The sequence below is a fragment of the Copidosoma floridanum genome, unplaced genomic scaffold (assembly GCF_036245765.1).
Source record: "Copidosoma floridanum isolate Cflo_tuat_1 unplaced genomic scaffold, Cflo_Japanese_pri ptg000007l, whole genome shotgun sequence".
NCBI classification, from domain to species: domain Eukaryota; kingdom Metazoa; phylum Arthropoda; class Insecta; order Hymenoptera; family Encyrtidae; genus Copidosoma; species Copidosoma floridanum.
Window position 1 is genome coordinate 5766297 of NW_028321884.1, and position 60948 is coordinate 5827244.

The 60948-nt window shown below is 36.5% G+C and overlaps 7 protein-coding genes across 11 annotated transcripts; 2 read left to right on the top strand and 5 right to left on the bottom strand.

Annotated features, from left to right (window-relative positions):
• Positions 1 to 2265: 2265 nt before the first annotated feature.
• Positions 2266 to 4150, bottom strand: LOC149375350 (uncharacterized). The gene is made up of 3 exons (XM_089589000.1): positions 3857 to 4150; positions 3712 to 3777; positions 2266 to 2530 (listed from the first exon to the last, which is right to left on the bottom strand). The coding sequence occupies exons 1-3, from the start codon at positions 4040 to 4042 to the stop codon at positions 2360 to 2362; spliced, it is 423 nt and encodes a 140-aa protein (XP_089445126.1). The 5' UTR covers positions 4043 to 4150; the 3' UTR covers positions 2266 to 2359.
• A 12600-nt stretch (positions 4151 to 16750) lies between these two features.
• On the bottom strand, positions 16751 to 29354 carry LOC106642830 (IQ motif and ubiquitin-like domain-containing protein). Its single transcript, XM_089588877.1, has 7 exons — positions 29083 to 29354; positions 28781 to 29008; positions 27742 to 28135; positions 27542 to 27674; positions 18588 to 18788; positions 17329 to 17692; positions 16751 to 16877 (listed from the first exon to the last, which is right to left on the bottom strand). Exons 1-7 carry the CDS (start codon positions 29352 to 29354, stop codon positions 16751 to 16753), a joined length of 1719 nt encoding a protein of 572 aa, XP_089445003.1.
• A 258-nt stretch (positions 29355 to 29612) lies between these two features.
• Positions 29613 to 33136, bottom strand: Naa35 (N-alpha-acetyltransferase 35). 2 transcript variants are annotated; one of them, XM_014357734.2, is made up of 10 exons: positions 32977 to 33136; positions 32765 to 32832; positions 32146 to 32684; positions 31873 to 32065; positions 31606 to 31787; positions 31197 to 31529; positions 30739 to 31131; positions 30505 to 30675; positions 30306 to 30422; positions 29613 to 30227 (listed from the first exon to the last, which is right to left on the bottom strand). In XM_014357734.2, the coding sequence occupies exons 1-10, from the start codon at positions 33033 to 33035 to the stop codon at positions 30087 to 30089; spliced, it is 2196 nt and encodes a 731-aa protein (XP_014213220.2). In that variant the 5' UTR covers positions 33036 to 33136; the 3' UTR covers positions 29613 to 30086. The 2 variants fall into 2 exon arrangements, with proteins under 2 accessions (XP_014213220.2, XP_089444663.1); XM_089588537.1 differs by lacking the exons at positions 29613 to 30227; positions 30306 to 30422 and having other exon boundaries at positions 30635 to 30689.
• A 458-nt stretch (positions 33137 to 33594) lies between these two features.
• Positions 33595 to 34875, top strand: LOC106642848 (low molecular weight phosphotyrosine protein phosphatase). Of its 2 annotated transcripts, XM_089588557.1 has the most exons (5): positions 33595 to 33722; positions 33873 to 34063; positions 34164 to 34325; positions 34409 to 34531; positions 34635 to 34875. In XM_089588557.1, the coding sequence occupies exons 1-4, from the start codon at positions 33686 to 33688 to the stop codon at positions 34490 to 34492; spliced, it is 474 nt and encodes a 157-aa protein (XP_089444683.1). In that variant the 5' UTR covers positions 33595 to 33685; the 3' UTR covers positions 34493 to 34531; positions 34635 to 34875. The 2 variants fall into 2 exon arrangements, with proteins under 2 accessions (XP_089444683.1, XP_014213226.2); XM_014357740.2 differs by lacking the exon at positions 34635 to 34875 and having other exon boundaries at positions 34409 to 34553.
• On the bottom strand, positions 34648 to 41041 carry DhpD (guanine deaminase). 3 transcript variants are annotated; one of them, XM_014357739.2, is made up of 9 exons: positions 41025 to 41041; positions 36407 to 36515; positions 36082 to 36324; positions 35767 to 35985; positions 35589 to 35696; positions 35411 to 35518; positions 35184 to 35349; positions 34956 to 35102; positions 34648 to 34884 (listed from the first exon to the last, which is right to left on the bottom strand). In XM_014357739.2, exons 2-9 carry the CDS (start codon positions 36503 to 36505, stop codon positions 34679 to 34681), a joined length of 1296 nt encoding a protein of 431 aa, XP_014213225.2. In that variant the 5' UTR covers positions 36506 to 36515; positions 41025 to 41041; the 3' UTR covers positions 34648 to 34678. The 3 variants fall into 3 exon arrangements, with proteins under 3 accessions (XP_014213225.2, XP_089444681.1, XP_089444680.1); XM_089588555.1 differs by lacking the exon at positions 41025 to 41041 and adding an exon at positions 36626 to 36686; XM_089588554.1 differs by lacking the exon at positions 41025 to 41041 and adding an exon at positions 36596 to 36640.
• Positions 41042 to 41770: 729 nt separating this feature from the next.
• LOC106642831 (dynein axonemal heavy chain 2) lies at positions 41771 to 45493 on the top strand. Its single transcript, XM_023389281.2, has 9 exons — positions 41771 to 41903; positions 42820 to 42896; positions 42960 to 43310; positions 43451 to 43829; positions 43893 to 44175; positions 44254 to 44416; positions 44482 to 44615; positions 44697 to 45021; positions 45083 to 45493. Exons 1-9 carry the CDS (start codon positions 41771 to 41773, stop codon positions 45308 to 45310), a joined length of 2073 nt encoding a protein of 690 aa, XP_023245049.2. The 3' UTR covers positions 45311 to 45493.
• On the bottom strand, positions 45328 to 48889 carry LOC106642852 (transmembrane protein 8B). The gene is made up of 13 exons (XM_014357748.2): positions 48766 to 48889; positions 48503 to 48689; positions 48212 to 48425; positions 48029 to 48156; positions 47668 to 47945; positions 47285 to 47583; positions 47073 to 47201; positions 46800 to 47005; positions 46568 to 46725; positions 46261 to 46493; positions 45980 to 46174; positions 45757 to 45897; positions 45328 to 45667 (listed from the first exon to the last, which is right to left on the bottom strand). The coding sequence occupies exons 1-13, from the start codon at positions 48839 to 48841 to the stop codon at positions 45479 to 45481; spliced, it is 2433 nt and encodes an 810-aa protein (XP_014213234.2). The 5' UTR covers positions 48842 to 48889; the 3' UTR covers positions 45328 to 45478.
• Between the last annotated feature and the right edge of the window lie 12059 nt (positions 48890 to 60948).

The window sequence follows — 60948 nt, forward strand, 5'->3', positions numbered from 1 at the left end:
CGAGTACCTCAAAAAATTCAAAAAAAACCCTATCCACCAAAAAAACGTCCCCCTCACGATAGATATACATTTACGCAAAACGCACACCCCCCGAAGGTAAAAAATAAACAGCAGCAAACCACAAAATTGAATTTTAAGATGATATACTATGAATTAGAGCATTGTTGCAAAAAAATTAAAATCCCTAAGAAATTATCACAAGTAGATAATAATATTTAAAATGTTTAAATGGTGAAGAATATTACTCTTAAATATTGAATTAAAGCTGACGTATGCCACTATAAGTATACACGTGTGAGTACTGTGTGGGCGCATAACATTACGTAATAAGTGTGGATCAATAAATTTTAAAAATAGTAAAGATACAGTGACTAAATGGACTCTGATTTTAATTGACGATTTCAAGCGTAAATAACGTCATTATCCTCGTTTTTCAAGCGATTATGGAAGAAACTAAATTTATATTAATAACTTTATATTGAAAGTATTAAGAAATAAAATCTATTCTTAAAATGTAAGACTATCAATTTAAACTCTATGTAACCTAACTAATCAGACAAATGCGAATAAAAAGTCATGGATTTGATGACAGATGAGAGCTGAAAACTAAAAAATTATACTACTACTCAACGCTGCGGAAGTGCATTAAAATTTCGATTTTTAGAAAATCGTTTTAATACTTAGTGTTGTTATTATTTAAAGTAATATTGTTATTGTTTTTACTAGATAAAAACAATGGTACACACATTAAACCAAGGCAAGCATAAGAAGTTCCACGGACCCGATGCTAATTCTGATGACATACTCCATCAAGTCCAAAGATACTCATTATAGCGTTTAACTTTTTCATGCTGTAAGTACATGTGGACAAAACGTTAAAAATGAAAGTTATATTTAACATTCTGTCTCATAAAAATAGACATTTTGTATTAACATTTGTAGTCTATAGTGTTGTTGTAAAACTTCAAACAAAAAAATTGCTTTAAAACAGCCAATAAATCGTTATGTTAGATATATGTGTAGTATGCGAGTAGTTACTTGTATAAAACTCAATGTAGTGTTAACAGTGTAATGTACAAATGCAAAATTATACATGATCATTGTTTTCTATGGGTCGTGCCAGGCAGAAGCTACCGTAGCGTGCTAGTGAACTGTTATCTTTTGCATTACTTACTCTAATCGATAAATAAGCATTAAATAGAAGTACATTTCTTTTCACTTTTACAATTACCTACGATTACACAACGCGTTACACAGCATCTGAATATATTGTATGTTTCTTGTGAACATAGTGTCAAATACAAAATTTACAGATCATGTTAAAATAATCTTTTTGGATTTGCTATTTCCGTTTATAGTGTCCTCCTGACGCAGTAACTTACGAGAATAGTTTTTAGTCTCGAAAAAATTGTTGTGAAATATAAAATTTTTCAATTTTATTACATTGACTGACAAGATATTGTATTATAACATGAATTTATGTTATACTTAACTATTTGAATGGTCCCCAAATCAAATCTTAAAACTTAGAATGACACGTTTTACTCTGGATACCAGTAGACTGATCGTGCCTTACATGCAAGATTTACGTTTACTGGCCTATTTTTAATAAATATCATCAACGTTCATAACCCAATATGCGACTGACAAAATTGTCTCTCTACAATTGTATTGTTACTCATTTATCATAATTCGCTAATTATACGGGAAATCATAAAGACAAAGGAATAGGTGAAAATATAGACAAACCCTTTACTCACGAATACGTTAAAGGAATAATATTTTTTCTTACTTAAGATGTTTTTTTCTTGAACATTTAGACGTTGACTGTGTCCTCAGTAGGAAAAATAAAGTTCGCACCTGGTGCGCATCCAACCACCGAAAGCGAAGCAGGGCCCAAGGGACTCTTTGTGCTTGCCCTGGTGACATGTGCCACCAGGTACGAAAACTACTATTTCGTGAGTATTTGCTGTGGGTTTATTGAGCAACAATATTTTGTCCACATCGAAAAACTTGAAGCTCATGAAACAATTTTGAACAACAAATTTAAGAGCTAATTTTATACGACATTTGCGAGACCTACCGTATTACGGGCGTTTTTTCAATAGACTCTCAAACTCTAAGTATCTGTATTATGTGTTGGACAAAAAAATTTCACTTTGTATCAATATGATTAAACCTGTAAGATCTGTAATTGTTTTGGTTGATTATTTGTAAATAAAACTGATTAGGTAATGAATTGACGTCATTTTTTTATTCCTTCTCTTGCAACATTTTCTTGTGTTCACTGTAACTGTGAATCATTCGATATTTTTAATTTTGGTTACAATCTGGTACGTCGACAACTGACTCGTTTTTTTTAAGGAAGACGAATACATAGAACGTTGTCAGAGCAAAGTCTTGCCTCAATGCTATCCACATCGCACTCATCTGGGATGTTATATTTTATAATGAGTTGTGGGAAAGCATTTATAGTGTCGTCTTGTTCATTTTTTTTTATGCCCGTAATTGAAATTGATTTACCACTGGGCTAAAAATTAAACATATTTTTCTAATTAACACATTTTTTTTCCTAATAAAATAAGCTTCATACATTTAAATTAAACAGTATCTTAAGACACCTGACAAGCGGAGATTTTTATCCATACCTCATCTAGTCAGCTTATCTTTTTTAACTTAATTTTAACGGCTCATATCGAGTTAGAGCTGGCGTAAATGTAAGCATTTTATCAGTATCGAGGTGCGGCTAAGTAGTGAGCTTCATTTTTTTATCTACGTCAAATTGAGACTGAGCCGTTTCTAAATCGCTATCGAATTCCGGTTCAGTAATTTTCCTGGGTGGTTAAACTTTTTCTTTGTATTTACAACACATGTAAGTTCATTTTAATTCTATCGTGTACGTTGTTCATTACTTTATACCAATTATAATTTTATCTATACTGTACCGGCGTCTATTTTGAAAGTTGATGCACAAACTACCCCAAAAAGAACATTACCATTTTTTCAGGCATTAGCCAAGTCAGCAAGTAGCGAAAATACTCTCCAGTGCCATTTTTTGTAAAATTTAATAAACTTTTCTTTCATAAAAATGAAGTTCCGTGTAAGTTAATGGAGACGATCACACATGTACAATAACAAGTACACGTGTAGATTTAAAACAGTTTTGTACAATAAAGTGCAGCGTTGAGTTCGTTACTAATGCTCAACTTACGTAATGGCCTCATTGAACATGATGACAACCACCGTCATAATCATGTCCAAGAGGCTGTTGTCAATCGAAAAAAAATTAGCAATAGCTTGAAACGTAAAACGTTAACCAATTTTTCACCGTGATTATCGGAATTAGTTCGCGGCAAAATAAACAACGACGAGCATTAATTCACAGTTTACGATTTGGATAAATTTTTTTCTAGACAAACTAATTTGCTCATTGTACAGAAACACATTCTTTAAACACACCAGTTTTTATGTTTACGACTGTTAATACAGTTATAGACTGATAGGGCCTAAGTAAAGTGGGACAAAAAATCTCGTTACCCATCGATCAGTGAATGGAAAGTTACTTATCCGCAATTCGACACTTATCAAGAAACGGTAATTATCATTTAGCCACAACTCAACAAACTCTTTTTTCAGCCGCAATTCATCATTTGCGATCTTAGTATTAAACAGGAAAAAAAGTAAAACAAGGAAAAGAAATAAATAAAGAACCTCCATATTGACAACGACGCTAATTGTGTCCTCGACGAATTCTGTGCAGTCTATTTTCCTCTGATCCTACAAAAATGCCACTTTATTGATTTTTTTTTTTTTTCATTAATATTATTTTTGTGTGTATCATTGCTCATGGCCTTACCTCATTAGAAATTGAGGTATGCAAATCTTTGTGGAGTACAAGATGTTTCAACTCCTTGGGCGTGTTACTGGGAGACGTGATCTGATGACTCGCATAAACATCAACTTCCCGTGCAAACAAGGTTGATAATTTCACACTTGAACCTTCTAGACCTGATGGTCCATTATTACAATCGTCCATGGACATTTTGATAAAAATACTAGAATTTAATAGCGTAAGTGTTCGTCTGAATAAGTCTGAGGAGTCACTGGCGAACAACAAAGTAGATTCTAGTGTTACTACGTGTCGCGTGCGTGACATCACTGCCGTATTTAGGAAGATACGTGCACCGGAGTAGAGCCCACAAACAAAGAATTACAAATAGGAGCGACCAATCAGCGCTAGTCGAAGTATAATATATACTATTTTCTTGGGATGAGTAAATTAAACGATAAGTATGACTTATCTTTAAATTTAAAAATTTGATTTATGCGTAAAAGAGAGTACGGCTTTTTTTTATAATGAACAATATCTTCTTCCGTGGAATAACTTTTGTATTTCTTTGGTACGTTATAGTCATGAATGTGCTCTGAAATGAATAACGTCGCAAAAAATTACCGTTATCCAAAAGGAGGCATAATTGTGCTGGCTTGATCAAAACTTACATCGATTTTAATGCTATGATTGATTAAACCTATACAGTGATTGCAAAAGCTTTAAACGCTTTGTACTTACTACTGTTATGTATTTTTTATATTATCGATTAATATTGCTTACTGAACAATTTTTTTTAATAATAATAACTTTTAAAAAAATTTTATGAACCTCAGGATCTGCTATTGCTGTATTATATTTTTTCACGTTTTTTTATTTTGTTCTATATTTTTAAGTTATTTTTACAACAATGGTTTTCTGAAACATGCATCGATTTTACTCAACTCAAACCAATCTGTTTTATTTTTTTCAAATAATAATTTTTGCTTTTTTTCAAAACATACGGTTAGATTTACTACATTGGGACACTTACCAGAAAAATGCAGGATGTATAAAATGGTAAGGTTTTATATAATAAAGAAAAATTTTGTTCTAATACAATTTTTATAATTATTGTCAGACCACTAGAATAATATTAAGTGAGGTAATCAAAATCTAAAGAGAAAACTTTCTAAGAATGTTTTATAAAACTCAAGTCATAATCTATTTCTGGAGAGTTGAACATGTAAATATATATATATATATATATATATATATATATATATATATATATACTAGAGAGGTGCAGCCGTATACACGAATATATTGTTGAATTGCTTTTATTTATTTATTTTTTATTATTTTTTTTTCAATACGATGTCTGTTCTCGTAAAAACACAATAAATAATAGGTGAGCCTCTCAGCCACTCTCTTCCTTCCTCTTATTCTTGTTTTTCGTCGGTAAACCAGCGACTACGTTCATTTCCTATACGGTATCTGTTAGAATGCGGTTCCTTTTTTTCTTCTCTACTGCCACGCTCGCCACTGCTAACTGGTGATCCCAGTGCATTTCTACACCTGGATTTATTTTTATTGTTTTCGTGCTCATAGCTTCGTTTGCCGCACTTGCTTTGACTAGATGGAATCCCCAATCTTGTACGTTGCTGCTGGTGTGTCATAATGCGTTATGAAAATTTATTTTAATTGTCTTATCTCTCAATGATGTTAGAAAAATCAGAGATCTCCCTATAAAGTGTATCCAATTGACGTTTACAAGTCCTGTGTTTTATTTCCTTTCCTGTACTTTCGTTTACGAACGGCGTACTATTTTTTTTAACTTCTTTTTCCATATTTTTATCCTTGCGCAGGTAAGGGTATAGGTATAACTATAGTCTCTCATCAGTTGGAACTTGTGATATTATTTCGTCTCTTGATATTATCATTGAGTGCCTTTTCAAAAAATATCTCTGTGGCCGTATTGACCATTTCATCTGTTCTGCAACAAAAACTTGCGGAGAGCACTATTCATGTGGTAACACGATATAATCACAAGTTAAAGTCAAGCAATTCAGTCTTTTTTACTAACTATATAGTAAAAATTCATCGATTGACATCGTTCTCATTAGAAACGGTATGGTCATCCGTGGTCATTACGTAAAATCTTAAAATCCCAAACGACTTCAGTTTTTAAAAATTTGGAACCTCAGACTAACATTTAAGTATTCGTATCATCTAGAGGTTCAAGTTTGTAAAAGTTTACAAGATAAAATTATTGACCATTTCAAATAAGAATTTCCCTTTCCTATTTAAAGTCATACCTAATACTACACACAAGATAGGATATTCCAATACGGGTAGGAATGTCTGCACGTCTACTAAATTGTCGTTTCTATCAACCAACAGCAACAAAATCTCTTTATTGTAAACTATTTTACGTACTATACGCCAAAGATCAATACATCTCTTGTACACTCATAAATAAGTAGCAGGAGAGGCCAAAAACATCCAAATCTTGCGGTGGCAGGGGAAAAAAGGCGCTTGGTCAACCCTACCTTCGTTGGCGCAGGTAGGGTAGGAGAAAAAAGCTATCGAGTTTGAGTAGATTGGCTGTCGTACTTAAAGAGTAGGAGCAACAGTAGCTCTTATTTGCTGTTAGTAGGTACGTGGCGTTACTTTGGATTGTAATTGGTTGGAGCAATGGACTTCATGTTCCATCGACCTAGTTTGGCGGTGGTAGTCATGATGTTAGGGGTGGCTCAATATATTATTTACTAAAAACTATGGCATTGATATTGAAAACCACTGACGCACACGTCGGTTCACTCGATGGAATATTTCCCGTTGTAAGCAGAGACCAAAGAAAGAAGTTAAGGTATAGAAAATAAAAAAAAGAATACTATCTTCTTTATTTTTGTTTCAACTATATGCAAAAAGTCGAAAATTTATGTACTCTAAAATTGATAGGATGCTCTGGTTAAAATTTATAAATTGATCCCTAAAAATCCACATCTGGATCACCTTATTTTTTTCATATTTCAGAAGAAAATAAAAAATCTGGTACCATACAAAAAAGTAACACTCATTAACGAAAATTGTTACTCATTTTTTGAGATGTAGTTAACTTAAAAATTAAACTACAATAGAGATGAATGCATAAATATTTTTTCAAACGTCAACATAAAAAAAAAATATTTCATCCAACTTTATTCAATATATGCTGAACAAAATATTTAGGTGTGTTTTATTGATTATTTTTTTAGTTTCTGGTTAAAATACATTTTTTATTGTTGATACTTGTTCCTCTCCGAAAAAACAGCAACGTGCTCATCAAAACGTCACCGCATTGACGTTAAATATAAATACACACACCAACAACTAGCTTGTTTTTTTCTACCAACATCCAAATATGGGCACTAGATCAATGACATGAAGTATTTACCAGTGAGTCAGTGCTGGAAGAGAAACAGATTGTAGGAAAGATAAACGAGAAATAAAAACACGCGCAGGACATATACGAATAATTGTAAATATATTATAAGCATAGCTGCGTAGTAGAAGGTGGTAAAATTCTATTGTCATGCACATTGAACGCATCAGTACGGACACGCGCTATACAAGGGAATTAAATATTCTTCCTTGGCTCAATTCTAGACAGTCACTAGTTCATTTTATGCCAGAAAGTAAAGATGAGCCATCGGAAATTTTGGCCTTGGCAAGGAAAAGCTTGGAGAAACTTTTATAAAAGCCTATAATTATATGTCCTTAACCGCTGGAGTATGTGGTGCGTTGAGGGGGTTTTGTATACGTATGTGTTCGGAATAAAGCCTAATTTTTACTATTTTTTTATTTTTTTTATTTTTACTTAGATTAGTAAAGCGTATCATAGAGAAATAGCTAAAATATAAAATGATGCCTCAAATCTTAATGCAACATTTGAATTAATCCCTGACTTCAAATAATGTTGCTTGTATATAGTAGCAACATATACATTTACAGCACACAGATGAACACTAACACATATAATACGATTCTTCAATGATTTAACTCTAGAAAATAAACATTAAAAAAAAAAAAAATGTCTCACTTAACTTAATCCACTGAAGACCAAGTTATTATTTTTAATTTTCATTCAATATCAATTGGTATTAACGTTTTCATCGTTAGTTTTTTTCATTCATTGGGTTTCATAAGTAAATAATACTAAATTTCTTACGATTAAAACCATACAAACTTAACATATTACAATTTTCGAGTTTAAAAAAAACTCAGCGGTAGATTAGTCTTTTAATTTATTAATTTATAAAATCAATTCATAAAAATAGAAATACGAAGTGATTATTACTTAAAAGGTATTTAGTATAAATTCTTATCTCTGGTTTTATTGTACTGCTCCATTTTCTCCTTGCCATATGAAGATTAGCGACTGTGCACCGAACTGCTTCCTCACAATCCGCAAAAAAGTATCTCTCACTTTTTGCAATTTTTACCGGAAACCAAGTAAAATACGCTTATTCTCTCAACTACCCAATAATTTATATTTCATAAAAGAAAACTAAAAAGCATATTCGCACCTTCAGGATTAATTTAACAAAAAATTTCTAAATTGCATAAAAAATGGAGAAATCATGATTCGTACGAAAATTGGTCGTAAAAATTTCGATCATTCAATAGATTTGGCACGCTAAAAACTAATTAAAGTTTTTATAAATTAGCAACATCAAACTATTTTAAATTTACCAAATAAACTTTTACAAACATATTTAAATAATCAAATGTTTTAAAAAATAACAAAGTAATTAAAAAGTTAATCGTTAAGAATACTGAATCTGTATTAAAGGGATTCAAAAATTTGTCATTTATTAGTTTCATTGAAATCCGTCCTACATAGATTGGCTTCAAATTTGTTTGTTCCCAAAAATACAGAAAAAAGAGGGGAAGTGTGGAAGGGATAAAGTATGTTGATGGGCGTGACATTCCTCCCACTTGATGGCCAGTAAACTTTGGTAGTGGGAAATAGAATACCATACCCTTCAAGGCACAACCCCAACACGACACTGTCTGTCAGTGCGCCAGCTAGACAACACTTCAACATAAAGTGATTGTCTTGTACGATATTTCCGATTCATTTTGACGAAGAAGCCTAGCTTTCAACTCCATAGTCATTGGCGAGAAGTGTCTTGCGAAGCTCGAGACACCAAAACTCCCAGCATCGAAAGAGAGTCCGTTCCAGCCGTGCCCAACTTGGTCCAAGGAGTTCTTGGAAATTATTGTTTTCGTCACGAGAGTCAAGTTATCAAGTAAGTGCATGTTTAAGTCTTCTCTTTGCCGAAATAGGTTTATCTCGCCCTTAGCGATATAATGTTGTTTCCTTTTGAGTGATATACCGTTTCAAAACAAAACCAGCAAAATACTTCTCAATTTATTAAAAGCTATTATATCTTTGAATTTATATAAAAGAGTAAACGTTTAATTTTTATGTTATTGTTTCTTTGCTTATTATTTCTATTATTTGTAATACCATTATAATCACTACTCACATTATTTCTATTACGATTCTTTATTAATACTAAAATTAATATTATCATTATTATTATAATAGATATTATTATCATAATTAATATTATTATTATAATTGATATTATTATTATAATTAATGTTATTATTATAATGATTATTATTATTATTATTGTTATTATTATTATCATTATAACTTTACATGCGCCTTGGTGGGAACAAACTTAAAATTTTCTCTTTTTTTACTATAAGCATATATCAAAAAAAAATTTATTTGGCACAAATTATGACAATTAAAATGCAGTATTAGCATGGAAAAGCTTGGATTTTGTTATATACAATAAATGCAAGTTTTTAAGTATTGGAATTTTGAACGCATATTAAATATTCCTTAAAAAATAGAACTGGTGCTTAATTTTTACAAACCGGCGGTAACTTCGCTTATTTTTTCTGGACGTAAGTTTACACGCTTAACCAAGCTTTTCTTCAGCAAGAGATTTCATTCGATAAAAAAATGTTACCAAAAGCTAAGCAGATCTCGGCAAACCCCTTATCTTATTTTTTGCATCCTCAGTATTTAATTTCACACCAGTTTTTTTGTTTCTTTAATTTTTCATCGTAGATTTACGATAAAATTAAAATGTAGAGGATGATACAACTTACATTAAAAGTGAATTATAAAACTTACGAAAATTGACTGTTCAAAAAGTTGAAAAATCCATCATATTAGCATATTATAAATCCCTTAAAATTCCCGTATCAGGTTAAAATTTCAATGATATACGTAACAATTTTGCTTTGCTCCAATTTTAGATGCATGTAACTGTCAATACACAGCACTCATCGATATTCTAAATAAAACGAAGTCAAGAATTTAAAAAAATTTCATTGTCCCTGTAAATAACTCTTACAACATACTAAGGCCAAAATATGGTAAAAAGGCTGAAAAAATTTTTTAAATCCGATTTGAAATTAAGTGTAAATACCAAATTTAAATTATTCAGTAAGTGCATGCTTAAATTCTCTGTATTGCAAAAATATATATTGATCTCGTCATTCGCGATATTATGTTGTTTTTATTTAGTGTAAATAAATTTGAAACTCAAAATAAGTATATTACTGCACAATATATATCTTAAAGCTATCTTTAAAATTATATAAAGAAGTAAATGGTTCAAAAGCAAATTTTTTTCCTATTAATAACAATAGTGCTTAATTTTTGCAAAAACTTTTCTTAACGTCACTTTACACGCATCACCAAGCTTTTGTTTAATCAAAAGATTCTACAAAACTTTAACCACATCATTCACTATTTTATAAAATCCTGAGTAAATTTTATAATTTATGCATAATTAAAAAAAAAAGTTTGTCTGAAATAATTAAATACTAGCCTAACGTATATTTAAAGCAATAAAATGGAAATACATATTTTACAATTTTCATGCCTAATTAATTTTGGACCATGCAATAAAAATAGTATAGTTGTACAAATTTTATATTTTTATTCAATTTAATGTTTGTTTTATTATGCATTAGAAGATGTACTCTTGGTAAATAGTATCGCTTCATCCAAGTCGTATAGAGTACGTTGTTCTAATAATGTATCTAATTCTGTGAGCTAACGTTTATATTCTCTTAATCTATTTTTAGATAAAAATGATGATGCTTACGGGTATTATTATTATGTTAACCACTATGCCATTGGTGCCATGTCATGCAAGCGATAACATGGAAGGTGACATCCCATTAATTTTGGGGGTACAAAATTTTTATAAAACGACTAGCATAGGCATCGTGTATAGAAGCAACGAAGGTGAGCAAAAGTAAAGTGTAAATAATTAAAGAGATAAATACCTAAAATTAATAATTTTCGTCCCAATATTACAGAAATTCATTCAGTAGTTAACATGGTGAAGGCGTTTTCGAAAAAACAGGTTTACTCGGTCGCAGTGACCATAGCGGATCTTCCCGTAAAATACCCCAAAATAAAAAATTACTCAAAAACACTCTTCGTTGTATTTTTAAACAGCGACAATGATTTCAAAAAATTCTCGGACTTTTCCGAGGATCATGACCTATCGCCACATGTTTGGCTATTAATATTTAAGTCAGCTGCCACTGGACAAATTGATAACATATGTCGATGTCCTAAAAAAAATTATTTCCACCTAAACGCATTAAGCGAGATTTTAATTAAATGTGGAGATAATCAAGACATTAATGAATGGTTTACCTTCGTCTCTGGGAATGAATTACAAGTTAACAAATTATTCGAATGGAGCAAGGAGAAACAACTAATTGTCACAGACAAACGAGGTATTGCTCAGAGACGGAAAAATTTAACTGGTGGGTCGGTTAAAATTGTTGGGAAGGTAACTCTTTTGCTTTATAGAAAGATTTAAATAAAAAGGTTTATTTTGAAACAAAACAACTATTGGGTTAAAAAACTAACTTGTCTTTTTGTTTCGTTTGTAGCCTTCTTTTCATTCTAGAATAGTTGAAGATGTTGCATTAAAAACAGGATTAACATATAAGTATGATAACATTTCGTATAACAAAAAGGACTTAAATGAAAGTGTCATGAATACAACAATTAATTCCACGAAGTATTCAAATGAGAGTATTGTTTTTCCTGATGAATATTTAACAATTAAAAATGTAGATGAGAATGACATGACGATTGAAACCATGGAGGTATACGATAAATTATATTATAAACTACCTGATTCCATGGAAATTCCATGGACTGCATATTTCGAGGTAAAACAATTTGAATTCTAAAATTAACATTTATGACTTAATTTATCCAGAACGTTTAACTTACTTTTGTGAAACAGGTTTTCAGCAAGCTCATTTGGATTTTCGTGCTTACACTCGTAGTTATTTCGTCAATATTCTTTAGTTTGGTTTTAGTATTACATAATGATAGGAGAGGATTCATCTATAAACTGTCGGATGGCTTTTTGAATGTATGGAGAGTTTTTGTGCATCAGGAATTAACAGGTAAAATGTTGCAGAAGTTTTCTGACAAAATTATAGCAAAGAAATTTACACCTCGTTATTGATACCACATCATACACGATTTTTATGAAAATTTATAATCATTAAGCACAATTGGATTGTACGACGGTTCGATCAGTTTGATAGGTCCTTTTTATGTTAAAAGATCATTTAATTCATCTCTATTTAAAAGAAAAAATAAATACATTATTAATACTTACATAAAAAGTGATATACATTTGCGGAAAAAAATACTAATGTAGTACGAAAACGACTATTTCCGTTCTTGGGCGCACAGTAAGTAGTAGGCTCACTGCATTTTGCGCCCTTGGTAAGAAAATTAATATTCGCAACTTGTGCACAAACGAGAAACAACGGTGGTATTTAAGAACGCAAGTCGTACTTGGTGATCTAGGAACGAAATGCATCGATTTTTTACCTCGTTGATTTTATTTTATTTTATTTTTTTTTTTTCAATTTCAACATTTAGACGATTACAGCGGATTTAGCATAAAGGAGTACTCGCCACGTAAGCACCATCCAACCAAGATTATCCCAATATTGAAGGAAATAATGCATATAAGGTATATAAGGTTCTATAGTATCTCAGGGTGAAAAATTTGCCCTCCAAATTTTTACTTACATTAAAAAAAAAAAAAAATAAAGCTCTTTTATATAAATAAAGAACAATCTAATTTATCTGAAAGAATAGAAGTTTTTGTCATCACCAAGGCTTTATTTGGGGCCAAAGATAAGATGGCGATTCTACGGCGAATGCTATTTTTTCTACCAAGGATTCTGTATATGTTCATCGACGTTAGATTAGATTTCATTGACCTAGATAGAAAATCTTCCTTTCCATTGAACAGGGACAAGGAATGTCCTACATTGCCTTCGGTGTGGCTGGCCAAAAGCAACCACGCATTTTATTGCACGCATAATTAAGTATTGACGTATATATGAATTCGATTTTCTTCAAAACTTCACGAGCTCTAACTGATTGAAAAAATAGTTGTGTCTATTGTTGTAAATCCTGTTTTTTATACTTAGGGAGTTTTTCTAAACTTTGGAGGTTTGCTGCACCCATGGTTGGAACAATAAAGTTCGCATCTGGTGCTTGCCCTAAAGGCATGCACTAGCAGGTACGAAAACTGCTATTTTCTCACTATAGATGCAAACTCTTTGCTCCCTCGGAAGAAAAAACGATGTTCGTGTCTTGAACACAAACATATAAAACCCCGCCTTCTGGGCGAGATTTTTTCACTCTGCACCCATGGTACAACAACGTATGTTTCCTTTATCTCTCTCTTTCTTCCTCTCTCTAACTCTCTCTCTCGCTGGAGATATTGTAAAAATTGTAAAACCTTTGTATATCAGCAGTTGCCATTCGGGTGTAACACCCTTGGCATAATAAATTAGCTTTCAAATCAAATCTTTCTCTCCTGATTTGATTAAACTACGCTTATAACTGTTTAACAAAAAATACTAACCTTCTCACCAAAGATTTATAGCTTGAACCTTGAAGGTGAACGCTCTTTAAAAAAAAAAGAAAAGTGTGCACAGAAAATTAGAAAAAGTTAGATATTTCCAGAAAAAACTAGTGTCCAATAATCTCCCAAAGAACTGGGGAGAAGGTTCTCACACCAACTAAGCAAAACAATTTTATACGTTATATGTACATAATACTTATATCCGTTCAGACATTTACAAGTGCAAATACTTGTATAATCATCATATACTGTTGAATATAATCTAAGAACCGTAGCAGTTAAATAACCTATATAATGAGATAACTATATTGCCTGGCTATACTAACGTTCCTTTAAAATTTTACAGATGTGCAATTTGGTTCCTTGTCATCGAAAATAGCAAAAATATCGCTGTATCTGACGGCATTTATAATCATTTCAATGTATTCAGGCTGTTTCACAAGTTTTGTGACAGTTTCAATACCATACATACCATTTAGAAATTCACGTGAACTTCTGGAGGATGGTACATATCAATTGATCATTGAGAAAAACTCTAAATCTTATCAATTTTTTTCGGTAATTTTTGAAAGCACAAACTTAATGAAAATTATTGAAATTTTTTCAAAACATTTATCTTATGATAATTTTTTAGAGCTTGGACAATGATATGAACAAAAAATTAAGCTTCATGTTGAAGGATATGGATAGTATGCCTACAAACATGGACGAAATTCTGCATCAGGTAATTTAAAGTACTCAGTTTGTGTGTCAATAATTTTGAAACATTTTTACCAATGCATGATCTTTTACAGTAGTATCTAAAAATTATTTTTCGTAGAAAATTTTGTACTTTTTCTTGAAATACTGGTCAAAGTGTTTATTAAAGTATAGTTTTGTTTACATTTTTGTGTAGAAAATGAGACCAATTCAATTACAGTCATAAAAAAATATCTAGAAAATTTCACTCAAAAACTAGTAATTCGAAGCCATTGAAACATGTTACAATATAATTTCTTATTTTAAAATAAACCTAATATATCTCTGTGTCTGTGTGTGGGAGAAGTCATATGCGTCGTTGTACGTGTTAATATGGTTACAAAATAATGCACTTCAAATCAGAGAAATTTTCAAAAGTTTTTTAGAGCTACAAAGATTTAATGACTTAAAATCAGATTATTTTTCAGCGTACATGAATCATTCAAAGTTTTCTTTTAATTTCAGATATGCAGTGAAAAAGTCGCTTTCTATGGAACTAACATGGTGCGAAGTTCAGAAACTTACAAGTCACTTTGCAATATGTTCTCTCTTCCACTAGGTAATTCTAGAAAAAAAAGTATTGCTTTAAAGAAAGGAGATCCACTTCTTAAATTTTTAAATCATCAGTAAGTATTTTTAAGTAAGAAATTATTGTCAAAAAATTTTAACAATTTTTTTTTCAGTATTCAAAAGTATAGAGAGAATGGAGTGATATCTCGAATGAAAGCAGCTTCTCTAGAAAAGCATCGCATTGAAAAAGAATTTTCATTTAATTCACTTGGTATTACTGAGCTCGCTCCACTGTTTGTATTTTTACTAAGTGGATTTGTCTTTAGCTTTATCATATTTTTGTTTGAGAAATATCACAAGCGGTTAATATTGTATTTAGTGAAAAAACCGTGTAGGAAAATCAAGAAAATTAGGAAACCAAAAAAAACCAACCGTTTGTACAATGACGGGAAACCATTTTCAGTTTACTCTCAGTTCAGGGAGCCACAGCCACGCCCTTTGTGGCCTTATACCCCATAAGAAGATGATCGTGATACAGCGAATCACAAAAATTAATTTTAAGATGATATGATTTTAAGGTAGTTTATCATTCACAAGACAGTCTATAATGCATCATCTGTTAGTGCATTCAAAATACGGCAACAGTGTCGATCAGCTCGTCACTCGTCATACATTTGATATACACATACACACTCGTATATGGATATATATACATATATGTATATATATATATATATATATATATATATATATTTATGCGGCTACTCTGTTGCCAAATATTCGAGACATTCACGTATGCAACAGACAAGTTACAAGATAATTGATAAATGATTCATTACTTTGTATTTATACTGGTGATCCAACAGTTTTAAAATTGTATGAAATAGTACGAATTGTAAATTTTTAACGGTATATTTCTCAGAATTTTCTCGGTTACTTAGGTTGATCTTTTTGCCTGTATTCGAAAAGTCCCATGGTAACCTGTGATAAGATTTTAAACTCGTAACTTTATTATCTCAAAAACCAATGTGGTAAAAATAATTTTTTATAATTTATTCCAAAAAATAAAAATTTAATCTATAACATACATTTTTTCAAAGAAAACCAAAGTTCAAAAGTGGTGGGTGATAGACAACCTTACAACTATTAGTTAAACGTAAGCAAATAAAAAATTACAAAAAAGTTATCACAATAATAAGTAGTTTTCGGACCGTAATAGTAGTTAAAAAAATCTCAGTTTTAAGCGACTGTGAAAGAAATTAACAGTGTTTCCTAATTTATTATTTACTATTGAACCATAATAAGGCCTCTCTACGAACCTATGTTTAATCAAAAAAGTTCCTGATGTAATTTCTGGGAAAACATGAGGTTTGACGTAAATTTCTACTACATTTTTTGTAAATACAAAGAAAGTTTTTTGAAAAATTTCAAAAAGAAATAAAACATGACGAAAATGTTGTTGAAATTTATTCTTAAGAAACGGAACTGTAACCATAAACTTTTAATAGGATGCCTTTCATTGTTATATCAAATACCTTAAGCAACCAAATTAATTTATGATTAATATCAAAGAATTTTATCGCAAAATTAAAAAGTCTATGTGCATGACTTTCTAATTCTATTGGAATTGTTTTCGGTTATAAATAAACGCATGCGTTATTAGGATAAAGTAAATGTACTGACTGAAATTTCACGAATTTATTGTATTTGACATTGTTTTGGCCGGTTCTATCGTAGTAGAGACGTCTTCTTTTGCTCCTGACGTTCCATCATTCTTTTTCTTCAAATCAACGCGTCCTTCAAATACAATGAGGCCCCTGTTCGTTACAAAAAAATAATTTTATTCTATGAAATATACATCCATATAAGTAAGAAGGAGATGGAGATTTAAAAACAAACAAATATCACATTTGTCAAAAGATATGACAATTTTGTCGTTTCAACGAATAAAACCAATACAGTAAACGTACTTTTCAAGGTTTAAAGTTTAGTTCATGCGGAATTCATAAGTTTTTTAAGTAGTACTATGAAGTTAACATACAATGGAAAATTAATAAGCGTAATCTCAACAAGAAAAATTCAAATGAGTATGTTGCACAGATGTTGTAAAAAATTAAATGAGTAATATATAGTTTCAATGAGATTTTCCTATAACGTTAACTTATTATTTTTAACTTGCAAGAAAATTTTATTGTTACTGGTATTGTTGTTATTATTATTGTTGTTGTTGTTGTTATTGAAAAAAAAAAAAAAAAAAAAAACTCCCACCTAAAGTCCATCCTCGCGACCCGATGGGCCGAGCGTATCTTCCGTTTGAGATGGTCCGAGTAGTACCCCCCGCCACCCCCAACGCAACAGTGGGCCTCAGCTTCGTCCTCCGTGAGCAGCACACAGTTCCAAGGACTCCAGGGCTGGTCGAGCTCGTAACGCGGGAGACGCAAATCTCCCAGCTCCGAGCTTTCGCTCAGCACCGAGTGCCCGTGCCAGATGGTAAGCACCAAGTGTCGCAGGTCTGGCACCGACATTGCATCGGCCAAACCTTCGGGCTCAGCTGTACGAATTGCGCTTAGGAGCCTCGCGAAGGGGCCCATGTCCAGAGGCATGCTCGAGTTGTCCCGCAGTCGCACGCAGCCTGAATATTTTTTTTTTTTTTTATTATTTTTTTTTTTTTTTTTCATCATTGCCAACTTAAAATTGAGTGTGTCTAGATTCAGCCAAGATAAGTAGCGTAACTTGAAGTAGGAAAACTATTTGCTGTAATATGTCTTGGCTGCATTTGATATTTCTCTCCTTCTGAACAGTAAAAAGTAGCAACATGACAATAACATTAAAATATAATAATAAATAATTATTGAAATCTTTTTATCCGCTATATAATTGCAGGTTCACGCGGATCTTAAAGTTTATTTTACGGGTTTTCAAAAAAATCAAATGTACCGAGTTGCAGCAATATACCCTGAAAATGTACTATAGAATTGTTTATTTTTGATTTGTATATATACTCTTAAAAGAAACAAACTGTGTTTCTTTTTATTTACTATACAATAAAATTATACATAACGTCGGATTGTATTTTATGAAGTACCCTGAAATACCATGCAAACGTTATTCAAAAAAAAAAGGTTTTAAATAATTAACTTGTTTACATTGTGTCATTTTTATACTAAAAGTTATCTTTCAAAAACATACGTAATTAGTGACATTATAAATATATAATAGTATTGGCAAAAAAAAAAAAGTTATTCAAAAAACGGAAGCAAAACTGAATTGTCATCAGAGAGATGGGTATATTTATTGCTAATATACCTGAACACAATTTTTTTTTCCTCAAAAATTCTCCTCTTTCCTTTTTCAAGCGATAAAAATACCAGTAATTTATAGCTACTTTTCAGGGAGTTATTGCCATTATCATGTACCGTATTATGGCTAAAAATTAAACCTTCTTTTCATAGCTAAAAATTTCATATTGAGAAGGTTCAGCCACTACTTGCCGATAATAAATATCGTATTGGTATTTCCATAATTACCCAAGCATTTGTTGAACGACTGCCTCCGCGAAGTGACGGGAAATTCGCCCCGCGGTCGGAGTCTGCAACAGCTCGCGCAAAAAATCTGGCTCTTCTCCAGCGACTCCCGAAACTCGTAATCGCACCTTTCGACCCGGCACTCATCCTGGACGCTCCGGCAGGTGCAGTTGTGCGAGTACCTCAAAAAATTCAAAAAAAACCCTATCCACCAAAAAAACGTCCCCCTCACGATAGATATACATTTACGCAAAACGCACACCCCCCGAAGGTAAAAAATAAACAGCAGCAAACCACAAAATTGAATTTTAAGATGATATACTATGAATTAGAGCATTGTTGCAAAAAAATTAAAATCCCTAAGAAATTATCACAAGTAGATAATAATATTTAAAATGTTTAAATGGTGAAGAATATTACTCTTAAATATTGAATTAAAGCTGACGTATGCCACTATAAGTATACACGTGTGAGTACTGTGTGGGCGCATAACATTACGTAATAAGTGTGGATCAATAAATTTTAAAAATAGTAAAGATACAGTGACTAAATGGACTCTGATTTTAATTGACGATTTCAAGCGTAAATAACGTCATTATCCTCGTTTTTCAAGCGATTATGGAAGAAACTAAATTTATATTAATAACTTTATATTGAAAGTATTAAGAAATAAAATCTATTCTTAAAATGTAAGACTATCAATTTAAACTCTATGTAACCTAACTAATCAGACAAATGCGAATAAAAAGTCATGGATTTGATGACAGATGAGAGCTGAAAACTAAAAAATTATACTACTACTCAACGCTGCGGAAGTGCATTAAAATTTCGATTTTTAGAAAATCGTTTTAATACTTAGTGTTGTTATTATTTAAAGTAATATTGTTATTGTTTTTACTAGATAAAAACAATGGTACACACATTAAACCAAGGCAAGCATAAGAAGTTCCATGGACCCGATGCTAATTCTGATGACATACTCCATCAGGTGCAAAGATTCTCATTATAGCGTTTAACTTTTTCATGTGGTAAGTACATGTGGAGAAAACGTTGAAAATGAAAGTTATATTTAATATTTTGTCTCATAAAAATAGACTTTTTGTATTAACATTTGTAGTCTATAGTGTTGTTGTAAAACTTCAAACAAAAAAAATGCTTTAAAACAGCCAATAAATCGTTATGTTAGATATATGTGTAGTATGCGAGTAGTTACTTGTATAAAACTCAATGTAGTGTTAACAGTGTAATGTACAAATGCAAAATTATACATGATCATTGTTTTGTATGGGTCGTGCCAGGCAGAAGCTACCGTAGCGTGCTAGTGAACTGTTATCTTTTGCATTACTTACTCTAATCGATAAATAAGCATTAAATAAAAGTACATTTCTTTTCACTTTTACAATTACCTATGATTACACAACGCGTTACACAGCATCTGAATGTATTGTATGTTTCTTGTGAACATAGTGTTAAATACAAAATTTACAGATCATGTTGAAATAATCTTTTTTAGTTTGCTATTTCCGTTTATAGTGTCCTCCTGACGCAGTAACTTACGAGAATAGTTTTTAGTCTCGAAAAAATTGTTGTGAAATATAAAATTTTTCAATTTTATTACATTGACTGACAAGATATTGTATTATAACATGAATGTATGTAATACTTAACTATTTAAATGGTCCCCAAATCAAATCTTAAAACTTAGAATGACACGTTTTACTCTGGATACCAGTAGACTGATCGTGCCTTACATGCAAGATTTAGGTTTACTGGCTTATTTTCAATAAATATCATCTACGTTTATAACCTAATATGCAACTGACAAAAGTGTCTCTCTACAATTGTATTGTTACTCATTTATCATAATTCGCTAAACATACGGGAAATCATAAAGACAAAGGAACAGGTGAAAATATAGACAAACCCTTTACTCACGAATACGTTAAAGGAATAATATTTTTTTTTACTTAAGATGTTTTTTTCTTGAACATTTAGACGTTGACTGTGTCCTCAGTAGGAAAAATAAAGTTCGCACCTGGTGCGCATCCAACCACCAAAAGCGAAGCAGGGCCCAAGGGACTCTTTGTGCTTGCCCTGGTGACATGTGCCACCAGGTACGAACACTACTATTTCGTGAGTATTTGCTGTGGGTTTATTGAGCAAAAATATTTTGTCCACATCGAAGAACTTGAAGCTCATGAAACAATTTTGAACAACAAATTCAAGAGCTAATTTTATACGACATTTGCGAGACCTACCGTATTACGGGCATTTTTGCAGTAGACTCTCAAACTCTAAGTATCTGTATTATGTGTTGGACAAAAAAATTTCACTTTGTATTGATATGATTAAACCTGTAAGATCTGAAATTGTTTTGGTTGATTATTTGTAAATAAAATTGATTAGGTAATGAATTGACGTCATTTTTTTATTCCTTCTCTTTCAATATTTTCTTGTGTTGACTGTAACTGTGAATCATTCGATGTTTTAAATTTTGGTTACAATCTGGTACGTCGACAACTGACTCGTTTTTTTGAGGAAGACGAATACATAGAACGTTGTCAGAGCAAAGTCTTGCCTTAATGCTATCCACATCGCACTCATCTGGGATGTTATATTTTACAATGAGTTGTGGGAAAGCATTTATAGTGTCGTCTTGTTCATTTTTTTTTATGCCCGTAATTGAAATTAATTTACCACTGGGCTAAAAATTAAACATATTTTTCTAATTAACACATTTTTTTTCCTAATAAAATAAGCTTCATACATTTAAATTAAACAGTATCATAAGACACCTGACAAGCGGAGATTTTTATCCATACCTCATCTAGTCAGCTTATCTTTTTTAACTTAATTTTAACGGCTCATATCGAGTTACAGCTGGCGTAAATGTAAGCATTTTATCAGTATCGAGGTGCGGCTAAGTAGTGAGCTTCATTTTTTTATCTACGTCAAATTGAGACTGAGCCGTTTCTAAATCGCTATCGAATTCCAGTTCAGTAATTTTCCTGGGCGGTTAAACTTTGTCTTTGTATTAACAACACATGTAAGTTCATATTTATTCTATCGTGTACGTTGTTCATTACTTTAGACCAATTGTCATTTTATCTATACTGTACCGGCGTCTATTTTGAAAGTTGATGCACAAACTACCCCAAAAAGAACATTTCCATTTTTTCAGGCATTAGCCAAGTCAGCAAGTAGACGCAAATTTTCTCCAGTGCCATTTTTTATAAAATTTAATAATTTTTTCTATTATAAATATGAAGTTCCGTGTAAGTTAATGGAGACGATCACACATGTACAATAACAAGTACACGTGTAGATTTAAAACAGTTTTGTACAATAAAGTACAGCGTTGAGTTCGTTATTAATGCTCAACTTACGTAATGGCCTCATTGAACATGATGACAACCACCGTCATAATCATGTCCAAGAGGCTGTTGTCAATCGAAAAAAAATTAGCAATAGCTTGAAACGTAAAACGTTAACCAATTTTTCACCGCGATTATCGGAATTAGTTCGAAGCAAGATAAACAACGACGCAACGACGAGCATGAATTCACAGTTTACGATTTGGATAAATTTTTTTCTAGACAAACTAATTTGCTCATTGTACAGAAACACATTCTTTAATCACACCAGTTTTTGTGTTTACGACTGTTAATACAGTTATAGACTGATAGGGCCTAAGTAAAGTGGGACAAAAAAATCTCGTTACCCATCGATCAGTGAATGGAAAGTTACTTATCCGCAATTCGACACTTATCAAGAAACGGTAATTATCATTTAGCCACAACTCAACAAACTCTTTTTTTAGCCGCAATTCATCATTTGCGATCTTAGTATTAAACAGGAAAAAAAGTAAAACAAGGAAAAGAAAGAAATAAAGAACCTCCATATTGACAACGACGCTAATTGTGTCCTCGACGAATCCTGTGCAGTCTAATTTCCTCTGATCCTACAAAAATGCCACTTAATTGATTTTTTTTTTGAAATTGAAAGAAAATAAAATATGTGTGTATGATTGCTCATGGCCTTACGTCCTTAGAAATTGAGGTATGCAAATCTTTGTGGAGTACAAGATGTTTCAACTCCTTGGGCGTGTTACTGGGAGACATGATCTGATGACCCGCTATTACTATATCTGTCATAAATTGTGTGCAGTGCACACCTGAGTATTCTAGACCTGATGGTCCATCATTACCATCTTCCCTGGACATTTTGATAAAAATACTAGAATTTAATAGCGTAAGTGTTCGTCTGAATAAGTCTGAGGAGTCACTGGCGAACAACAAAGTAGATTCTAGTGTTACTACGTGTCGCGTGCGTGACATCACTGCCGTATTTAGGAAGATACGTGCACCGGAGTAGAGCCCACAAACAAAGAATTACAAATAGGAGCGTCCAATCAGCGCTAGTCGAAGTATAATATATACTATTTTCTTGGGATGAGTAAATTAAACGGTAAGTATGACTTTTCTTTAAATTTAAAAATGTGATTTATGCGTAGAAGAGAGTACGGCTTTTTTTTATAATGAACAATATCTTCTTCCGTGGAATAACTTTTGTATTTCTTTGGTACGTTATAGTCATGAATGTGCTCTGAAATGAATAACGTCGCAAAAAATTACCGTTATCCAAAAGGAGGCATAATTGTGCTGGCTTGATCAAAACTTACATCGATTTTAATGCTATGATTGATTAAACCTATACAGTGATTGCAAAAGCTTTAAACGCTTTGTACTTACTACTGTTATGTATTTTTCATATTATCGATTAATATTGCTTACTGAACAATTTTTTTTAATAATAATAACTTTTAAAAAATTTTTATGAACCTCAGGATCTGCTATTGCTGTATTATATTTTTTCACGTTTTTTTATTTTGTTCTATATTTTTAAGTTATTTTTACAACAATGGTTTTCTGAAACATGCATCGATTTTACTCAACTCAAACCAATCTGTTTTATTTTTTTCAAATAATAATTTTTGCTTTTTTTCAAAACATACGGTTAGATTTACTACATTGGGACACTTACCAGAAAAATGCAGGATGTATAAAATGGTAAGGTTTTATATAATAAAGAAAAATTTTGTTCTAATACAATTTTTATAATTATTGTCAGACCACTAGAATAATATTAAGTGAGGTAATCAAAATCTAAAGAGAAAACTTTCTAAGAATGTTTTATAAAACTCAAGTCATAATCTGTTTCTGGAGAGTTGAACATGTAAATAAATAAATAAATATATATATATATATATATATATATATATATATATACTAGAGAGGTGGAGCCGTATACATGAATATATTGTTGAATTGCTTTTATTTATTTATTTTTTATTATTTTTTTTTCAATACGATGTCTGTTCTCGTAAAAACACAATAAATAATAGGTGAGCCTCTCAGCCACTCTCTTCCTTCCTCTTATTCTTGTTTTTCGTCGGTAAACCAGCGACTACGTTTATTTCCTATACGGTATCTGTTAGAATGCGGTTCCTTTTTTTCTTCTCTACTGCCACGCTCGCCACTGCTAACTGGTGATCCCAGTGCATTTCTACACCTGGATTTATTTTTATTGTTTTCGTGCTCATAGCTTCGTTTGCCGCACTTGCTTTGACTAGATGGAATCCCCAATCTTGTACGTTGCTGCTGGTATGTCATAATGCGTTATGAAAATTTATTTTAATTGTCTTATCTCTCAATGATGTTAGAAAAATCAGAGATCTCCCTATAAAGTGTATCCAATTGACGTTTACAAGTCCTGTGTTTTATTTCCTTTCCTGTACTTTCGTTTACGAACGGCGCACTATTTTTTTAACTTCTTTTTCCATATTTTTATCCTTGCGCAGGTAAGGGTATAGGTATAACTATAGTCTCTCATCAGTTGGAACTTGTGATATTATTTCGTCTCTTGATATTATCATTGAGTGCCTTTTCAAAAAATATCTCTGTGGCCGTCCTCTTTTTCTTGGGATATTTTTACATTGAATAGCCGTTTTACTGGGTCTTAAACCTAAAAATAAATCTGCATGTCACTACTCTATGTTCTTTAAACTAATGTTTAATTTTTTAGATTTTAATTTTTAATATTAAGTATAAAAAATGACATTTTTTGACTAAAAGAAAATTTTATAACGTTCCTTGGCAGATTTTAAACAAAATAGTGAGATATACATAATTTTACTTCATTCTCTTCGTTTCAGCTTCTGCTACATTGCTTCTGAATGTACTTAGAGACATGAAATTAGTTTCAAATCTGGCGAAGGTAGCACTGATTGTAACTCCAATAGCGCGTACTTACAGTCTCAGAACTGTAGAGCTACTGAATATACTTAATTATTGTTTAGGAATCCATCATAATAATCATTGTAAAATATTGTATTTCAACTAAATTTCCCTTAAGCAACTAAATTAATTTATGATTAATATCAAAGAATGTTATCGCAAAATTAAAAAGTCCATGTGCATGACTTTCTAATTCTATTGGAATTGTTTTCGGTTATAAATAAACGCACGCGTTATTAGGATAAAGTAAATGTACTGACTGAAATTTCACGAATTTATTGTATTTGACATTGTTTTGGCCGGTTCTATCGTAGTAGAGACGTCTTCTTTTGCTCCTGACGTTCCGTCATTCTTTTTCTTCAAATCAACGCGTCCTTCAAATACAATGAGGCCTCTGTTCGTTAGAAAAAAACAATTTTATTCTATGAAATATACATCCATATAAGTAAGAAGAAGATGGAGTTTTAAAAACAAACAAATATCACATTTGTCAAAAGATATGACAATTTTGTCGTTTCAACGAATAAAACCAATACAGTAAACGTACTTTTCAAGGTTTAAAGTTTAGTTCATGCGAAATTCATAAGTTTTTTAAGTAATACTATGAAGTTAACATACAATGGAAAATTAATAAGCGTAATCTCAACAAGAAAAATTCAAATGAGTATGTTGCACAGATGTTGTAAAAAATTAAATGACTAATATATAGTTTCAATGAGATTTTCCTATAACGTTAACTTATTATTTTTAACTTGCAAGAAAATTTTATTGTTACTGGTATTGTTGTTATTATTATTGTTGTTGTTGTTGTTATTGAAAAAAAAAAAAAAAAAAAAAACTCCCACCTAAAGTCCATCCTCGCGACCCGATGGGCCGAGCGTATCTTCCGTTTGAGATGGTCCGAGTAGTACCCCCCGCCACCCCCAACGCAACAGTGGGCCTCAGCTTCGTCCTCCGTGAGCAGCACACAGTTCCAAGGACTCCAGGGCTGGTCGAGCTCGTAACGCGGGAGACGCAAATCTCCCAGCTCCGAGCTTTCGCTCAGCACCGAGTGCCCGTGCCAGATGGTAAGCACCAAGTGTCGCAGGTCTGGCACCGACATTGCATCGGCCAAACCTTCGGGCTCAGCTGTACGAATTGCGCTTAGGAGCCTCGCGAAGGGGCCCATGTCCAGAGGCATGCTCGAGTTGTCCCGCAGTCGCACGCAGCCTGAATATTTTTTTTTTTTTTTATTATTTTTTTTTTTTTTTTTCATCATTGCCAACTTAAAATTGAGTGTGTCTAGATTCAGCCAAGATAAGTAGCGTAACTTGAAGTAGGAAAACTATTTGCTGTAATATGTCTTGGCTGCATTTGATATTTCTCTCCTTCTGAACAGTAAAAAGTAGCAACATGACAATAACATTAAAATATAATAATAAATAATTATTGAAATCTTTTTATCCGCTATATAATTGCAGGTTCACGCGGATCTTAGAGTTTATTTTACGGGTTTTCAAAAAAATCAAATGTACCGAGTTGCAGCAATATACCCTGAAAATGTACTATAGAATTGTTTATTTTTAATTTGTAAATATACTCTCAAAAGAAACAAACTGTGTTTCTTTTTATTTACTATACAATAAAATTAAACATAACGTCGGATTGTATTTTATGAAGTACCCTGAAATACCATGCAAACTTTATTCAAAAAAAAAAGGTTTTAAATAATTAACTTGTTTACATTGTGTCATTTTTATACTAAAAGTTATCTTTCAAAAACATACGTAATTAGTGACATTATAAATATATAGTAGAATTGGCAAAAAAAAAAGTTACCCAAAAAACGGAAGCAAAACTGTATTGTCATCGGATAGATGGGTATATTTATTGCTAATATACCTGAACACAATTTTTTTTTCTCGAAATTCTCCTCCTTTATTTTGTTAAGCGATAAAAATACTAGTAATTTATAGCTACTTTTCAGGGAATTATTGCCATTATCATGTACCGTATTATGGCTAAAATTAAACCTTATTTTCATAGCTAAAAATTTCATATTAAGAAGGTTCAGCCACTACTTGCCGATGGTTACAATCTCGTATTGGTATTTCCATAATTACCCAAGCATTTGTTGAACGACTGCCTCCGCGAAGTGACGGGAAATTCGCCCCGCGGTCGGAGTCTGCAACAGCTCGCGCAAAAAATCTGGCTCTTCTCCAGCGACTCCCGAAACTCGTTATCGCACCTTTCGACCCGGCACTCGTCCTGGACGCTCCGGCAGGTGCAGTTGTGCGAGTACCTCAAAAAATTCAAAAAAACCCCTATCCACCAAAAAAAACGTCCCCCTCACGATAGATATACATTCACGCAAAACGCACACCCCCCGAAGGTAAAAGATAAACAGCAGAGAACGGCGAGAGGAGGAGAATCACAGTGGTGCTGTTTCAAAGATCAACAGGCCTGTATTATTCAGCGCAGCCTACTTTTCAAAATTGACCAAGCCCGAACTTTGCGTATTGACTTTACATCGAGTACACGCACAGCTCCCCCGACAAGGGATAAATTATTGATATCCCCCTTAAAGCAAAACTCCCGTGTACCATGCCCCTTACAACGGGGTCAAAGAGCTGTTTGCTTTTCCCTCGCAGAGCTACTTCGACAAGTGGGTGTTATATTCACCGACGACTCTCTTCCTGAGGAACCCCAGATCGGCCGCGCCGACGTCCTTGGAGGTCAGGGCGATTTCTTGGTCGATCAGGTCGCGCAGAGCGTTCGCCTCGCGGCAGTGGTGCTTCTCGACGGAGCTCTTCGTCTGGAACGAGGGATTCGAGTGGACCGCGGCCCAACGGGTGGGAAGGAGAAGCAGAAAAGGTCTATACCTTGACCAGAAGCTCCATCCGGCCGGCGTTCGGGTCTTGGAGTAGCTTCTCGTAGAGGTCCCGGCACTCGATGGCCACCTGGTTCCTCAGAGTCAGCATCTCGACCACGCGGTCGCGGCGATCGAGCCAGCGTTTGGGCTCGCACTGGCGGGCGAGGAAACGCGCGCGGGACCTTTGGGCTCGGGCCTCGCGAGCCACGCGCTTTTTGCGGCTGTTGGAGAGGAAGACGCGCTGCCTCGCCTCGAGGAGTCGTAGGGCTCGGGTGTGGCGGTCCTTCTCCGGGCAGTTCGACTCGTCCTCCTCGGCGTCGGTTTTCAAGCGGTGCAGCAGGTGGCTCAGTCCCAAAGGAGTGCTCGGGTCGTTTAGGGCGCGGCACTCGGCTTCGCGACGATCTCTTTGGAAGGTCGAGGTGGACAGGTTTTTTTTTTTTTTCAAGGAATCACCCTTATTTTTTGCTTTTGGGCTTTTTTTTTAACGTGGTATTGTTTTTTATTTGCATAAGCTGATACGACTTTCTTTGCGTCACGGGTTTTGTTTTAGTTGGTCAAGTATGAAGAGGTAGAATAGGTATTAAAAATAATCCTCGGATGCTTTATTCCGTTTCGTTCACGAGCAAATTATTTTTTCAGCAGGGAAATAGCAAAACAAACGAGTTTTTTTTAATATTATTTTTGCCGTACGGAATTTTGGGAAAAATTTTATAACGCAGAAGTGCAAACAAAAATCACCAAAGTGCTTGAAATTCGGTAGGTGGTTTTTTTATTTTTCCTATTGAATATCGTACAAACGGGCCATTTGATTCGCGTAATTACTCGATCGGACCCTTTGGTATGGTTTTCACAAGTATACGCATAAAACCCATTCAGCTCAACCGTGGGAAAAAACATTCTTTTCAACACAACTTTATTCATTCTCTCGCTTACAAAGGAGACGTCGAGCCCTTGCAGCTACCGATTTTCAGATTTCAACGCACCATCCCGATAAAGTTGAAAAGCAAATAACCAAACGTCATAAAAACATGTTTTGCAAAAGTACCCACCTGCGCACCGAATACTTGAGCTCTTGTATCCTGTCGCACTCGGCTTGCAATTCCCGATAGACTCGCGCGCACTCTCGTACGTATCCCAGGAATCTGTACGCCCTGTAGCACCTCTGGATGACGCGAGCTCGGCTGTCGAGATCCAATCGCGCCCGCGCCTCCTCGAAAGTCTCGTACGCCCTGGCTGCCACGTAATCGTCGGAGACACCTGCCACGTAACAATCTCGGCTGCGAGTTTCGGGCGATCATTTCTCAAACGTCTCGGCGATCACGGTAACCGTGTGCGAAGCGCGTCGACTCACCGCCACATCTGAGTGGCTTGGCTGTAGGTTGACTGACACGCTCGGTCGACTTGCACGGAGGTCTGGACCTTGCGGCTGCACGTCTTCTCCCAGGGCACTCGTTTGGGCGCCGGTCCCGTTTGCGAGTCCCCATTTCGGTACTCGACGCCGCTTTTCCTGTCCCTCCAGCCGCCCAAGTTTGGCTTTTTTATGAGGCTTTTCTCGATTATCAGGGTGTAAGGTTTTCTGCACAACGCGGGGTTTGGCTCGTACGTCAAGTCGCTGCTGTGCATTTCGCTTTAACCCTTCAACTTTCGGAGGAGGAGAGAGAAACAAATGGAACGAGATACGTGTAAAATAACAAGACGAGAATTTCAGTTGCCATACTCTTGACAAAATACGATTGTTTTATTACGTCTTTAGATTTTCTTTTTTTTTTTTTTTCTATAGATATATCGACAAGTGCGCGATGAATATAATTTTTTTTTTTTTTTTTGTACAACGTCGACGTTTCAGCAGAAAAACGGATCGATATACATTCGGCGTTTTTTTTTTTTTTTTTTTATAATACTTGACTAATAATTTTGCCGAGCCGAATTGAATTCTGAGCTGGAAAGGAAAAGCAATTTCGCTACCGGCGCGACTCTAAAGCACTATGATCTATCGGCGATTTTTTTACGCGATGCCTAAACAGTTATGTATTTACAAACTTAGCCATAAAGGTGGATACGATAATCACTAGATCTCTCGTTAACAATTTAATCACACTTTTCCGTGTATATTTTTCAGATTGTCTGATTTGTTGAATATTTTTTGCACAATGTAGAAAAAAAAATTTTTTTTTCACGTTATTCCAAGTGAAACAAGTTAAAAATCGGGGAAGACAAAACTAAATGAGGTAAAAAAAATGTTAAGACGCGATTAAAAAAGTCTTGACTATTCAGCATTAATTTATCTTTTAAGATCACTAAAATAAATAATCTAACGTTGATAGTATGTAACGATGAGGCCACGATGAGAAATAATTAAGCAAGCTTTATGATAGGGAAGTGCTGGTGGACCGAGAAATCGAAGACTGGCGGCTCCTTCGAGTCCTTCTTGTGTCCCCCAGTGAGTAATTTCAAAACAATAAAATTTGTTTTGACGACCTTTAACAACTCGTTAATCTATAAAAAAAAAAAGCAATGAACACGATTAATTTAATACAATCAATGGTAAAAAAAAAATAATTGTAAAAGGTTTACCTCGTTTACTGTATTGGCATTGGGTGGATTGAGCTCTAATGCGCGTTCCAATAAATTTTTAGCTTGATTGAAATGCCGGCAACCATCAAAGTATTGCTCTTCGCTACTACCTTTTTCCTGAAATTCCAAGTAATACCAAGTACTTTAATAAAATGGTCAATCAACCGGATTCATTGACTAAACAGTTAGGGTAACTTACGTATTTTTTTATTTGCACATTTGTCATTTCTATGAACTTTTTGTATTGAATTGGCGGTGGCGTTAGCAAAGATGAAAACGGTAACAGACGGTGTTCATATCGAACTCGTTCGCAGTCGAATTGGCTATCAGGTAAGGGTATCTTGCCATCCATTCGAAAACCAACTAATGCCTGTAGTGAAAATACTGAATTATTTTATTAAAGAAAACCTTACGTTTTCAAAGATTCCAATACCTTATAAAAACCTCCACAAATATTTTGCATGGCTTGATACATTAATATTTCCAAGTAGTTTGGCTTAGGCGTTGCCTTTTTCTTTTTGTTCTTTGCACTTTTCTTGGCGCTCCTGCTCTTTTGATTTTCTAGATGAATGTCTTGCTCTATTATAAACGAATCTGCTCTCGTGATGGCAGATATGAGCCAGTTGTATAGGAACTCGAACAGATACCAATATATATAATGATACTCGTGAACCGAATAGAGCTCGAGCTCGAAGCCACTAAGTAAATACATGACCATAACGCGCAACGTATGATACAACACCCAGGTGCCAAAGCAAGCCAAATGCGGCCTGGGTGTGTCACTTTTCAACGACAACGTGTGCATATAACTGTCCACTCGTTCGGCCTAAGTGAAAAAATAGTGATAAATGTGTAATTTTAAAAGACAGTACTACTTTAGTGTATGCACACCTCATCTTGCAGAGCCGCAAAATTTTCAAATAAAAAAGCCAGTCTGTCTCTCTGTCGAGCTCTATTGTGGCCACTTGTCTGCAACAACGTGCCAAAAAAGTTGGCACAGTGTCCTAAAAAGTTATCAACAAACTCTTTCGCTTGGTGCTGTTGTAACAAAGTGCTTTTGGGCATTAAAACAGGTGGCGCAATGAAATTTCTCGCCGCATCTTTTAAAACGTCTGCGAAATTGTGGACACCAAAAACGCGATATGGCGTAGGCAAGTAAATAATTTGCAACATCGATCGCGACAATATACACGGACTTTGTCGTGAAAACTCTAAAAAGAAATCCTAAAATTAAAGATGGCAATTAGTGAAATTTGTTATTAAAAAAGGAAACCAACGTAAAAAAAAAAAATATTATCACCAGAGCAGCATGAAAACTTGTATAGCTCGTGATTTTAGTAACAACTTTAAAACGATTTATGAGTTCTGACATGTAATCTAGAGCTTCAATTCTAGGCTTGATTTTTGTGTACCTAGGAAACGTGGGCGGCAGTAATCTTTGGTTAATCATAGAATCAAAACCCATTACATTTGGATGATTAGCTAAAAAGTATTGCATAAATTTACAGTGATCTTTTCAATACCAACTGATATTTTATGTATTACTTTACTTAAAACGAGTACTTACTAACTTCATCAGCTTTTGCTCCTTGGTTAACCGTTTTTATCATAATTTTTATCATATCTGAACAGTTGGATAGAAGACGTTGGCAACCAATGAGATTCTGCTGCAACTGTTCTTTTTTCCCCATCAATGTTAAAACTTGATAAAACATTTTTGTAAATCTTATCCTAGCATAAAGAGCTGAGCCTTGATTATACTAAAAAATGATTATTATAGTGGATCTTCTATCTATGAGGTGATGATCATTAAAAGATAGATTTAAAATGTAAGTGTTACCTCTTTTTCCGTCTCATCATCGGTCGGCTTCACCCGAACTTTTTTATGTAGCTCTTCTTCAACTTCTCTCAAAAGAGAAATGGTTTTTTGCTCTGTGACTTCAACCTGAGGCTTATAACCTCCATACATGGCTCCTTGAAAGTCTTCCTCTTCGTAGACAGAAGCTTTCAATATGCACTCCCTAATTTCTTCAATTATTTTGTAGACAGCATAGCAAAATGTCTTTAAAGTCTTGTCCATTATCTGATCAGGCTGATGCAGATATAAATTAGTAAAAACTGTCTGAGCTAAACTATGACCTTCCAACCACGAAACTATGCAAGCATAAGTTGAATCGATTATTCCAATGATCTCCGCAGGTGTGAGACCATCTAACTTAATAACTCCAGTTGTTGCTGCTTGTGAAAACGTATATGGCTTATTGCTACCTCTATTGCACAGCATTCCAGCATCCATTTTTGGATCCATCATCTCTATGGCTGACATTGCATCAAACAGACCAAAAAGCTCATCATGTAAAAGTTCTCCCAGTTCCAATTCTAAAAAAAAGTGAACATCAACATTGCACACTCAAAATAAATATTCAAGTAACAAATTAAACAACCAACACATAACTGACCAGTAATAGCCTCGAAGAATTCACCAGTAATGTCCACCCAATTGTACGAGTCTCGTAAATTATCAACTCTGCAAAAGTATTAAATAACTCATCAGATTAAGATATTTTCATTGAAAAATTCCTTCAAACAAACACTATAAGCTTCAAAGTTTTTACTTTGAACATAAGACCAATTAAAGCACTAGTCATTTTTTTTGTTTTTTAAAACTCACATGACTTCCTTTTCGTCGCTCATTTCCATTGAATTTTGCTCTTCTAACAACCTCGACATTTTCGCTGTCCACTGTACTTGCAGTTTATTTTTTTGTAAACTATAAATATATTTTTTTTCCTTCCCAATCTGTAACTATATATAACAACTACTGAGACTGCTGCTCTCTTTCACATACAACAGCTGTGTGTACCTATACTAACCTTAACTAAAAAACATATGACTTTTCGATTTTCGGGTGAAAGGTAGATTGTAAACTTGCCGCAAATGGCATGCAATACATGTCAAATTTTTATTTTCGATCCAAAAAAATTAGTTGCGGCTGGTTTATAATTGATTACATGGCTCTTCTACAAGTTGTAAGTTGTTTGCGCCATCTAGCGGTCTTCATTTTTTTAGTAAACCAAGGCCAGGCCAGTACATAAGAACGAGCAGTCTATGTTTTATAAGTCTATGTTTATAACTTTTATTCGTGAGAATCGTGACCGGGCTTCCGTACAACACAGCTGTGTGTACTTATATATATGTATGCTCAATGTTTTGATTATTAGTTCATGGTTCATGGTACGTGCTACACGCTACACGTACATTTTGTTATTGTAAAGCGTTCAAAGTAGAAAATACATATTGCTTGTTTTATATTCATCAAACACAATTAGCATATACTTACTGTCAATAGTTGTATATACAACCTAAGGAGTAAGAAAAATATGGCAGAAAAAAAGAAAGTTCTTATGATTTGTTTAGGTAAGAGAAAATAAAGTTAACGCGCACACTTGGCACTTTTTTGAATTGAGTTGAATAAATTTTGTTGTACGAATGTAACAGCAGACGATGTAAACAATTGAATCAGTTTTATTCAAAGTTGATGATCCATTGTTGATTTACTATTTATAGGAAACATTTGTAGGTCACCAATTGCTGAGGCAGTGTTTGCAAATATTGTTAAAGAAAAGGGGCTTCAGGACAAGTGGGAAGTTGATAGTGCCGCCCTGATAGGATATCATACAGGGAAAAGTCCAGACTCAAGAGCCACTAAAACATTAAAAGAAAAAGGAATCACGGATTACGTTCACAAAGCAAGACCGGTAAATAGCCCGTTGTTGCTCTTACATTTGGTTTGGTACTCATTATTATTATTATTTTTTTTTTACTTTACTCTTTTACTACTCCAAATCAAATCCACAGATTAAAAAAGATGATTTTAACGAGTACGATTGGATCTTTGGCATGGATGAAGACAACATTGATGAACTTGAAAGGAAAAAGCCTTCTGGTAGTAAAGCTGAGGTTGAACTTTTAGGAAAATACGATCCTCAGGGAGATGTCATCATAAGAGATCCATATTATGTAAAGAAAAATTGTATTTAATGAGAATTAATATTCCATGATGATTCCAAGTAATCAAATTTTCTATGTAATATGTTCTGTAGGATGATGGCAGTGCTGGTTTTCACAAAGCTTACGAACAATGTGATAGAAGTGTCAGAGCATTTTTGGAGAAGCAAAAAAACTGATCTATATAGGTTGAGGTTCTATTGATTCAACAGTGTTTTGTAGGTGAAGAGTGAATGAAATCTGAAGACATTTTATAATAAAAATTTATTTTTTTATTATGAACGATATCAAATTCAATTTTTTTTTTTTTTTCATTTTCAGATATTCTTGTTTGACCGTTAGCATGATAGTTGATTAAACTAAATTTATTTTTTCACAACACATTGACCAGATACATAAACTTTAACTATATTACGATCGTCTCCGCAATATATGAGTCTTTGTAACTTTTCGTCCAGTGAATAATCTTTTAAATTATCAATCGCACTTTCAGGTGAGGCTAAATCTATAACAAGAGCATCAAATTCCTTTCCAACTTTAAAATTTCCAACTTTATTATTAATGGCTAGTGCTAAAAAAGTATAAAACATACATAATTGCAGTTGTCAGATAATGTGATCCATTGAATCATAAATATATTACCTTCTGCCCCTCCAAGAGTAGCCAAATAAAAGACATCCTTATAGTCAAGTGGTTTGTAGCCAGATTTTATAAATGACAAATGAATCGATGCTTGCAGTGCTGATCTCATAGTGTCTAATATCAATGGATTGTTACCTCCAGAGACATCTTGATTATTAAAAAGAATCCAAAATTTATTTTTCGTACCGAGTGATTAAAAAAAAAAGACAAACTATTGTTTTACGTTACCTGTGCCTAAGCCAACTTTAATATTAGCGGCCCGTAATCTCCTCACGTCACACAGACCACTTTTCAAATTTGTATTAGAATTCGGGCAGTGAATTATAGCAGTTTGTCTTTTTTTAATGATTTCAAGTTCTCTGTCAGTCAAATGAACTCCATGAGCCAATACTGTCTAAGAAGTACACAATTATAAATGAATTGATTACCACGAAGTAGAAAGATTTTGCGCTTACCTTATCAGTTAGCAAACCTGCTGCATCATAAACTTCAGCGTACGATGGATGTTGTACGAACAGAGTTTTCACAGCTTCAACTTCCTCTTTATTTTCGGATATGTGAGTCTGTAAGGATGAGATTATATTTTTTTGTATACTTTATTGGGTTTGAAAAAAAAAAATCATTTCTTTTTACTTGAACGTGAACATTCTTTTCTTTGGCCAAGTCGCCCAACTTGGCCATTAATTCAGTATCACAGCTTAACGCAAATCTGGGACTTATTATAGGCTCGACCAAAGGGCTCTAAAAAACAAAAATGAATTTCGTTATCGAATCAATGGCTGAGAATTATTTTCAAATCATTTCAACATACATTCATTTTTCGAACGTCTTCAATGAAACCTTCAGTTTCTTTAATCGAATCTTCCAAACTTTCAAAATAATCCTCAAATTGACAGGAATTCATATTTATTTTGCCAACAAATGCTCTCTGGCCGTATTTAACGACTTTTTTCGCGAGAATCAGCGACGACGATTTATACAACGAGGCAAAATAACAAGCTGTCGTTGTTCCCAACTTTAACGTCCTTTGCTGTAAAAATCGTGCCAAGTTTTTTTTTATTATTAATTTTTTTTTTTTTTGTTTTTTCCATCAAACATCATATAAAATATTGTTCTCTGTAATTACCACAACAGCGTCGAAGACTTTATCCGCAAATTCCTCGTCAATGTATTGTCTTTCGAGGGGAAAGGTATAATTTTCAAGCCATTCCAATAAATGCTTATCATAACCAGTCCCCAGATTTGGTACTTGCACGGCATGGATGTGGGCATCGATAAATCCAGGAATAATAAACTGTCCCGCCTTCAAAAACACAACATTCTCGCGATCGCAGCTATTTTTATCTGGATTTAAATTTATTTTAATTATCTGAAATAAAACAATTTGCGTTAATCACGTGTTATATTTAAAAAGTGCAATTCATTGGTACTTATCGGAGGCGATATGGTACCTTTCCATCCTTGACGTCTATCTGTGCCCTTTCGTGAATGACCAACTCTCCCGTGTCGGCGCTATGAATTATTGGCCCAACAAACGATTTGAGCGTCATTGTCCCTTGTCTGCATGAAAAATAGTTTTAAAAAAAAATAGTTTTCAATCAAGGTCTGGTTGAACGTTTGCTTTTTTGAATTAAAATTACTCAAATGAAAAATAAAACGAATGGCCAAACTTGTCAAGCCTTATCAAAAATGGATATAAGTGCTGTAAACGTCACGCGTGTCCCACTGCGATTTTGTGTTGTTTTCGTTCGACTAACGCCGACCAGTGCTCTCGCCTGCGGCAGAAAACCGAAGACGTGACCGTCACAGTACCGCCACCTGAACTGACGCCCTGCGGCCAGAGTTAATGCGCGCTAAGCGGCAAATTCAAATGTGCTAAAACCAACTAACTAAATCCCAAGCTTTTTAACATAATAACTCAGTACCCAAAACCTCTTATACCAAATAACCCTATACTTCAGATAAATACAACCAAACAATATTTTAAATACACGCTCAACTTATAACTGTATACATAAATCATACTCATCAGATTGCAAAATCTTTAAAATAAAGATCCAAACGACTTGCAACACATAAATATAATGAGAAAAAAACTACTAAATAACCCAGGGAGCTTAATATCTAATTAATTTATTGATAAAAATATAAAATATAACTACGACGCGTATCCCTATATGACCCAAGGCACTTCATGGTAAGTTTATTACCTAATCAAATATAAATTAAAAGCCCAAGCGCCTATCACCAGATGACCCGGGGCGCTTGCTGTCCACTTTTTTAAAAATTTTACTGAGCGCCTATTACCAGATGACTCAGGGCGCTTACTGGCCACTTTTTTTAAAATTAAACTGAGCTGCTATCACCAGATGACTCAGGGCGCTTACTAGCCAGTTTATTAACTAATTAAATATAAATTCACAGCCCAAGCGCCTATCACCAGATGACCCGGGGCGCTTGCTGTCCACTTTTTTTAAAATTTTACTGAGCGCCTATCACCAGATGACTCAGGGCGCTTACTAGCCAGTTTATTAACTAATTAAATATAAATTAAAAGCCCAAGCGCCTATCACCAGATGACCCGGGGCGCTTGCTGTCCACTTTTTTTAAAATTTTACTGAGCGCCTATCACCAGATGACTCAGGGCGCTTACTAGCCAGTTTATTACCTAATCAAATATAAATTAAAAGCCCAAGCGCCTATCACCAGATGACCCGGGGCGCTTACTGGCCACTTTTTTAAAAATTAAACTGAGCGCCTATCCCCAGATGCCCTCAAATACTTGCTTTCCAGTTTTCAAACCGTCGGATTAATAATTATCGAGACAAGTGCTTGTTAAGAAACGAAAAGAATTCAATTTTTGGCCCTGATGGTATTAATAAATGGCTTAGAAATTAACAACAAGCTGTATAACGTCCTAAGTTACTTGATATAAGTTCCATTCTATTTTTTGTTAACTCAAAAATGCTAGCATAAGAGCTCTTAATTGTTCTAAGTAACATCGGAGTATGCCTTTATAATATTTTATAATTATTATTATTGCAGTAGTTGGCCGATTAGTACGTTAGGTTACTTATACATACAGCACTAGTTATTTGTTGGTTTTTTTTGTATCACAATTAAGAACCTATTAAGTGCCTTACTTTGCTACACATTGAATGCCGTAACTATTGTAGCATTTTTCATTTTATTAACCAGTGGATAGTAAGCGCCCTGGGTCATGTAGTGATAGACGCTTAGGATTTAAATTTATATTTAATTTGTTAATAAATTGGCCAGTAAGTGCCCTGAGTCATCTGGTAATAGCAGCTTAGTTTAATTTAAAAAAAAGTGGCCAGTAAGCGCCCCGGGTCATCTGGTGATAGGCGCTTGGGCTTTTAATTTATATTTAATTAGTTAATAAACTGGCTAGTAAGCGCCCTGAGTCATCTGGTGATAGCAGCTCAGTTTAATTTAAAAAAAAGTGGCCAGCAAGCGCCCCGGGTCATTTGGTGATAGGCGCTTGGGCTTTTAATTTATATTTAATTAGTTAATAAACTGGCTAGTAAGCGCCCTGAGTCATCTGGTGATAGGCGCTCAGTAAAATTTTAAAAAAAGTGGACAGCAAGCGCCCCGGGTCATCTGGTGATAGGCGCTTGGGCTTTTAATTTATATTTAATTAGTTAATAAACTGGCTAGTAAGCGCCCTGAGTCATCTGGTGATAGGCGCTCAGTAAAATTTTAAAAAAAGTGGCCAGTAAGCGCCCCGGGTCATCTGGTGATAGGCGCTTGGGCTTTTAATTTATATTTAATTAGTTAATAAACTGGCTAGTAAGCGCCCTGAGTCATCTGGTGATAGGCGCTCAGTAAAATTTTAAAAAAAGTGGACAGCAAGCGCCCCGGGTCATCTGGTGATAGGCGCTTGGGCTGTGAATTTATATTTAATTAGTTAATAAACTGGCTAGTAAGCGCCCTGAGTCATCTGGTGATAGCAGCTCAGTTTAATTTTAAAAAAAGTGGCCAGTAAGCGCCCTGAGTCATCTGGTAATAGGCGCTCAGTAAAATTTTAAAAAAAGTGGACAGCAAGCGCCCCGGGTCATCTGGTGATAGGCGCTTGGGCTTTTAATTTATATTTGATTAGGTAATAAACTTACCATGAAGTGCCTTGGGTCATATAGGGATACGCGTCGTAGTTATATTTTATATTTTTATCAATAAATTAATTAGTTATTAAGCTCCCTGGGTTATTTAGTAGTTTTTTCTCATTATATTTATGTGTTGCAAGTCGTTTGGATCTTTATTTTAAAGATTTTGCAATCTGATGAGTATGATTTATGTATACAGTTATAAGTTGAGCGTGTATTTAAAATATTGTTTGGTTGTATTTATCTGAAGTATAGGGTTATTTGGTATAAGAGGTTTTGGGTACTGAGTTATTATGTTAAAAAGCTTGGGATTTAGTTAGTTGGTTTTAGCACATTTGAATTTGCCGCTTAGCGCGCATTAACTCTGGCCGCAGGGCGTCAGTTCAGGTGGCGGTACTGTGACGGCCACGTCTTCGGTTTTCTGCCGCAGGCGAGAGCACTGACGCCGACTGAACTAACAGTTGTGAGTAGATCACCCACTTGGGTATCCTTTTATCCTTGTGGCGCTCAACGCCACCTGGATAAAACTCGGACGCGTCGGGAGAATATAAAATTACATAATACACCAGGACTATGATTTTTTTCAAAGCATATATATATATTCTCATGCACGCTTTGCGTCGTTTATTTTTAAATGGTTTTTTTTTTTTTTTTTTTTTTTAATTTCGTGGCTCTGTTTTTAATCTATTTTTTATGCCTGTTAAGATATTATAAATAGGAGTTACTAAAATAAGAATATACATTAACGAGCTATTAAGTTTTTCTGAGAAAATGCAACTATGGTAAACAAAATACAAAAATCTGTATGATGTAAAACAAAAAATAATTAAGTATTACGCTTTGGGCGAGATAACGGGGATTTTGTATTTTTCGTGGTTTTCCGTATACTTTAATTATGCTTTGTAATCTTATCTGATTTGTTTTAGGAATCAATTATTTATTTTATCTATAATGCAAACTAAATACTCGAGTAAAATGTTTTACGTTATCTGATCCATCGCACATTAGGCTCTTGAGATTTGATACGTCATTCAATTGGTTGGTGGACTTAATCGACGTAGCGATAAAAAATAAAAACTTAATTTTGCGGGAAAAAAAATTGAGCTTGGATTTCCTTCGTGGCGGGAAAATGTGTCCGTTATTTTTTTGACAAATCGCAAAATACTTTTATATCTATTTACTACTAATTTTCATTGTCTTGTTGATTCTTACAATTGAAAATTTAGACGCAAAGTTTCAAAAAAATACGTGTATTCGCGTCGAATCAAGTACAATGGGATGACAGTATACGTGAAAAAAAATTCAACTTACACTTATAAAAAAAAAAATTACCAAAATCGAACTGATCAAATATTAACAAGAGTATTTTAGACACGTTAATTTTTAACTTTTTTCATTCGATTTTTCTTTCAAGCAAAGTATTACACATATGGCACATATAGATAAGTGTCAATGTATAAGGCTTATGGTTGATAGTAGATGGGAAAGTCGCACAATTATAATTACTAAAATAATACGAAGGGAAATCTAAGCTTACAAAGTCAATTTATGTTTTTCCCTCGCCACAACATGTACAGGTTCAATAAACGCTTAAATTAACGAGAACGGAAGCCCACGAGAAAAACCATCCCATCTCTAAATATTTATCTTTCTTCACATGTTTTTGCCATTTACCATATTAATTTTCGAGCAACTTAGAGGAAATTTTTATTATTGAGCCACATCACATAAAACTACTACTACAGTCGAATAACACTCTGTGCCATATTTGTCGTTACGCAACTTATGAATATTCACTCAGGTGCAGGTATTTTTATACGCAACACCTGAAATAGCCTCCTAAAGTATTTTTCTTTTTTTTTATTAATAACTTTTAAAATTTTACTCTACTGATAAATGATTTTGTCTGCATTTAAAACTTATCCCCCGTACATAATATACTCACCCCAAGTGGGTACGATGAAAATAGTCCGAAAAAAAAAAATAATAAATAAATAAAACGGAATAATATACTACGCGTATGTGAACTAAGGACGTAAACAAAAGAGTGTAAACATGGGCGTGTAGAATCAAATTGTCACGGGTGAAAAAATTCCGAGAGAAAAGTATTGAGCGCACTCGATGCGGGGAGCGCGCCGGAGAAGCACTGACAGGGTTTTTCCGGCCTCTCTGTACATTGCCTCTAAACGCTAATGTACTGCCAAGAATATATAGTTACATGTACACGTTCACGTAGTACTACATGTAATATATACGTACAATAGTTACGGACGCAATTGCCAGCGCGCCTATGTTGTTTTACGGGTCGGGTACAACAGCCTCGCGACAGCTTTACTGCACGATCGAGACTCGATGAAAAAAAAAAGGCACGTGATATACCTATCGTAATAATCAATGAGTCGGTACAGTGGAAGAAAAACTCGAGCTTTTGGTTCCGGTGCGATTCCTCGTATCGGTTGGCCCATTCAAGTTTATACGCCTCGCGATTGCGCAAATAATCAATGACGAGAATACCAAAACTTACCTACAGTCAACTCTCATCTTTATGTCCCAAGTTGCCGGTGCACTGGCTATCGATCTAACAAGACCCGCGTCTCGCCTACAGTACAGCGCCATCGCGTCGAGGGTGTGTTTATTTTATTTGTTTATTTTTTTTTAAATACAAATATCCACAGGAAAGTTGCTTCCCAAATGGACCAGCAAAAAACGGGGGGAGGAGAGGCTGCGAAGCCGAGCAGGTCGAAGATGCCGGAGAAACCCCCCGCGGAGACCTACAGGGAGTACTTGGACATGGACACGGACGAGGAAGAGTTCGGGAGACAGGGTGAGCAGGTGTACTCGTACAACGAGAATCGAGGGCGAAGCTCGTGCTTTTAAGCTCGGAGAGTGTTATTATTGTTGCAGTGAGCGAAAAAAAAAAAAAAAAGTACATGCACACAACATGTATGAGCTTGCACGTGACCGAGTCCGAGATCAATCTCTCGTTCGCGCGTTATCGAACATTATAAGATCGCGTTAGTTAGAGGCGATTTGAGCGTTGGTGTGTTTGGCGATCGTATCTCCGGTTTAACGATCGGCCGGTTTTTTATCTTATCGCTGAATTTGAGCGATGCTTTTTTTTTTCCGCGTACTTTTTTGTCCCGAAGGACCGGCTTTTTGCAAAATCGTCCGCAGGAATTGGATGGACTTTTCACTCCCGAGATCGTTACGTAAAGGCATCGTAAAACGTATAAATACACTTGCACGCTTGGTTTATCGCTTGGGATCGGTAAGCGATTCAACATTGAAATTTGTTTCATAACTTAAAGTTGTTACGTATACGTATGAGTGATAAAAAGAAAAACATGCTGGACGGTGTTTTTTTTCTGTTTTCTATTTTTCCGTTCGCATTCCGAGTCGGTGATGGTGACGATCGTTATTATTATCACCATCGCCGGCGCGCGAGATCGGCACGTAAGAGCTAAAGATATGTCATTTCAGATATAGCAAGTATTTGTACGCTTAACTCTACGTCAATGTTGTGTGTATTTTTCTTATCGATCAAATTATACGTCGCTTAAAAAAAAAAGTAAGCCAAGTGACGCGTGTAAACAATATACGCAGTGCTGCACGTGACAACCCGCGCGACTTTTGCGGTATCTGCTTATCTCCTGCCTATTTGCCGATTTCCTCCGCCAAAACTGGGTTTCGATGTATAAACTACCATATCGAGGGATGTATAAGAACGATTTGATCGGTAGAAACACCCGAGCCGCTCGACGAAGCTCCACCGGAGCCCGACAAGCCGGACTTTACCGACGAAGAGCTCGACACACTGGTCAGTACGTCTATAGGTACTTGGGAGTAAAATAGTGTTACATGACAAAACCGTTGGCAAAAGGTGGCCCAGGTGAAGTCCCTGACGGTACTGGCCAACCTGTTGGAATCGAGCTGGACGGAGGAGTGCTCGGAGACGGTGAGGGAGTACTTCCGCGAGCCGGCAGTCATTGCCCTGGTGGTGTACTTCTCGGGTGGCGTGCTACGCGCCCAACTCGGGTTTCCCAGCAGCGACGACGGTGGGATGGCTTACTTTTTGCGCGAGCCCTGGCAGGTCTACCGGGCTGAGGACTTTTTGGCCACGGTGGTGTTCGGCAGCGTTAGCGGGAGCACCGTGAGGACCGCCCTCAAGGTCCTGGGTGGGCTTTACGCCCCGCTCGTCTTCCGCCACCAACTTTGGCCCACGAGTATGGATGTTCTTTTTTTTTTTTTTTTTTTTTTTACTATTATACAGAGGGACTTTTCCAGGTGGGTCTGGACGAACCTGAGCTGTGGCGAATTTGACACTCTGACATTCTGTACATATAGTGGTTGAGCCGTAATTTTAACATATAGCAAGTACCTGCCTTGGAGTCGACACAGCTCAGGATTGCGTCAGACATCTGGGGAAATTCTCGATCTCCACAAGCTTCTCAACGACGAATCGAAAGTGCAGTTTCGAGGGATGAGATATTCTCGAACGTGAACGACCTGTTGGCGCTGGCGACCGACCTGACCTACTCGCCGTCGGGTGTCCTGATCCTGTACACACCGTGGGAAGGTGGTCGCGAAATCAGCGCGAGCCCGGGGGATCAAGAAACGCTGGCAAATCGGCTGGAAAAGGTCGCCAGAACGTGGATCCGGCAGATTCGCGAGGCTCTTCTGGTCAAGATCGTCCCACCGAGTGACGAGCTCTTCGACCTCGACGACGAGCTCAACTACTGGCGGAGCAGGTGTACGTTTGATTAATTGTTCATTGACCGGTTTTTAGAGTTTAGGTATGTGTATCTCTGCCCAGACACCAACACGACCGGCCTGTCGAAGCAGCTGGAGGGTGATCGCATGCTGGCGATCGTCGGGCTGTTGAAGAGAGCGAGATCCCCGAGCGTCAAGGAGTTGCGGCTACTCGGCCTCGGAGCGAGGGACGCGAGGAACCAGGCGGAATCGAATCTGCGCTTCCTCGGCCTCGTCGCTGAGAAATGCGGGCGCCTCACCGAGCCGAAACTAGCTCGAGACCGCCTCCCCGAGATCCTGCACACCGTCCGGTTCGTGTGGACGAAATCGGCTTACTACCGGGAGCAGTGAGTAATTTTCACGCTCGATGCTTTTTTATGCCCATATCGCTTCAAAGAAACGCGAGGTGTGCTCGTATTGCGCAGGAAAAACGTGGAGAGACTCCTGGGCTCGCTGAGCGCGCGGGTGGTCCGGGTTTGCGCGAGCAGTATCGATCTGCGCTCGATTTTCGACGAGCCGAAGATGTGCCGACGAAGCGCGAAGACGAGTTTGCGCTGCTGCGACTCTTACTCGAGGATTTACGACAGCGTATGCGTTGTATAAGTCAAAGCGTTGCTTTTACTTTTTTTAATGAAATTTCGGTCCCTTTTTAGATTCTCGTCGGTTGCTTGGGAGACGAAGACAACTGGAAGACGGATAAAGACGCGGTGTTCAATTGTGTCAATGCCTTCGTGCAAAGATGCCACGACGTTATTGAAATCTCTGACGCAATAACGATGCACGGCAGGTATGCGTTGGACGTTACGCAAGTGGATGCGAAAAAAAAAAAACAACTGTTCTGAACTTGTCACTTAGTGGATTTTTGTAGTTTCAGTAAAATAAATCTTGGGGGTACGCGTGGGAGTCAACACGAGGTGCAGTACAGGCGCGTCAAGAATCGCTTTGCCGAAGTAATCGACGGAATACGCTCAGTTTGCGATTGTGCCCTCGACACGAGGAATACCAAGTGGTTCGACATTATGTTCAAGTTTCGACGCGACGTTGCTCAACTCGAGAGTGCAGTCAAGGATCTTTTGCATGGTTTGTTCGAGGATGTGAGGGACGTCGACACGGGCATCGAAACTCTGTACGCGTTGCTCAAATTCAAGGACCGACGGGGTTTTCGGGACATTTTTCACGACAAGTGGACGCAGGTGAGATACGAGTCTTTTACTTGAGAGATCATTGTGTGCGATTACAATGTTCAAATTGTAGGTGTGGAAGCTCTTTTACGAGGACATTAAAATTTCTACCTCAGCATCGGTCGATTGCGAGTTGGTTCAAGATAAAATAAAATTCCTGGGATCCGAGTGTACCGTCACAGAAGTGGCGGTTATTGATAAGTATTTGTCAAAGTTGCACAAAACGATGATAGATGCCTCTGATTGGCTCGGCGACTGCGACCTTCAACACGACATTTTGAAATATTTCGATGCGAAATAATTTTTATTGTACTTATAGGTATTTATTTGTAAAAATTATTTGCGGAGTATAAAATCGCATACTTGAACACTGGATGTACATGTAAAATATATGTCATCCATCTACAAAACAACGTTACATAAAATATATGTGTAATCTTAAAAAAAAATGTCACGTTTGGTGCGTTCATCACGTTACATCCTCTATCAGGTGGTCCTTATTTTGTCTTCCACTTATGTGAAAGACCAAATCACGCGGGAATTCTTCGCATTGCAAAGATTTGTTATCAGTTTTATTTCTCCGAACTTGTACGTCTTTCACTGGTAACAGAAATATTAGAGATAAGGCAATTATCGCGTGCCAGGCACTGTGGACATACTAAAAAAATATACAAAGAAATCGTTTGAATGGTCATTTTTTTTTTCAAGCCATTTAAAAGCAATTTATTTTTGATTAGTGTCACTGACCTGGTAATTAGATTTTGTTTCCACAAGGGAAAACAATAGAACGCCAATGGTCACCAATATAAAGCCATAAATAAAGGGTACCACTCTTTGTGGCCGTATGAACTTTTTCATATTTACGCAACGAACTCCATAAGAAACCAACTACAACACGTTAATAATTAATGAGCCAAACGAATAACGTAATTTCTTTTTCAACATTATCGATGCATGAACAAAAAAATACCGGAATAGAGCAGCCGATGATCAAAGGTATCAAAATACTTCTGAGACTAGTTTTATCCGATTCTACTCCAAAAGTAATTATAATCACTCCTAAAACTTGTAAAAAAGATTCGAGCTTCGTCGGGATATCGGCCATGCAAACCAATGTAACCCAAAAGGCGAGCATTCCCAAAAAGAAATCGCAGTACTGAAGTACCTGATGGGAAAATAAATTTGTATGAAAATTTTGTAAGTCGCGAAAGTTTTGATTTATGTGTGCAAATAGTCTTTTTTTTTTTTTACTTCAAACTTTGCGACGCAGTATCCAATCGATGGTTGATCGCAGGCATGGTAAAATGAAGAGAAAAACATTATCGAAGTGAAAACTAGCGCTTCGGTGAAGAGTTTGCGTTTTATCGCCAAATATATGGCTGGAATGAAAAATAAGTTACTCAAAGTCAAAGCTAAAGTTGCAAATACAACCGAGTACTCCGAGACGGCATTTGTTGCATCCGTGCAAGCCCATCCTTGATGTCCTAAAAGTTAAAAATTGGCATTATTTTGATTATTTTGTTTTTACGAAAAAAAAACTAGCAAAATTAATTTTCACCTCCGAAACATTTGCATGCGCTAAAGTAGAGCAGGTCTTTGTGAATTTCTTCGCAAACTCCGAATTCACCGCAGGAATCGGTTCCTCTGAACACGCACGCTCTTAATTTTACATTTAACGACAATAAAATTTCTTCCACTTTGCAATTTACAGTTTTCCTGTATTAAAATGTTTCACTTTAATATGTGTTCAGCTACAATTTCATCGCCGTACGTGTTTTATCAAAACTCACCCGTTAACGTAGCAAGTCGATGTAAAAGCGATGTAATACACATCCGGTTGCGGATATGGAATCATAATATTTGTACTATTTGGTCCGCTGGATGACACCTTCATTGTTATGTGATTGTCAATACACGACATGTGACCGTCTTTTAATTTAGGTAAACGTCCGCGACTGATGCAAACGGTGACGTTGATTTGTTGTTTGATTTGGACCTATATACACATGTAATTGAGGTAATCAAAATTTTCTTTAAATAAATTAATTTACATAACTTTTTACCTCGTCCACGTCAAGTTCTACGTTAATATCAAGCGTTCCGCCAATGTCGACCAACGGAAGAACGTGAAATTGCACGACAACTGGATTTTTATCATTCAACGTGAGCCAAGATGTGAGCCAATCTCTTCCCTGAAAAGTTTGCCCTTCACGTATAGTCCAACAATCGAATGAACTAATATGAATAAATTTTTAAAAAGTAAACGAATCACTACCCAAAATAAATAATCTCCACTAAACAGTTGAGAATATTTAACCCTAACTAATTGATGTCTCGTGATGCAAGAATCCGTAAAATCGTCATCAATATTAGTAGACTGGGTACGCTTATAACTGCCACTAATTGTACTGTTATTCCATATCTGACTTTGTTTAACGGAGCTATTGGAAGAGTTTCTCGTTAACGTTTTTTCTTTCAAATCCTTCAAATACAATTCATCCAATGCTCTCGGACGAACAGGAACATTCATGTAACGACTGGCAAACACTTCTTCCACCGTCTTGATTGGACACACTGGAATACACATGGTAATATATTCTTCATATACATGCTACTCGAAGATTTTTTTTTTTTGTATTACATTTCGCGAAAACTCACGCGCTACAGTTACTTTGATGTCAAATTTTATCGCACTGCTAGACACCACCATCAAATAATACCATTCATCTTGAAAAGGAGAAGATTCCCAAAAGGTGTAAGTATCCGCCGACGTCAGGCTCGTGTTCGCCGTGTGTTCCGAGTGATGAGGCATAGCTCGTCCCTTTAAATTTAAATTTTTTATGCAAGGCCCTCGAAAATTCGGTGATTGCTTAACTGTAACGTTGCAGCCCGAAATATCGGCTTTGAAGTTCCACGTGTCCATTGGAATGTAAAACCTTGGGGACATTATATACAACCGTTAAATCGACCGAAGGATACGTGTGTAAAACACAAAGTCAAGACCTATATGCTCAAGTACTTGTAATACGAAATCGTTTTGCTCGTGACAATAGTTTTTTGATAGCCCAGAGGGATGTTTTCAATCCCATGGGTCTCCGACCACAGCGCCACCGAGCCCAGATTGTAGCGGCACTCCGTGACGAGTCCCTACGAAAAAAACGCGTCAGAAAAGCTCATTCGCTTCAAAAAATCGTCACTCAACTTTTTGATGTATCCTCTCGTCCCACTGGTCCAGGTAAGCCCCAACGAACCAGTCCCCCGGCTCCGGACTGTTCACCGGAACCAAAACCACATCATTCGACTTGAAACTCGTGACAGTGGTCGTCCTGATCGTACTATCCTGATCCACGTACACGTGCGGTGGGTAAGATGCATTGTTCACGGAGATAACCGGGTAACTTCCCCATTTCAAGAGTCTGTATGGATGAATCGCCGATTTGAAAAATCGTTATAAAATCGGCAATAATATACGTACATCATCGATCGCACTTACATGTTGACTTTTCTCTGCGGGCAATCTACATTGTCCGAAAAGGCGGTGAATTGCCAGGTCGCCCGGGTCACCTGTTTCGGAACACTGTAGTGGAACATGACGACGTCCTCGTAGCTTTTGAAGGAACGCAGCGGTCCCTCCTGACTGGCCTCTGGTATAACACAAGCTCCATTGTCGACGTTGACAGCTTAAAAATGTACATTTGAGAGCAAACGATCAACTTGTAACGATTTCGCTAACGAGTGTGTATAACATACACTTACCACTGATCAAAATAAAATAAATGATGTGGGTAAAGTGCTGCGACTGCTTTGCAGGAAGATCCAGGCCGAGCAGCATTTGGAAGCTTTACAAATGCTCTGAGGCATTAATAGAGGGCACATGTAACACGTTTACCACTGAACTTGAGTGAAGCTAGTTTTTGTGTTTGATAAACAAAAAAAAAAACAAAAAAAAGGAAAAATTAGTGTACCAATCATCACAAGGAAGTATGAAATAATATGGTACACTTTGCATTTGTGGAGAGTCAAAAACGTCACTGCAGCATCGCCTAAGATTTCAAAATAATGATGTGCCACAAAGGCTCCCAGCATTGATTTTAAAACGCGCCAACAAAGAGCGACGTCATGAGTGCAAAACGACCGAACAGCTGCCGCTACTGAGTATGGGATCAAACACACAGGCGCACATTATATTATTCTGACAACTAGCTCCTGTGCGTATCTCTCTTCCGTCCATTCGTCAGCAGAAGCAGCGAACAACTGCTGGCTCTGATCTCCTCTTGATGGCAGCTGTATACTTTAATAGCCACAACGATCGGTCTATTTCGATTTGAGCTCCGAAGAAAATAAAATACATATACACTGTTACGTACACCCGCACAAAAGAGAAACTCGGATAAGGGCTTGAAAAAATCTATATAGACCCCAAAGATCGGTATTAGTGTACTTGGTGTCCCTATGCTTGTTCCGAACGTGATATATACAGCTTCATCTTCCGATCGAAAGTAGGTATCGCGTGAGAGTAGCTGTAGGACACACATCGATGTGCACACACACATTGGAGCAGATCCTTGGGGCACACGCAACAGGCAACCCGTACTGTATATAGGTACGCACCACCTCTCTTTCATGGCACGCTGGGATCTCTTTTTCTTTCTCTCTCTCGGCCGTTTGTGTGTACTTTTTTATATACATATATACGCCCACGCACGCGCCGATGGGGTGTGTCAGAGGCCATGTGCATCCATCGCCTTTTTTTTTCTTTTTTTTTTTTTTTTACGGCTTGTTTTATCCTTACTGGTCCTGGAAATGGGACGTTGGTAAACACTTTTTGTTTGTTTTTCGGGAAGTGTTTGGTTCGCTTAAAACAACGTCAAATAATGGAAAATCGGTAGCCGATCGGTAGATCGGTAACCGAAATCGGTAGTGGGTGCGAATTTTTTGTATTTAATACATCACAGATAATTAATAAACGAGTAGCAGCACCCAGTACTATAGTATAGCGAGGCGAGCTTTCTTCAAATAAAAACAGTGTGTTATTGTTATTTTTGTTAGTACGGGTAAACAACCAGTTTGCCTTATATATTTATTCCGGAGCACCGGGGAAAGACTACATATATACATATTATATCCACGTATACATAAATGCGGCAAGTTCGGCATTCCGGCTTCCTTTTCGGAGTAAAAGCGGAACTTTCTCCTAATCGGTAATAGGGAAACGCGTGTTTTATACATGTGTACCTACACGCTTGCCATACGTATCTTTTGGCTTTTAAATACCTATATAGTATATAATGTATGTGTGTACGTTTGGTTAACAGAGTGAGCTAGGTGTATACTGTATAATATATATACATACACAAAAAATGTCAAGTCAGCGTGGAAAAGAATATATATTGGTGTAATGAACATTAAGAATCCGCTGACAAAGGGAGAAAAAAAAAGGCCCAACGATGCTCCGTAAATCTGGAGACAATCCTGGACTCCGCGGCAATGGAGTTGGTGTGTGTGCATGTATATAGCGGACGATGAACGACGAAGCGCACCAGAAGAAAAGAGACGAAACGATATGTACAAGTATATATATATAAAATACACACGTTAAAGAGCTGCAGAAGGTGGGGATGGAATGGTGCGAGTGAGAAAGAGGACTTGCCGCTGCTGCTCTGCGACTTTGCTTTTTAGCTTTGCTTTGCCGTACGCTACACAACACCCAGTATACTACTGGAGAAGTGCTCGTGTAGACGGACGAAGGAACGGACGTCTTGTCTCTCCTCCGGGTAGCAAGTAGCAAATAACATAGTGCGTACTTATATATATCGGTACACAGCAAAAGGGTGCCGCATGTAAAAGGTATATATATATATATATATATCGTGTATATAGGTACTTGGATACCTAGTGCGTGCTCTCGCGAACGTACTTTCCTCGACGAGGGTAACTGGCCAATCGACAGCAGCAGTGAATGTATGACCACATAGAGCCGTTCTACGAGCAGCTTGTCAGGACGAACGGCGTCTCCCGGAGAGCATCTGTTTGTATGCATGTACGCGTGTGTTTTGGAATCCGCGCGACCGAGGGACCGGCACGCACAGTGTGCCGCCGCGGCTAAAGGAACGGACGCTGCGCTGGCGCTTTTCGTTCCGCTGGATATTTAAATTACCTCAAGTACACACGCGTACAAGTACTTATACCTACAAATATTTGTTACTGTTGTTGATCTTCGATCGCGAGTGCGTGCGGCTACTTGTTTGTATAAATACGGAAAGGTGGTGTGTAAATTGTTACTTGATTGCGAATGGGTCAGCATCAGCAGCCACGCGGCGCCAGCAGGTAGTAATATACATATATTTTATCCTACGCAGTGTGTGTGTGTTTGTGTGTATACAATATATAGATATAAGTATTTTGCAGTGAAGTGACCGCGCTCTGACCGCTGCTCGCTCGGCTGCTTCGAAACACCACGGCAAAGCCAGAGAAAACACCTGACGAGGTGAGTGGTAGCTTATATGTATACTTGTCTATTTATTCTGCGTGCAATTGCGGCTGAAACAGTAGCTAAGCGTGCGAATTTCGCGAGTCTCGTTATGGCGGAAACAATGTTGTACGTATATAATGTCCCCTGCGGCGATGATATTCGGACGACTTGGGTGCGTGTGCGTGCACTATTTGTATCTATTGTCATTTAAAGTAATCGGAAGTGCTTTGAAGAGCCGCCCGCTACCCCTCTCTCCCCGAAGGAGAAAGCAACGATCTCTTTTGCATTTACTATCTTACGGAGAGGAGAGGCGCGTGATCCGCACGTTTTTTAACATTTCACTGCCTATGGGAGAAATTGGCGCGCGTCCCCATCAGGCGATATGCAGCTCAACAGGTGTGCTCTATAGGCACTGGTCCTCTCTCTCTCTCTCTCGTTCTATGATTTCCCGTTCCCCGCCGGCTAGGCCAGAGACCGCGAATTATTTTCTCCTAGCGTTGAAATCTCGCACGAGAGAACACGTATATACGTATATATCGAGACACACGATTTTGCTTTTGCCGGGGACTGTATATACCCTAGTTTTGATGATCGTTATCCATGGTTCCTTGCTTATTTTAAATTGGAATTATTGATGCTTGTGATTTGCAATATCGGTGTACGTGATGATTATTATGTTTGTAAACTTAAATGGGAGATTTTGTGTGTTTTAGGGGTAGCAGATTTGTCAAAATGGAGCGAAAAGACACTCGGTGCTCTGCTTTCCAAAATTTGACACTTTACTACAAATCAATGTTCACATTAAGATGGTACAACTATCTTGACTGAACGATAAGTAACTATTATCGTATCGCCGTGTTTTTCGAGGAATACATCAGCGTCTGAATTACTTCCAATTATGATTCATAACATTTGGTATTCGATAGACGAGGAGCATCTCGATAAAACAATAATCATCTCTAACTTGGAATCGGAAACTTTAATCATTTCGCTCTTGACTGACTATTTTTTGCGCCGCTGTTTTCAAAACATTGATAAAAGTAACGACTTTGTTTATGTGCCAGACTGACAAGCGGAAAATTTACGCTTTCCACGCCACATACCGTATAGTTCGCTTGTACCAATCGATGATTTGTGTTGCAATATCGTTAAATAATTACGATTTTTTCAACCGTATACAGTAGAGAGTATTACGTATTATCGCGTTACAAAGCCATCATTAGCGTATAGTTCGATCAAATATTAATTGACTTAGGATAGCCAGAAAAACATGACCGTAATCTCCCGCTGCACTAGTAGACTTTACCTGACTGGCTAAAAATACTCTATATATTCGATCAGCAGCTATTAAAAAAAAAAACTCTTTAACTCTTCAGGGGCTCGCAACAAAGTTAAAGCGTAAACAAATCCGAGCTTGACCGATCGTGTGTGTGCATGTATATTTATATATACAAGTCAGGAAATACCTGTTTGCTGTGCAAGTATACGCGGTAAGTAATAAGGTGAGAGAGTGAAGAAAAAAAGGCACAAATTAAATTGAAATTAAAAGAAACTCTTTTGAAAAAGCCCCTATGCGGAAAAACGTGTATATACGAAGCGCGGCAGCCAAACATGCCATGTATAGGTATACCTATGTATTAAACACACTTATACTTTGCTCAAATCCTCGATAAAATCAGGAAATCCGAATGCTTATGAAAACACACGAGGGAGGGATAAAAAAAAAAAAAAAAAAAATCAACCGTCCGAAAGATCCCTTCCTCTCTCTCTGCATATATTATACGCAGCACATACACAGAGAGAGAGAGAGAGAACAGAACAGGTATATAATACAAGTATCAAAAGAAGAAGAGAGGATGGGAGAGAAAACCCCGCTGCCCTAAAAACTTACCGGCTCGCCGTTCTCTCTCTGTGTGCGTGTGTGTGTATATATAATATTATATATGTGTGTACTCACCGGAGAAGATCATCCCGTTCGATTCCCGTATACTATACTTAATACTGTACAACTCCAAAAGGAAAGAAGGAAGAGGAAGGAAAAAAAAGGTCACAGAGAAGATGCAGCATCGGCTCTCACTACATATACATGTATATATACACGTTTACGCTAGGCGTAAAACACACGTCCGCGTGCTGATGTGTGCGTATATACATATACATATATGTGAGTGCGTGGTCTGCGCGCGGGAGCCTCCGGTCAAGAGACTCACCGGACCACTCCTGATGCTTCTTCTCTCTCTCTCTATCTTCCCTGAAGAAGAGGGAGATGAAAGAACGCTGCTGATCTCCTCACATCTTTGCCGTGTATAACCGCACCCTCTCCTCCTCCTCCTCCTCCTCTGTCTCTCGAAAGAGACGCGCGTGAATTTTTCTCTTCCCCGGTGAACCGTATTTTCGGTTCATTTCTTTATTTTTTTTTCGCACGCCCTGCATTCAAACGGGACGACATTTGGTTTTTAAATTGCACGGAATATCCGCGGCCAAAGTGTAGAATGTGTGCCAATTTTACATATATGCATATTATCTTGTCAATCCGTGCGAAAAAAAAAAAAAATATTCGTTTCATAAATATTTTCAAGCTCTGGTTTACATTGATACTTGTGGCCGTGAATTTTCGTTTTTCCTACCTACGCCGCATGAACTTGATCAACACTTCGATAACGAGCTGTTACCATTTCATGAAAAAAAACGTATTATCTCAGTTCCCTTTGTTTTATCGACGCTCAATATGAGATGCACTTGTATGGCCATGAGCCAGGGGTTACCGGGTTATTGCCACACTTGACTTTTGTTCCTATAGCTATTATATCATTTGTTGCACCCCCTCGGTGCTTTTTTTATCATATCTCGCAGTTTCAGTGCCGAGGAGTTGAAAGATTCACGCGACTGCTCGTTTTCACTGAATTGATTGACAAAAGAAACAACACGGATAAATCATAACACATGCAAGTACCTATACATCTATAACGATTTATGTTTCATCCAACGTTGCAAAAGCACACTCTTAACCAGAATCGATTATTTAAAAAAAAAGTGTTTCGAGATGCCGTTCAATCCAAAAGCCGTTAATTAAAATATACGCACGCATCGGTATGAAATAATTCCTCTCTGTCTCGATATCAAGATCCCGCCTCGCCGTAATATAATATAGTGCGCCTTGGAGACCGATGATGGGTAAACGCGAGCCACTACAATATAACATTTGTACCTATATAATATCGATTTCTGGATTCTTTTGACTGGCAAACAAATGGCAAACTCGACACAACGACCGATGATGCTTGAAAATTGTACATCATACAACGCTGGCGTTGTTGTCCCATCGAGCTCGTAAACATTATATTATTATCTTCCATCAGGGGAGTAATGAATTTGGCTCCCTCGATATTTCCCTCTCTCAGCCGTACTTATACTTACTACCTACGAATAAGTATAAGTATACGTCGAGTTAAATAATCCAGACGCGCGCCCAGAGAGAAGCAGCTCTCCGAGGAAGTATATAAGTAAGAAAGAAAGACGGACGCAGACGGAGGTTTGAATTACAGCAGCTCGAGTTAACCTTATGCAGCATGTACTTACTACGGGGGATATTAGAGTATATGAGGCTGACGTATTTATGTGCAGTGTGATATATTTTTTCATGTGTCAACTCATCTTCAGTGGCGTATACAACTGGTTAGTATATGGAATTTTTTTTTTTCTTTTTTTTATTGTAGTGGTTGGTCGGAAATTATCCCGACATAAGTTTCCAAATTTACTGCAATACTGTAATCACACCTGGAAAGTAAAAACTGCTAAAACTGATACCGTGTCAATGTGCAATTGAATGGGTATTCTCATGTGTCAAGTCATTTCCGATGGCTCTCGTTATGTACGTTTATCTTCGATTTTAGTGATTTTTCGCAAATTTTTAAAGAAACCTGTCTCTACTTCTATTTTAAAAGGCATTTATAGAGTGCTCCATTCGTTAAAAAAAACTTGTTTGGTTTAGATCAAGTGTAAGTATAAGTACGGGGAGGATAGAAGTCATTTTTCAACAATTTTAAATATATCTTGAAGTTTTGTTTAAAAGCCTTCTAAAACATGTATTTAAATCTTTGAACCCTTTCGTCTCTGAAAAATGGTTTTTTCTAAAAATTTCCGGACACCTTTTTCATACGTTTTTGAAACCTGTACAATATATATTTAAAATTAGAAGAAAAAAATAATTTTTTATTTTTTCAATTTCCGCTGCGTGCAACCGAGAACGTTCCAAGTCATACGACGACGTTCGCGGTGTAAATTACTTTCTCGAAGCAAGCTGTCTCTCTCGAGCACAAGCCAAAGAGCACGCTACTTCTCTCTCTCACTTGCTCGAGAGTGAGATCGTAATTTAATGCTAAGAATGCATATATATTATATATATATTGTATGCATACGCGCCCCGTGTATTTTCCCTCTGTACACGTGTAACTTTTTTTTTGTATGCACCAACAATTACGCGCTCGTTAATTTTAACTGTATTTTTCCCTCTCGGAGAGCATTATAGGTACATGTTATACATATGCCGAAACAATGAAATATGTTTTTATTATCCAGAAACACCGTACCAGCACTGTACGAGAGACACATACTCATCTCTGCTTGAAGACTCAAATATATACGTAATAATAATGATATTGGAAATCTATTACCAACGCTGATTGGCCGATTTTTTGCGTTCCCGAGTAGCCCGCGCGGCTTAGTTTTCAATGTCCAGCGATTGTTGTTTTAATTGTTTCTCCAACGCGCAACAATATGATTGTTCAAATCCGTTCACCCTATCGCAAGAGAGAGAAAAAAAAAAAAAAAAAAGAAGCACGTCAAATTGAGCAATCCCTGATTAAGTATATTTATGTCAGACGCGCCCGTGAACTCGATAATCATGCGAATATCGATCGTTGCGTATACACACGTGTGCGTAAGTAGTAGCAATAACAAATGGAAATACCGATGATACGCGTCATCGCAGCGTATATTCTCGACACGACAAAGTCTACCTCTGTATTGTACCCATCTTTGACAATAAATGAATAAAAAAACAACAAGAAGAAGAGCGCATTAACCGTGAAAACGAAGAGAGGGACTTTGGGGGTAGATAGGTAATAGGTACTTTTTTTGTGCCGATTGGAGGAATCCCTTCAAGACCCAAAGGTATACCGGGTCGCTCGCTTATACCTTTACGCGCACATATACACACCCTTTCTTCGAGGAGAGAAAGACAAAGTGAGAGAGAGAGAGAGAGAGAGAGAGAGAGAAAATCCGCCGGCTCTAAGTATACATATTCTCGAACTCTTAGAAAAGACCTCGTTGTTGCATCCGGCGCGTCGGTTCTTGTGCGGTTTCTCGCCCCGCGAGCACATGTTTCACTGCTCTTTGTGCATATTACATATACACACAGTGCGTGCACCCCTCTTGCTCTCTTTTTTTTTTTTTTCACTTAGACGTGTACTTCTTATTTTCGCGGATTTTTGCTCCCTTACGCGGCGACCCTTTCTTACTCATATCCTCGCACGCAAACCAACATTTTTCACTTACTTTGTTGCATTGCAATTATACTGTGGTGTATTATACATTTATAAGTAAATTTCTATGAAAAACACGCATTGAGTTCACAACTTATAAGAATTCGTTTATCCCTATCAGATTATCTCCCCCTGTTTTTTTTTTTTTTTCTTTTTCTCTTTGTACCAGCGACATCTGCTCCTCGTGTTTGAATGACATGTCGGCTGAGAGAATAAAAGGTCGTACAACTCGAGATTAGCGCCCAGAGGGAGAATTGATAACTTATAGCCGAGTTCTACAAAAAAAATGACACCATCCGATGATGAAATAGTAAAAAAATAAAAACAACTCGACATTACGATCGAACAATAAAAATCGCTTCAGTTTATGTATAAGTATATTGTGATCATCAAGCAATAGACAGTAATGAAAATTAACGGAGGCAAGCATAAATCTTGCAATCAAAAAGACATGTACTTTTTATTTATTTATATTAACTTGTTGCCTTCAAATTTATATTTTAATCCTTTGAACGTTTGTTCGTACGCCACTACCTGCAGTTTAACCATCAGATATGTATATATACTACAACTAAACTTATTTGACATAGATTAGACGTCGCCGTCGTCGTCGATAATAGCGTATAAAAAAAAAAGAAAGAAGACATATTAACAATGGAATCACAACGCACTCGTTGGATTTTCAAAAGATTGCGCTTGCAATGTGTACTCATACAATATGTGCTTGCATAGATAAGGATAGGTTCTTATCTTGGGGCGCACATACAATGAAAAAAAAAAAAAAAAAATTCACTTTGGTATATCATCATAATCACCGCTGCACTGCTGACTGATACATCGACGTGACATCGAAGCTTTGGAATGATGATAATACATGTGTGTACATTCGATATGCTGCGTGTAGAGAGAAAAACTACAGGCTCAATTAGAAAATGAAACCTCTTAGGTGCCAGTGATACTCGAAAACAGCTCAACTATATTTCACAGTAGTTCCTATTGATCTTGTAAAGAGAAGCTATAAAAAAAAAAAAAAAAAAAAGAAAAAAAAAAAATAAATTGAATTATATTCGCGATGGCACGCAAGTTTTTCAAAAAGAACCCACATAGGCAAACATAATAGGAACCTACGCATGCTGTCAACAGATGTGCGAAAATGAGCCAGCGATGGATGTTTTTTTTTTTCAAAGAGAAAGAGCATCATCAGCCGCGTTATGTACGGAGGAGAAAGAAAGAAAATAAGAAAAGGGCCCCCCCTCTTGCGTACATAACCGCGCGCATCATTCCGCGTTACCCTAAGGAAGCAGAGAGAGAGAGAGAAAGGGCTTAGGCATCCTCTCTTTTTTTACCACTGTCATCCCGCATTAGCCATCAAGGTTGCGTGCAGTTTTCTCCTGTGGCTTTTATTCATCCCACATGTCGAATTCACCGACTCAAGGACGTCACGGAGACTCTTCTCTGCTATACGTATTTATTTACCACGTCATCTTTTCTCAATTGTTATCATAACTATCCTCTCTTTCGAAAAATTTCTTTCGTTTCCTCGATTTTCCATACAATTGCCGATCCTTTCTTCAATGTACCGATCGAAGTACCGATCGCCGGATCGTTAAAAATTCCACACGCGGGTATAACATACACAAGTACCCGCCGCACCTGCTATTATCGTCTTGTAAGTAAGTAGATATATAGAAAACCTCGCGAGTCAAGCTCGAAAATCGCTCGTCCGTTTTCACAGCTCAACCTCTTTTTTTTTTCTCTTTCTCGTTCCTAGAAAGTCTTTCTCCACTTTCGCGCGCACCGCCGTCGACGACGGGGACCGCGTATCTTCGTTTCAGCAACTCTCACGCGGCGCCACATTAATGTATTATATATATATATTATATGTACGGGTATAGGTATATACGCCCAATGTACGGGAACACGTATACAAAAAATAATAGAGTTTCTTCAGTTAAAAAAAAAATCGTCACCATATACCAGCCGAGAATCGGTAAGCTCTTATTGTGCACAGCTCGCGGTTTTTGCCTATATGTATGTATAACCACGTGAGCTTTCCTCAATGACACTCGAGCCAAAAAAGAGAGACTAACGAGAGGAGATGACGCGTGCACATAATTATACGTGCTAATGCCGCGGAGGGGCCACACAACACACCACTGTACCTCCTCGACACAAAATAAACCGATTGTCAGTATATATAGGACCGCTGTACACCCGTCGCGACTCATCTCGGGAGAGAAAAAGATCGCCCCGCGATTATCAAACCGATCGACATCTGTGGCCCGTTGGATAAGCTCCGCGGATAATACCGAGAGAAAAAAATAAAAATTCCGCGAGGGGACGGGGAGGAAACACTTGTCCACACACGTACACGTTCGCTCGCACAGGGAGATATATATATATGGAGCAGCAGCAGCCAGCCAGGGAGCGCTGCCGCGTTGTTTTTTATCAGCCCGGTGAGAGACGCCTGCTTATATTTTATTATTTCATTGCGTACCTACACATACGCGCGCCACACTTGTTGTTAGCGCACAGATGACGATCATGCGGTATAGATAGCGTCAGTCTGTTTTTCGTACCGAGGGAAGAACGAGCGTCTTCTTGGTGTACGCGCGACTGTAAATTTCTTCTTTTTTTTTTTTTTTTTCGCGTGCGTACAATGGATTGTTTTCTTTTTTTACTCGGTGGTGATGTGAGAGATAACGGGGATGTGGAAAACTAGAGTTGGCGATCGGTAAACTAGCTTTTTGGATGAAACAGTTCATTGCCGCGAGAAGGGATATTATGTACTCCTAGCGCAATCATGTACCGTGAGTATATTGTTACATTTAATTTAGACGTGTACGAAAGAAACAAGAAAAATTAAAAAAAAAAAAAAAAAAAAAAAAGCACGAAAGACGAAAAAACACCTTACACTTATTCCTTATCTTCTCGCGCTCTGATGTCACTGATGCTGCTACAATATGCGCCCAAGCAAGCGTTATGTTATGTCACGCTGCAGGTATATGTATATAAGTATATATTTAAGCGTAATGTGCAGAGTTATTCTCACGCGTATACGTGTATAAATATATATATACTTACAAGACTTCCCATGAACGATGCTTGCGGCTCTCGAGAAAAAAAAAAATCACATTTGCATCTTTAGCGACTCTCGTGTGATATATACACGTGTGGGCCGATACGCGTGATTGTGTGTGCGTGCAAATGTGATGTGATGGACAAGTAATAATTATGTGTGTCGCTTAGCACGCCTATATACGTATATGTATATCTATAGGTGCGTATCACGTAAGCAAGTGAACACGAGTATACCGCGATTACGTCGTTAACTGCTCTAATTCCGATGACGAGAAAGATAATGGCTCTATGTATTTTTTTAATGAGGTATACCTGTATAGAGTGTGAGACAAAAAAAAAAAATTGTTTTTCAATCGCTTATTTGAACTTTTTTTTTTTTTTCCCCTGCAATCAAAGATAGCCATCCGCGGTCAATCAAAAACGGGGTGTCAAATAAGTACACCCTTTACAGTTAGATGAGTCGAATATTGAGTAGTTATAAGTGAAAAGTCCTTTACTTATCGTGATAAGTAAACGACATTTGACTGATTCGCAGTAAAATTTGACTGATTCAACTTTAGGCAGATAACAAGAGTTTATCTATTATATGATAAAATCCTCCCTTCAGCTTGGCACAGGTATACGCACTTTGGTCACTTGGGGGTGTGTACACATGTACAAGAAAGAGATAATCATCCTAATAATGGATATATGTGGTGTATTGTATATCTGTACACACGTAGATATACATATATTACTTATCTCAAGGTGTATTCGATCGGTGTCTGCGGTTTGTAAGTATACATATATAATACAGATACAGTCGGCCAGTGGCCACGGTTTCACCCCCTTCCCCCTGTATAT

What these genes read in the sequence shown, in the direction of transcription:
- LOC149375350 (XM_089589000.1), bottom strand. Translation starts at nt 4,042, where the DNA reads ATGTCCATGGACGATTGTAATAATGGACCATCAGGTCTAGAAGGTTCA. An exon ending in ATACCTCAATTTCTAATGAG is followed by an intron (nt 3,778 to 3,856) that starts GTAAGGCCATGA and finishes GCATTTTTGTAG; the next exon opens with GATCAGAGGAAAATAGACTG. An exon ending in GCGTCGTTGTCAATATGGAG is followed by an intron (nt 2,531 to 3,711) that starts GTTCTTTATTTA and finishes TTTAATTTTTAG; the next exon opens with CCCAGTGGTAAATCAATTTC.
- LOC106642830 (XM_089588877.1), bottom strand. Translation starts at nt 29,354, where the DNA reads ATGCACAGCAGCGACTTGACGTACGAGCCAAACCCCGCGTTGTGCAGA. An exon ending in CAAGCCACTCAGATGTGGCG is followed by an intron (nt 29,009 to 29,082) that starts GTGAGTCGACGC and finishes CGAAACTCGCAG; the next exon opens with CCGAGATTGTTACGTGGCAG. An exon ending in GTCGCGAGGATGGACTTTAG is followed by an intron (nt 16,878 to 17,328) that starts GTGGGAGTTTTT and finishes TGTAACGAACAG; the next exon opens with GGGCCTCATTGTATTTGAAG.
- Naa35 (XM_014357734.2), bottom strand. Translation starts at nt 33,035, where the DNA reads ATGTCGAGGTTGTTAGAAGAGCAAAATTCAATGGAAATGAGCGACGAA. An exon ending in TTGCGGCTCTGCAAGATGAG is followed by an intron (nt 31,132 to 31,196) that starts GTGTGCATACAC and finishes TTTTTCACTTAG; the next exon opens with GCCGAACGAGTGGACAGTTA. An exon ending in ATGTGCAAATAAAAAAATAC is followed by an intron (nt 30,423 to 30,504) that starts GTAAGTTACCCT and finishes TTGGAATTTCAG; the next exon opens with GAAAAAGGTAGTAGCGAAGA.
- LOC106642848 (XM_089588557.1), top strand. Translation starts at nt 33,686, where the DNA reads ATGGCAGAAAAAAAGAAAGTTCTTATGATTTGTTTAG. An exon ending in AGTTCTTATGATTTGTTTAG is followed by an intron (nt 33,723 to 33,872) that starts GTAAGAGAAAAT and finishes TACTATTTATAG; the next exon opens with GAAACATTTGTAGGTCACCA. An exon ending in TCATAAGAGATCCATATTAT is followed by an intron (nt 34,326 to 34,408) that starts GTAAAGAAAAAT and finishes TATGTTCTGTAG; the next exon opens with GATGATGGCAGTGCTGGTTT.
- DhpD (XM_014357739.2), bottom strand. Translation starts at nt 36,505, where the DNA reads ATGACGCTCAAATCGTTTGTTGGGCCAATAATTCATAGCGCCGACACG. An exon ending in TAAAGTTGGCTTAGGCACAG is followed by an intron (nt 35,103 to 35,183) that starts GTAACGTAAAAC and finishes TTAATAATCAAG; the next exon opens with ATGTCTCTGGAGGTAACAAT. An exon ending in TACTCTTGGAGGGGCAGAAG is followed by an intron (nt 34,885 to 34,955) that starts GTAATATATTTA and finishes ATACTTTTTTAG; the next exon opens with CACTAGCCATTAATAATAAA.
- LOC106642831 (XM_023389281.2), top strand. Translation starts at nt 41,771, where the DNA reads ATGGACCAGCAAAAAACGGGGGGAGGAGAGGCTGCGAAGCCGAGCAGG. An exon ending in ACGAAGAGCTCGACACACTG is followed by an intron (nt 42,897 to 42,959) that starts GTCAGTACGTCT and finishes CGTTGGCAAAAG; the next exon opens with GTGGCCCAGGTGAAGTCCCT. An exon ending in ACTCGAGGATTTACGACAGC is followed by an intron (nt 44,417 to 44,481) that starts GTATGCGTTGTA and finishes GTCCCTTTTTAG; the next exon opens with ATTCTCGTCGGTTGCTTGGG.
- LOC106642852 (XM_014357748.2), bottom strand. Translation starts at nt 48,841, where the DNA reads ATGCTGCTCGGCCTGGATCTTCCTGCAAAGCAGTCGCAGCACTTTACC. An exon ending in AAAACGATTTCGTATTACAA is followed by an intron (nt 47,946 to 48,028) that starts GTACTTGAGCAT and finishes AATGTCCCCAAG; the next exon opens with GTTTTACATTCCAATGGACA. An exon ending in GTGGAGATTATTTATTTTGG is followed by an intron (nt 47,202 to 47,284) that starts GTAGTGATTCGT and finishes CAAACTTTTCAG; the next exon opens with GGAAGAGATTGGCTCACATC.